The sequence below is a fragment of the Lycium barbarum genome, chromosome 11 (genome assembly GCF_019175385.1).
Source record: "Lycium barbarum isolate Lr01 chromosome 11, ASM1917538v2, whole genome shotgun sequence".
Lineage (NCBI taxonomy): Eukaryota > Viridiplantae > Streptophyta > Magnoliopsida > Solanales > Solanaceae > Lycium > Lycium barbarum.
The window spans coordinates 24,414,474-24,486,562 of NC_083347.1; the positions used below are offsets into that span (position 1 = coordinate 24,414,474).

Consider the following 72,089-nt stretch of genomic DNA (forward strand, 5'->3'; position numbering starts at 1 on the left):
TGACGAATTATTTGCTACATGACTTATTTGAATCTACGTGATCATGACTTTACCTACATATGTCAATGAGACTAACATCATTTACACTTTATGTTTTTTTTATTTTATTCCCAAGAAAAGTTGATTCGTGTTGACACTCGAGCTGGCTGACCATCCTTACCTCACAAGGTCAAAGACATCATCATTACCGCGACGTAGTTGGGCTATTCAAGGAAAAGAAATTATTATGTCTGATCCAGCCGCATCTATTTCAACTGGTTTGGAAAACATCGTGATCTCTAGTGATCCCCCCGAGACTTCCGAACACGGAACTACTATTCAACGTGATGAACATATCGCCCGCCTGACTCAAGAAATTGAGGATTTACGTGGAGAACTGAATCGAGTTAGGGATTTGACCAATTTATCCATCACACTCCAAAGTCTGCCTCTTGAACCTAGAAATACTGCACCAAACCCGCCTCGTTTCCCATCACTCGAATCTCCAGTTCCTGAGCATTTTCCTCCACAAAACAATGCACCTACCAACAACAACTTACCTCCGATCACCCCTGCAAATCCACCAAATCCATCATCCGCCTATACTCCCCCACAAAGTCAACCACCCACTTACACTAACTATACTCCTCCACAAAATCAACCACTCACTTACACTAACTATACTCCTCCACAAAATCAACCACCCACCTACACTACCTATTTTACTCCTAATCCACCACCCGTCAACCCACCAAGTCAATCGCTAGTTCACACTCCCTATGTAACTTTGCCCACCAACACTAATCCACCACCTGCAACTACTCCTCTAAACCTACCAAATCAACCACCTACAAACACCACTTATAACACACCACCTCTAGTCCAAAACGCTCCCACTATCCAGACTTACCCAATCCAGCATATACAAGGGGCACATTTTGTCACCCCAAATACACAGTATGTTCCTCCGGTATATGAAACACAAGCCTTTACCAACCCAGTAACGGTCAGGTTCCAACCCGAGGTAGATCAATACGAGGAAATAGAAAAGGATGCAAAAGCAGGGGCAGATAACATATTGCTAAAAGAGATCCACAGTCTCAAAGAAGCGATGAGAAACCTTCAAGTCGCTAGGGGACGAAAAAGTGTAGAATACGAAGATCTGTGTGTTCAACCTGACGTCGATTTGCTCGTAGGCTACCAGCCGTCGAAATTTGATACATTCAATGGAACAGGCGACCCCATACACACTTAAGGGCCTATTGCGACAAACTGGTTGGAGTAGGTAGAGACCAGAACATAAGGATGAAGCTCTTCATAAAAAGCTTATCTGGTGAGGCTCTTACTTGGTATACACAACAGGACGACCGCAAATGGCGTGGTTGGAGTGACATGGCGCAAGACTTTATGGACAGATTCAGTTTTAGCACTGATATCACACCAGATAGAGTCTACATGACTAAGTTAACCAAGAAGTCAACTGAGACGTTCCGCGAGTATGCGTTACGTTGGAGGTCAGAAGCGGCCAGGGTTCAACCTCCGATGAATGATAGAGAAATGACTGCTACCTTCATTGAATGCCAGGCTGGCGTATTTTATGAGAAAATGATAGGTATGATGGGACAAAAATTCACAGAAGTTGTCCGAATGGGAGAAGCCTTAGAAGAAGGAATCAAATCGGGAAAAATTCAGGATCTTATTGCTTTGCAAGCAATAAACAAAGCTATTCAATCTGGTTCGGTCGGCGGGGTTAAAAAGAAGAAAGAAGATGTCGCTGCAGTCATGAATATCCAAGGGCATAAGCCGAGCCAAGCCATTACATACTTTAACCACCCACAACAACCTTTCTACCCTTACCACTACACTGAACCCTACCAAGCTCCACTATCTCCTTACCCTGTCTACAACGCCTGAGCAAATTACTACCAACCCCGAGCACCTCCACATCAAAACCCACGTCCATACCAATCTATTCAAGCTCCCACTTATCAAAATCGACCACATGCTACACCCAGAACCCGTCCAAACCCTGACACCAAAAACACCCGTAATTACACTCGGTTCGCTAAACCCTTGGCTCAATTGTTTGAAAGAATGAAAGCAGCAGGCGTAATACAACCGATTGAAGGAAAAATTCCCGATCCTATCCCAAAATGGTTTGATGGTTCCAAGCGCTGTGCATACCATTCTGGAGTTACTGGGCACGCCACTGAAGATTGCTATGGGCTTAAAAACAAAATCGAAGCCCTGATTAAGGAAGGAGTAGTCCAGCTCACTGGAGCTAAGCCCAATGTGGTCAACAATCCTTTACCTGCTCATGAAGATGCCAAAGTTTGAAAGAAGTTATTACGTCAATTGGAAGGATGAAAAGGGGCATGTCATCAACTTTTGTCGCTCCCGTAGGAGCAATCCAAAGGAAAACGCACATGAAGATTACTACTACAACTACTCACAACACCGAGACACCTACCACACGAGATGCCGAACTAGGAGAGACTCTGAAGAATTGGACTTGTACTCCGTCCCTGATTCGTTGGGAGTCTTGGTAGTATGAACATGTAGTGAACTTGTTTTTTAAATTGAGGCTTGAATCGTACCCAAAACTTTTGTTTGTTTTGCTTCATATTTTGGAAGCTTAAATTGCAAAAACTATGAATGCATTTCTGATTTTGCTTAATCATCCATTATTGTTATTTTCTACTTTATTTATCAAAACTGTCAACTCTATGATTGTGACATAAAATGAACGAATGAATAACATACGTCTCGAGAAAATAATAAAGAATTTAGAGGATAAAACAAGATTCTAGTTGAAAGAAAACGAAATAGCCGATAGGTGATGGCATAAACCTCAAAGCTAGCAATTCAAGAAGAAATCAAAGTACGACATTAGGTTAGACAACCTAGTTTGCAACCGTTCCTTTAATACAAGTACGAACTACGCTGACCTGATTCCCATGGGGGGATACGTAGGCATCCCACATAGGGTTCGGTTGCATTATAACAGAAAATCCAAAATCCTTATGTAAGAAGAACTATACATGGCCTGATTCCCTCGGCGGGATTCACAGACTTTCGACATACGGCTCAGTTATATTTAGGTAGAAATCCAACAAACCTTTTACCATTACACAACAGAACTACGCTGACTTGATTCCCTTGGTGGGATACATAGGCAATCCACATCGGGTTCGGTCCCTTTATTAGAAAACTTCAGACCATTTTATGTACTTACGAACTACGTTCTGACCTGATTCCCTTGGAGAGATACGTAGGCAACCTATATAAGGTTCGGTCACACCATAACATAGGTTTAGTACACCCTTCTTAATTAAAACTGGGGCATATTTTGAAAGATTTAGACAAGAGAAAAGTTGGACATCGATAATATTAAGGCTACCAGACAAGAAATAGTATAGACAAATGACCTTTCAAGGTTTTCAGAAATGTCACAATCGGAAGTTAGCAGAAATATTTTACAACTTACATACATATATTTACATATATATCTACATTTACATATACATATTTCACAACTTATATACATATAGTTACATTTTCTTATACATATACTTACATACCTACCTTTCAAATGAAACACTTTCTTTCAATTGTTTCACTACTGTCATCTACCGAGGCTTGAACGGAGATCACAAGATTCAAACAAATAAGACGAATGGAGCACCAACAATGTCAAGCTTCGAGTCAACACGAATCAACTTCCCCCTCCCAAACTAAGAATTTTTCTTTGAGTGCAGGAACCAAAAGGCCGCGAGACCAACAGTCAAGTCTATCGATCAGGGCTAAAAGCATCGCTTGGCCATTATGGCCTCGCCTTAAAAGAGAAACGGCTTTATTTCCAACTTTATCTTTAATTTTATTTTATTTTTTATCACAATAATTTTATGACTTTATATACCTGTTTTTGTAGGTTGACGAAATTGAAGACGAATTAAATCAGGATCGCATGTCATTAGTTCGGCCTGTCACGATACCATCAACATCATAAGCCAAACGGCTATTCTACCACTTTACTCCATACTTTATCAATTACTTTATCATATACTTTACCAACTTTAACCACTTTACTCTGAACTTTACAGGAATCAATGTTAAGTCTCCGAAAACAACTAGAGGCATCTCCGAAGACAACCGGAGGCATCATTTGGCTATTCAGCCTCTTTCGCATTAGCCAGACGGCTACACTATCACTCTACTCTACCAATTACTTTATCATTTACTTTACCAACTTTAACGACTTTATCCTGAACTTTGCAGGGATTATCATCAAGTCTCCGAAGACAACCGGGGGCATCATTCGGCTATACAGCCTCACATGCATAAGCCAGACGGCTACACTATGACTTTACTCTCTACTTTATCATTCACTTTACCAACTTTAACGCCTTTACCCTGAACTTTGCAGGAATTATCATCAAGGATCCGAAGACAACCGGAGACATCATCCACTTTACGACTTTACCTAGACTTTACGGGAATCTTCATCAAATCTCCGAAGACAACCGGAGAGATACCATCAAGTCCCCAAAGACAACCGGAGACATCACATGGCTACATGACCTCATACGCATAAGCCAGACGGCTACACTATGACTTTACTCTCTACTTTATCATTCACTTTACCAACTCTAATGACTTTACCTTGAACTTTACAGGAATTATCATTAAGTCTCTGAAGACAACCGGAGACATCATTTGGCTGTACGGCCTTATCAGCATATCATTGAGTCCCGACAACAACTGGAGACATTACATGGCTATACGGCCTCATCTGCATAAGCCAAACGGCTACACTCTTACTTTACTCCCTACTTTATTGCTTTACTTTACCTACTTTAACGACTTTACCTTAAATTCTGCAGACATCATTTATCATCGAGTCTCGGAAGACAGCCAGAGGCCTTATTACTATCATTAAAGTTTTCAAATACAACTAGAGATATTATTACGTCCTCGGCATACGCATCACACATTCATTCAAGTCCATGAAGACAACCAGAGACAACATTTGGCCACACTGCCTTATTATAAGCCACACGACTTCGTCCTCACTCTCACACTCATATTTACTATCATTTTACACTCTTTATAATTTTACACTTTCAACTTTATTACTAATTTTGACATGAATTTCAGTTTTAGCAGAAAGTACAACCTGCAGAGACGCAACACAACGTGGAACTTTATCTTACGCAGTGAACTGGGGCATATACGCTGAAGAGGAATGTCAAACTCATAAGCAAAGGTCACGGATCTACTCTCGAACTCGACTCTGCCTACGTCCACAAACATGTGATACGTAGGTTATCCAAAAATCTTCTTTCATATACACCGCCAAGACTCTACTCAATCAACTCTTTTCATAAATCTCGTATCCTTTTCTATATCCCAATGTCTCCATAACTCAACACTGGGACATTTTTTGGAGAATTTACATCGTGTCTAGTAGAGTCCTACTTATAGGTATGTTGCGCGCCACATTTATAATTAGGAGGCTATAGGCGTATGTTCCATTCTCATCACCTGTCCACAACCCTTGCAAAGTTATAAATCCATAAATAACATTCTCTCAACAGGTTCAATCATAATTCTTTCCATACCATAATATTTTCCACCAATTCTCCCAAACCGCATTTCTCGAGTTCATATTTTTGGTCGGAACAAAATTGGCTACTACGTCAACTTCTTCGCCCGAAGATTCTTACATCATCGCCGATCGAAGAGGGGCATCTGTTGACACTCAATTTTGTCCCTCCTTTATTTAATTTTATTTACTCGGGCTTCTAAATTTACTGACGAGCGAAACACTTTATTTTCACTATTATTAATATTTTACTATTTTACTATTCAACGTTACTAGCACTACTTTATCACAACTTTCAAAATGTTCGTCATCATTTCATTTTCGGGTTGGGAATCGTTAAATTAATTACAAGACAACACTTTGTAAATTTTTTTTTTTTTCTACATATTAATTATTAATTGTCTCCACATAGTATATATTGTACTAGTCATTAAATTAGAAGCCCAATAGAATTTATATAGAGGAAGATTTTCAGCCAAATTAATGGCCCAAAATACAAATACAATATTATTTCCCTACCCAAATAAATAACCCACATTTTAATACCCAACCCACATTTTCAATCCACATTTTAGCCCAACTAAAATACTCAACAGACCAGCCCAATCCCCAATCCCCATTATCCATTACCCGACCCGGTCCAGCCCACCCCTTTATTCCCTTCTACCCTAATCCCTTTCTCTTTCCCTTTCTTCTTCACCTCACGCCGCTCACCTCTCTTTCGTCTCTCCTCCTTCATCTCTCTCTGTACCTCCATACTTTGCTGTCCCCCACGTCCACGTTCCTCTCCACTCACCTCTCTCTCTTCTCACCTTTCTCTGCACCTCCATACCCCCCTGTTCCCCACGTTCTCTGCCGCTCCTTCGTCTCTCTCCCACGCTCCTCTCTTTACTCTAATACAAATGAAACCCTATAAATGTAATCCGAGTTGAATCATTCGGGGGGAGTGAACAAGGATCTGGAACCAAAATCCCCTACAAATACAAGTTTTAACCATCAAAAGATAGCCTTACTCGAAAAAGAACAGCCAACAATTACTCTATTTTTGGTTGGAAACTTTTGTTACTTTAATCGGGTTCTTCGAGTTCGAGTACGAATCCGACTCATACCTCAGTTCACTGCGACCACAAGAGGTAAACTTCCTATCTCTTTTACTTTTTTTTTTATTAGATTTTAGTTATGCTTTGCTAAGTTTAGTATCAGTTTAAGCTTAATGTAGTTAATTATGTTTACCAAGTTAATTTTACCCATTTCGAACAGAGTAATTAGTTAAGGGGTAATTTTGTTTAATCGATGATGTTTTCTAAGTTATTTGCCGGCTATGTTAGTTAAATAATGTTTATGTGTTGATGTTCTGATGTATGGTAATCAAGGATTGTGTTCGTTGGGTTTGAATTATTGCTGTTATACTGCCAGCTTTAAAACTCTTGTGTATGATTTGATCTCGGTTAGTGCTTATCTTATACTCTTTGTGTTTTCTTTACTGTTTTAATCAAATCATATTGCTAAGGTTAGCTTGGCATAGCTCAGTTTCTTTTGCTTCATTTGCTGCCTTAGTCAAGAATATGTTAGTAATTAAAGTTAACCACATGCTCGCGTGTTTGTCTACTGATATTGGACTCTTGTGCATAACAAATGCTATTAAGGATTAGTTTCAATCTCAATATAGATTTTCCTTGTTATATAGCCAAGTGAAGGAACATATCTATGTACTCTGTTCGGTTTCAGCTGAGAATTACTAGCTTGCATTAGACTTATGTGAATCAGTTCAGACGTCAATATATATCTAAAAAATGACTCAGAGGCTTACTTAATTAAACCAACATATTAATGGCTCTGGTAATAGAAGGTGTTGGTTGTTGGTTCAGTCCTTGTCTAACTTAAGTTTGGTATGCTTATGCTATTTCGTGGATAATCTGGTCCTCTGTACGATTGATTGAATAACCTTAATACAGTCATTTAAGTATATAACTGTCTGCCCTCTTAATGAACTCATAAAAGTTTTTAAACTCAGCAAAGGTGTGCAATGTGTTTCTCAAACTAACTGTAAAGAGCCCTGCATGTGAAATGAAATTGAGGTAACGTTTTAGGACTTCAGCATGACTGTCCAAACTGGTTATTTGCCTAGTTTAATATGTGGTAACTTCCTTGGGTTGCTTAAGGCTTAGTTTTTCTGCTAACATGGCAGTTTAATGAGATATATCTAAAATATACACAGAGTATACAATCTGTTAATTTGTTTTCTTTGAGTTCATAATTCGTATGTTTAACACTATTCGTTGACCATATACTAATCCTTTTCATTTTTTTTATATACATGACACATCGCATACGAGTCCGAGGGATTCACATTCTTCCGCATTCGACGTTGGGCTAAAAGCCCAACATAATTTCTCTCTTGTCCAGCCTGCCCACAGCAACAACAACAACAACAAAAAAGGGGGCTTTCTGGGCCGAAGCCCAATAACAAAATAGGCTGCAGCAACAGTCCAAAAAATGGACTGTTCCATTTGCTCTTCTTTCCTTCTATCTTATTTTTGTTGTATTTCTTATTTACCTTGTATGACTAACACTTTATTTTTGCCTTTTAGTTTATACGAATTATAGAGAATTAGTATGGGTAGTTGTAGAAACAATAAGTAGTCATCTTAAGGAAGAACTATTAATAATTCCATCAGTTTCGTTTTCTTTTTATCTATTTTATCTATTTCTAAAATTGTTTATAGTACTTATAGTATTCACTTATATTACACAATTGATCTTCAAAGACGCAAAGTCGCGAACATCTATTTTGAATTAAGGGTACGTCCTATTCTTATTATCTTAGAAAATTTTGAAATGCCACTAAGATGTAAGTATGAACTCATATATACTTTATCAACAACTCTTCAAGTTTGAATCAATCATGTACATTGAGAAAAAAAAATTCATCTTATCTTTACTTTTAAAACAAAATCAGCTAATGTCTCCCCTTTTGAGTCATTTTCAAACATGTTTAAAACATTACACCATCCCGCGTTTTTCTTCAATTTATTTTTCTTTTATGCAAATTATTATTTTCTACAAGTCTTATTTTTAATAAGCATTCTTACATGGCTATTCACCACTTTAGGCATATTTACAAGACTACATTCTTTTTATAATACTATGCTTACACTTAGCCTAATTAATTATAAGTCCGGTCGGTTAACCATTGTTAATGGGTCTTAAAGGATACCTAATACCTTCCCTTTAGACTAATTGAACCCTTACCTAGAATCTTAAGTTTCGCAGACTTTAAACAGAGCTAACTTTAGAAAATAACTTTAATAAACTTTAGGTGTCCTAATTCACCATAAATAATTAGGTGACGACTCCTTAACATAAACAAAAGAGGAATCACCAATATGTCGTACTTCTACTTTAACTCGGTTAAAATGGGGTATGACAATTGATCTTAGAAAAGCTTTTGATATGGTACAATGGGAATTTGTCCAGGAAATGCTAGAGGGATATGTGTTTCCTTTTAAGTTTATTCAACTGATAATGGCACGTGTGACCACTACTACTTTCTCTGATAAGGTGAACGGAGAGAGTAATGGTTATTTTGAGGGTAAAAGGGGCTTGAGGCAAGGTGATCCCATCTCCCCTTTATTGTTTGTACTGGTGATGGAGTACTTGAGAAGAATTTTGAAACAAATGAGTATTGTTCCTGATTTCAAATATCATCCCATGTGTAAAAGGGTGCAGCTTACCCATCTTACCTTTGCAGATGATCTTATGATCTTTTGCGAAGGTACAAAAGCCTCAATTATAAAAGTGATGGAGGATTTGAAGGATTTCTATGCTGCTACTGGTTTGACTGCAGATTCAGAAAAGTCAAGCATTTATATGGCTGGTATGAAGGATGAATTGAATATGAAGGTGTTGAATCTCACTGGTTTCAGTATAGGAACCTTTCCAATGAAGTATTTAGGACTACCTTTGTCACCAAAGAACTGCAACAAGCTTGATTGTCACCAGTTAAGTGTGAAGATTACAGAAAAGTTCAGGTCAGTGTCTTCTAGACATCTGTCTTATGCTGGCAGATTGCATGTGGTTAACTCTATCCTGTTTTCTCTTCATAACTTCTGGGGTGCAGTTTTTATACTGCCCCAAAGTGTTTTAAAGGATATAAATAGGCAGTGCAGAGATTTCATTTGGGGAAGTAGTGAGGATGACAGAAAGATGGAATTAGTATCTTGGGAGAGAATATGTACTCCTAAGAAACATGGTGGTCTGAATGTGAAAAATTCCAGGAAGTGGAATTTGGCTTATGTGGGAAAGTTAATCTAGTTAATGGTGAATAACAAAGAGATGTTATGGGTTAAATGGGTCCATGGGGTATATATGACAAGTAATGAAGATTTCTGGATGCACACCCCACCTAGTGATTGTAACTGGTATTGGAGAAATTTGAACAAAATCAAACTGGGAATGCAACACTGGTATAATACTGGTAGATATATATTGATTGCTTCTGGGAAATATTCAGTCTCTTAAAGCTATCTATCACTCATTGATCTTGGTACAGTGTATGGAACTCATGACCTGGTGTGAAGCAGGATATTGCAACCTAAAAAGAGGTTTATCTTATGGAGCCACACAATGGAGACTGCTGACAAAGGACAGAATGGTGGGAATGGGAATAGTATGTGAAACTGCTGATTATGTGTTATGTGATAAGGAAGAGATGAAAGCACCTGCACATTTATTTGTTGAGTGTGAATGGGCCAAAACAGTTTGGAAGGAAGTTACTCAATGGATAGGACTAAAATTACCCCAACTAGAATCCAGAATGGCATTAGAGTACATCAAGAAGAAGCACTGGTGTAAAATGAAGAAGGAAGTGGTGGCTGCAGTTCATGGGGCATTAGTCTACTTCACCTGGCAAGCTAGGAACTGGAGAATTTTTAAAGATATTACTGTGATTACTAGTTACATAGTGAAACAGATAGAATTCATAGTGAAAGAAAGAATAGGAATGTTTATAGGATCAAAACAGGATAGAAAATGTATAGGATTTCTTGAGGCAATTTGTAACTAGTTCTTGAGGCTCGAGTTCTCTGGCACCCTTCCTGGTAGGGGTGTTCATGGTTTGGTTTGGGTCGGTTATTGATTAAAACCATAACCAAATCAATTTAGTCGGTTTTTAAATGTCTAAAACCATAACCAAACCAAATAAAATAATAACCACTGGTTTGGTTATTGTCGGTTTGGTTCAATTTTTCGGTTTATGACTAGCAGCCATGAGACTTATCAATAAAACATTAAAAAGTTGAAAAAGACATGTCTTTTTTTTTTGTTCAAATGATAACTTTTATTTATAGTTTAAGGTGAAACATACATCATAGAAACATTTTCACTATTAGTGATAGTGTAGTACTCAAGTTACCCAAAGTTGCTAAACTATTACATATAGAGCTAAAAACTAACTTAGTAGTGGTTGCACCATTTTTGTCATCTTAATACACATACCTGGAAATAAAGTAGAGCATAGGAGATTTTAGTTGTTGTTTACAAACATACATATTAATTAAACATAAAGACTACCTAAAATTAAAATGAAAATATATGAAATAAAAAAACTTTATGTAATGATCCCAAACTTTTGGGCAATAATTGCATTTTGCCCTCAATTCTCCCATTTTATTAACAAAACTTTGTGTAAAGATCCCAAACTTCAGATGTTTTTCTATCATTATCCCCAAGGCTAGGGTCTCGATTACAAGGAGTTGTTCTTTTCTGCTTTTTAGGAGGATTACCCACGGAAGAAGTATTAGGGCATTACCATGTGCTTGAGTTACAGCAAATGCTGATGTTACTGAAGTATCTTCTATAGGAACCTCCAAATCTACAACCTCTGTCCTTTTCATATGAAAAATATGAGAAGTTTAGGACTCATTCAAACAAGAAAAAAGAAAGGTATAAATTCGAAAAAAAAGAAGAAGAAACAATCTAAAATCAAATGACTGACAAAAAAAGGCTAAAAATTTAAGTTAAAGACATTAGACTCTAACGTGAGCTTCTGTTAGTAGGTTTACACTTAACACTTAAAGAGTTAAAAGACTTAAAGACATGGGCTTGGACATATTCTTAAAAATATGGGCCTTAAACAATCATGTGAAATAAGTAGACCAAAAATCAAATTAATGATTAAAAGGTATAAAATATTTATAATTATATATGAAAAACTAATATTATACATATAAATAATTATAAAATTTATGTATATAATTTATCGGTTTGGTTCGGTTATTTATTCGGTTATTTTTTAATAGAACCATAACCAAACCAAATATTATCGGTTTTTAAAATTTAAAACCAAATCAAACCAAATGTCGGTTTTTTTATTCGATTTGGTTTTGGTTTTAACCAAAACCGTGAACAGCCCTACTTCCTGGAAGGTGTTTGGGGGGATCAAGTGCTCTTTATTTTGTATTTTGTTGGTGGTAATAAAATTTTACAATTTATTACCAAAAAAAAAAAAAATCCGTTAAATCAAGAGCAAGAATGGCTGAAATGTATAGCGGTAAGGGCACATTCATGCCAACCTTCGGCATAACCGTGTAATATCCTATAGTCTAGGGGCATGTTTGGCCCTTAACCGTATTTTTTAACATCGGTTTGATCTGGTACTTTATGAAATTAAGATAAAGCAACTGACCAAATGACATCGCTATACAACTTTGGTTGGTACGAGAGAGAGAGAGATTGTAGCTAGAAAGAAATATGCAGAATAAATTCTCTGATCATAACACCAGTACATACTGAGTTACTAATATAAAGAAAGAGGATGATGATGGAGTAAGAAGAAAAAAATAATACTGACACAAGGCTGTTATTAGGATTGATAAAAGTTTATTTACTTTTTGAAGAAAGGTTTGGAAAACCAAAGAATGCAGCAATTGAGTTTCAAGGATGATGTAGAATGAATTACCTACAGAAATTTACCTAAACGATTTACACTCATCAATAAAAGAATTCTGGAAAAGGAAAAGAATAGCTTAGTCATCATATAAATAACTTATGTTGTGCGTTGTACAAATGGGTAAAATAAATATTTTATTGTATGTTTAAGTTTCGTAGCTCCTTAGCTCTCTGATTTATGTGACATTTTTTAAAATGTGTTAAGAAAAGAAAATTTATTTTTAAATTTACAAATTATTAATTTTATACTTCTTGTTAAGTTCATAAATTTTAAAAGAACTAGGTAAGTTATACGCGCTTCGCGCGGTTATTGGATATTCAATTCACAACGTACAAATATTTGTTATTCAAGATTAAAGATCTGCAGAGATCAAAGATTTGTCGAGTTGGCCTGGAGACAGTGACAACATCTTTACCCTTAAGCCAAGTGTATTATCCTTTATATAGAGGTAAATCAATAAGAGAGAGTTCATGTAATACATTTTCGAATCCTTCATGGCTTTGGGTTATACCCAAAGTTGCGCTGCATGTCTTCGTGATTCTACTATGAACTACTCCCTCCGTCCTAAAATATATAAGTGTCACCTAAGTAAAAAAAAAGTTATCTCAAAATAAGTGTTACCTTTAAGAGTTTCAAAACAAAAATTGTTAAGTATTTTTAACTATGCCCTTAACATTAATAAAGAAGTAGTCCTCTTTAATATTATTCAATTCTCAAAAAACATCTAATGAGACATTAAAATGTCTAAAATTATGCTCTAATAGGTCAAGGAAATAATACTTTGTGACCGGTAGTCGCTCTTTCGTAGTAAGTAATACATCAACCCAATCACGAATTTCCTTAAAATTCAACACTGTCCTTCTTGGTCAAAGATATATGTCATATGCAAGTCAAAGATATGATCAATATCTATATATTAATATATAAAACAAACCTACTTTATAGTAAAAAACCATAATTCTATATATCTATATTACTATTAAAAAAACCTGCTTTAATAATTGATTTTAGAGGGTTTGTCTCAGTTTATGTGCGGAAAAAAAAAAAATTGATCTAAGAAGAGTGTCACATCCTAATGATCCATCATACTTATTGTTTTTGGCTCCTCGATGATTACTTGTGAGTTTCTCGAACTTTTGAAACGAAATGGTTAGAGAGAATAAAGCTCTTCAGAATTTTTAAATTTTTAACGGTGCATAAAGAAGGTAATAAATTTATTTTTGCAAGCTACTTTTAAAATTTAAAAGTAAACGAAACAGTTTAGAAAGAAACGGAGAAAATATGGTCAAACACCATTAGAAGAAACTAAAAGTGCAATAAATTGTTTAAGGGAGGGAAGAAGTTTGAAACCGAAATGAATATTAAAATATATATGTAATAAATAAAAATGTTAAGGAAGGAAAAAACCTAAGTAATTGTAAATTATTAATTAGAGACGGTTGAACTTTTAAAATTAAGAAAAAAAAATAAGAGAAAAAGGCCCAAAATGATTTCGTTGCAAAAAATATAACCAAACACAATCCCATCTTCAACTCGAACTTCAAAATTCCAAATAAAGTAAAAAATAATTGATTTTCATGGCCAAACGCCTACTTAATCTCACACAAGCAAAAACAAAGAATTTCGTTATTCCCAAGCACTTAACATTAACTTGGATGAAATCAGATTTTTCAATTTTCCTAGTGAATGAAGTTTGGAATGCACAAAAATTTAATAATACTTCAGGAAAATATAAACAAAAGTGAAAGAACTTCACCTTCTTGAACATACTCTATAACGAACTTTTCCTGTTCGCTATCTTCATCTACCTAATTCCGGAGCCACATTTCTCAATCTACATGTTACATGTCGACAAACTTGACTACCATTTATATAATGACGACAAATAAAGACATTGATTAACGTAACACAAATGAGGGGAAAGGAATGAAAAGTAAATTAGCAAATGAAAATGGAAAATTACAAAAATATTGTAGAGATATGGATTAACCCAGAAAGAAAAAAAACACTATAAATTAATTTAAGAAATGAATTGGAAAACGTACCAGAATTTTACTGTATTGATGATATAAATTCTTTAAAATTCACCCTTGCTGCTGTAGAATGGGAATTTTTTTAAAGAAGTTTGATCTCTCCAAAAAGACGTGTGACAATTTTTAGAAATTTTGACATCAAACAAAGAGATCTTGGTAAGGCAAAATTTTGTTAGAATCCTTCAATTAAATATGGCAGCAAGTACCGCATTGTACTAAGACGACTTCAACTACGTTTATGTTTTTTCTTCTTCTTTTGTTTTTTTGGTGGGCAAAAGAAGGCAACAATTCAGAGAAACCTTCAATTAATATGGGAGTTAAGTTTGATTCGTTGCATGTAGTTGGTGCCAGAAGTTACTCAAAGTGACTATTCGGCTTCTTTTTAAATAATAAATAAAATAAAGGATAAAATAAGAGAAAAAAAGCAAAAACATGAGAAAAAAGATAAATATGTTTTATGACTTTAGAAAGCGCCACATCACCGAACCTATGTCTTGCTTTTATAATATATATAGCTATAGATTTACAACTACTATGAAATATTCAAAACCACAAATTTTAAAAGCCTTCAGTTCATTCTCATACTCTACAATGATTCAAACTATATATGTAACATAAATCGAAATGATGGTGTAAACGAGCAAAATAAACTTTGATAAAAATCTAGGGGTCACAACAAAATGTTTAATGGGGTTATATATATATATATATATCTGTGTGTGTGATTATAATAATTTGAAACCCACATCTTCCTTTAATCTTCTCCTGGGCACAGGATTAATGATGGATCCTCTCTAATAGTTTCCTCGAAATTAAAGGACGAAAAGGAAGAGTAGGAAACCAATGGTCATCCCATTAAATCTTAATTATGCAAAATAAAAACCTTTAAAAGGCATATTGTTTAAAGAGTTTGAACTTCTACGTGTTATCAGTGTGAAAACATTATCAGATCATCTAAAAAATAACTCAAATTGTTCATAATAAAAATTAATAGCTTAAAAGATAGAAAAAATTAAGACGCATGCTGCAAAATATTAAAAACCGGGATATACAATTAAACAGTTATCAGTCACAGTCTCACACTATCATATGGAGTATAATATACAGAGAACCTTCCGGTTTACGTAAAGTTCTTAATCTTATTATTGACAGTTTTCTTTTATATAAGCATGTATTCTTATAAATAATCGCATTGCAAAGTTGCGCCATATACGGCGCATGGCAAAGGATCATCGAGTTGCAACATCTAAAATGATGAACATAATTTGTGCTTTAATTTTATGTAAATCATGAACCTATCTAGCTAATATATGATTAAATAGAGACTAGCTAGAAGCGATAATGAAAATACTCAAATTTTGCCTACTGGTTTCATAAAGCGTGATAGTTTGGTCTGTTTCAGACTTTTGCATCTTCTTTTTTTAATTTATGTAAGGAGATAATCAATTTAATGCCCATATTGTCCTATACATTGATCGATCATTTTACTCCAATGAAGAAGGGTAAAATGATGAGTGAATGTTTCTCTACAATATCTAGTAAAACAGGTGATTTGATCAAAATATCCAAATTGTTACTCCTATTTCTTTAGTCAACAAATTGGGGTGGGCAATACCTAAACAAGAATTTATTTTAAAAAAATTATTTGTTAATTTTCGAGCACAAATAGCTACTTACGTACTTTATTGAGAACGAACAATAATTTAAGTGTAAGGAAATGACAAATTAATTTCCCCAACTATGGTAAATTATAGCCCAAGTTCAAAAAATATACAAGCATAAAATAGCGGGAGTATTTCTCTTTTGTACTAAAGCTTATTTCATATAAAATAGTTTCTTGGTCATTTGCTTATCGCAGTAGAGAGGGAGCATGCTTCACATTAATCATTTGTTTAATTGGAAATGATATCGGCTGTTCTTTTAACGAAAGACTAAGTTTTTATTTTTTTATAATCACATGGTATTTGGAACTCAAAATTCCGATTAATTTAAATTTACAATGCAAAAAAATCATTTAAAAAGGAAACACTCTCTACCAAAAATATATGCAATTCTAAAGCTCGAACTCCAAACCTTTCACCAAGGATAGAGAGAAATTCTATCCATTCTACCATATCCTTTAGGGGTCGTTTGGTTGTTGATTAGAGTTATAAGTATTATTATTGCAATAATTAGTTATATAGCTAGGGACTAGTTATTCATGTCTTAGTTATTTCATGCATCTTTTAACCTGTATAAAACAATACATAAGCAAACATCTAAATGATGTGTTAATTATGTACTTGTAAAAATAATAACCAGACATTCTAATCGGTGGTTCAAATTTTATAGAAAGCAAATAAAAAGCTACTCACTCTGATTCAATTTGTTTGGCTTGATGCGAAGTACGATGGTTAAAATAACTAATGTTTGGCGTGAATTCGGAGTCTCAGACATAGAATCTTCAATTTTTCAAAATAAATTTAACAGATTTAGAAATTACATAAAAAGTATTATAAGTTACAATAATTAACAATTAAAAATAATTAGAAGATATTTGAAATAAATTATGATAAAGAAATATCCTTTGACTATCCAAATTAAGTAATTAGGATAAATAAATTGAAATCTAAACATAATATTAGTTATGTTAGTTTTAATGGATGAATAACTCCTTTTTCAAACGGCAACACTGTCAGTAAGCAATAAGTAAAATACAGGAAAAAGGACACATATAGCAGTGGTAGAGAAAAGAGTCGTCCCACTCGGAATTCCAAACATGTCAAATAAGTACAACACTCAAAAGAGCAATAAAAGAAAGTACACAGTAGATTTAAAGGTGTTCCACTTTTCAAAAAGCAAAATAAAAATAATAAATAAATAAATAAAAAAGGACGTGTCGAAAACACCTGAAAAGGATCATGGAGAAAGGACCAGACCAACAGTCTCTTCTCGCCATATTTGAATGTGGTCCGAACCACGTTCTCCCTCTACCGCCGCCTTTAGCTAGACAGAATTCAACAAAACCTACCAATTTTCATTTTATGTATTTGTTACTAAGACCTCTATATATTCGCTTATTGAGCTTTGTAGTGGTAGAACCTCGTAAACCAGGCTATTGCTTGACTTGCTTTTCTTGTCTTATGATATATTGATAAGTTCAGCCCTTGCTCTTGCCTATAATAAGAGGTCAAAGATCGAGTCGCCTGACGTCGTCTGTTTGTAGTTCTTGATTCACTTAGTATTACATAGCCAAATTCCTCATTATGTCGTCATCAACTTCAGAACAAGTTGGAGATGGAGGTAATGGCCGTGGAGGAGGTTCTTCATCTCGGAGACAACGTAGAGGTGGTGGCGGAAATGGTGTTTGGCCGGAGCCATTCTTGGAAGCTTTGGCCTCACAAATGGCCATTGATACTTCCCGTTCCATTGGTCGTCTTGCTGCTGCTCAAGCACTCTCTAATATTTTCCAGGTACACCTCAATGCCTTCCCCCAATAATTAATCCACAGAAATATTATGATATTTTAGGATTTAATTATAGTGTATGATACTATCAATATTAATAAGTATATAAATGTATAAACTATGCCATGACAGTTAATTGTAGTTATACTATCTTAGAGGCGGGATCAGAATTTTAAATTTACGAGTTCTGAATCAGCCACCAAATTCATAGCTGGTTTTACTTCGATTCACAATAAAATATTTAAAAAAAAATTCTAATACAAATACAACGTCTAAACAAAAGTTACTAATTCAGATTTGCGCCCCTAAGTTATCTTAAGGAAATGATCTCTTATGATCAATTATAATGACTCCTACAAAGGTCTTTGTGTATTTTATACTATATTTATCGAATTCCTATAATACATTTCGCTGATATTATGTGTAAAAATATTATGTAAAATATGAAAGAGTGGGGTGTGAGTGAACGAGCATTAATGTGAAGTTAATAATGGGGGTTTCGGTAATCTTGGTAACTCGTCAGGCGTAATCTTATCTTTCTATAAACAGAAAAGATTAGAGATATATAATCATTCCATTGTAGGATGTTTGGTCAAACCCAACCCGTGAATAGTTGTAGGGAGCAACTAGATTAATATATAGAGACAAAATGCAGATTTTGCATTGAAGATTTTACTGAAAATGTAGTGAGTGTTCATCAGTGCATAAATGAAATGTTGAAATAAGTAGCTATTCACAGAAACTGGAGATCCTGCAGTGCCATTAGGGTGACGAATCTGAGCAGCAGAAAGAAAGTCTTTTCAGGAACTCTGTACTTGTAGATTAGAACTCTGATTTTTATTTAATAACTGTGTGTTCGGCCAGCTTACGTGCACATTGACTAATTTTACGGATACTTGTAGCTTCCACCACACAAATATCGCTGAGAATTGCATTTGAAATCTCATGATTCTCTTTTTTCCTCTTTTGCATTTTCCAACTTCTATTGTTAATTTTCTTCTCATGTATTTTGAAGGAAATATTATATTGTTTGGACTCTTTAAAAATAATGTCGCATGCATATCAGATATTTCAAGAAAAAGTTATATAGGGAGTAGTATTTTTGAAGAATAATTCGACATAACCTTTAGTATTTTTGAAAAGTCCGATCAACGTATGAGAAATATGCAGTAAATTAAAGCATCTTGACCTAAGGTTTGTCAATCTCATGGACAGTCCTTTTCTTGCATATGGTTGCATCTATGCCAAAAAAAGTTCTTATGGTTAAATTTGAATTCCTTTCCTTTTCATTGCATAATCCTTTTTAAGCTCTAGAAATGAGAAATCCCCCCAACTTTTTGACTGAACTTTCTAAGATATCTATCACACTCTCACTCCATTAAGTGCAATGCATTTTTTTTTTCTTTTTTAATTTGACGATATAATATATGTTACAGTAGCTTGTACTCCTATTACTTCAAAAAGATGTCTGAAAGAGACCGTTGAGGTCTCCTTTTTATTGATATCATTGTTAACAAACTAGTTTTCAATAATAGTTTGTCTTTAATTTATCGGTGTATACCTTAAACTTTTTTCAACATTGATCTGTTCTCTTTTGTCAAGGTGAAGAAAGATCTTCAACTCCTTATGTATCAATTTATACTAACACTTTTCGCTTTTTGAAAGTCAAATAAAAAAGTTTTTGACCGTGATTTATTTGTATGTCCTTAATTTAAGTATTTTAAATTATTACTATTATTATTATTATTATTGTGACTTATAGTACTTTTTATTTAATTTTTAGAATATGTAATTATTTTTCAAAAAACTTAAAAATGTGTATGTCTAAATTCACGATCAAAATTAAATAAAAAAATTTGACTCACAAAATCTGTCACAAATTGAGACCGAGGAAGTAATTAATTTACCAAGATGGTTGGTTAATATGATTCCACTACCGTACATGGAGACAAGAACAATGAAATATCCAAAGGAACTTTCCTTTTTAGTACTGGCTTGTTGCTTTGAAACACTAACATTAATGATATGCCGTTTCCTCATTATCCTTTGGGTAATCATGGTATGTTTTTTGGGTCTTACTCTCTCTTTGTTAGGTGGGGATTTACGATTGTTGAGAAAAAAACAGTAAATACCGATCACCTTTTTCTGACTGTAGGTACCAGTAAAAAGTTTAAGCATTATATGCTCCGGATTCTTTTTGTTAATAATTTTTTTTTTTTTTTTGAAAAAAACTACACTATATCCTTTGTCTGGTTCCCATAAAAACTGTTACTATCAGATCTATTTGCATATCTAGTATAGATGATCTTGAAATGAAGACGTTGTTACAGATTCTTTATTTGTATGTATTCTTGGACGTACAACTAAACTGCATACGTAGCTCTCTTCTCTTAAAATAGTGCATGAGGTAAGAGCCCGTTTGGATTGGCTTATAAGTTGCTTATAAGCTGTTTTCAGTTTTTTTGAGTGTTTGACTGGTCAGCTTAAAGTCATTTTGTGCTTAAAATAAGTTCAAAAAAATAATTGAGCCCATTTGACTTAGCTTATCTAAAGCAGCTTATAAGCTGAAAACAGCTTATAAGCCAAAAAAAATAAATTAGACTACCCTAACTTATTTTTTTTAGCTTATAAGCTGTTTGCAGCTTATAGGCATAAGCCCATTCAACCAGGATCTAAGTCTAGATGAGTGTATATATATGTACTTATAAACTTGGAGTACAGTAAAGGTCCTGCTTTTGTTTTTATTTAAGACGTTTAATCATTGGCTATTTGAATTGGCTCGTTTTGACTAATTCGACCTCTTGTTATATTAATTTCTATCAAAGAGCCGAAAACCTTTCTCATATACACACATGTTTTTTATCTCAATTTATGTGACACTTACTGTTTTTTAATTTGTTCCATAGATAATGTCACACATTTTTATGATTAGAAATAACTTAACTTTAAAATTTCTCATTTAGCCTTAATAAAATGATTTATATTCACACAAATGTCCAACGTTTATTTTAGATCACAAATTTTATAAGTCTTAGATCATAAATTTCATAAGTCTTTTTTTCTTAAATTTTGTACTAAGTTAAATAGTGCTACAAAAATTGAGAGGGAGTGTGTATATATATATATGAAATTTTGTTCAAGACCAAGCATGTCTAAGAAGTAAGATTGCCCATTCCTGGTCATTAATTCCAGACTAAAATAAGTCTTTCCAGTTTTGCTGATTCAGATTCTTGGCTGGCAGTCCACTCTCCCCCCTTTTCTCCCCCATTTATTACACTAGTTCATGAATCCAATTTCTGCCCCCTCTTTCTCCAACCTTATCCATATAAATAATACTCCTAGTAGCTACTTGTATATCTTATGTTATCCTTTTGTTTAGGTCTTATCCTTCCCTTTCTTTAATATGGGACATCTCCTTTTCCTTGATCAGTTACACAAGTCTGTGGAAGGGGCAGCATAACTATTATGGCATGAACAATAATTTCTGTCTAATCACATTTGGTAACAGATAGGTTCATTAAACACATGAAATCTTTCTTATAAAAAAAATTCTCTATCTCTATTGCTCGAACTTTAGATTTTAATTAAAAGTGAAGAGACTTTAACCAATATTAAGTAAGGTTGAATCTATCATTGATATTACACGATTGACGGAACTCAATAATTTTTTGTTTAAGTTTTTTATTTGTTTTAAAATTTTATTAATATATACGAGTAGTATATAAATTGTAATTTTAAACCCTAAAATTTTGAATTCGTCGGTCAAAGAAATTAGTGCAAGTTGTTGTAAAAGCTAAAGGTATGTTGAGATTCTTTGCTCTTAACGAGAGGGTCCGTTAGTAACCTTTTCTTGGAAACGAAAGAGAAAAGGAGATGTGTCTATTCTGTTTCCAAAAACCAATGTATATAGTCTTCCTATTCCAAAATAAGCGCTCCGTCTCAAAAAGATTATTCTTCTTTGACTTGACGCAAAATTTAATAAATAAAAAAAAACTTTTAAAATATGTGGTTCAAAACAAGTCTTAGATATTTGTGTAACTGTAAATCATCTCATAAAGTTAAATCATTTCTAAATATAAAAATGTGACATTCTTTTCGAGACAGACTAAAAAAAAAGATAGTCTTTTTGGGACGGGAGGAGTATAATTTTAGCTCATTTCATGCTCATCAAGAAAAATAATAAATATAAAGTACTCCTTCCAGTCCAAAACATTTGAGGTTTTAGAATTAGGCACATATATTAAGGAATTCACTTACTCCAAAAAAATTAAAAGGTGTATTTACTAAAATGTCTCTAATTAAGAGAGGTTTTGAAACAATAATAATAATTAAATTTGTTCATTGAATTAAAGATGTGTAAAAAGTAAATTTGGAAAAAGAATAAAATACCTTCTTGGTAAACTATATTTTGGACCGGAGGGAGCATAGTTTACTAAGTTATCCTTATGTATTAGATGTTTCTTGATAATCGAACACTATTAAGAAAAATAATTTTTTAATATAATAGTATAATTGAAAATAATTACTATTTTTTGTCTTTAATTTCTAAAATGACACTTATTTTTTTTTTTTTTTGGTCAAAGCGACATTTATTTTGAACGGAAGGAGTTGTATATAATGGCCTGTTTGTGTGAAGCTTTTTAATTTGATGGGGTTTAATTTGGATATGCTTGTATGTCTGTTTTCCAATTTTTTATTTTAATGGGATGAGGGACCATAAAATATTGAGGAGAAAATCTCCGCCTTATTTAATTTGATGTATGCATGTGTCGAAGTCAATCTCTTTCTTTTGTCAGTTTTGACTCCTTTTCCCTGTCGCTTTTATCTATCGTCTCCGTAAAGAATAATTGTAAATTTTAAAATGTTACTCATAAAGATTTTGGGTTGAGAAATAACTCCTTTTAATATCAAAAGAAAGAATTTTTTATTATTTTTATTATAGCATTAATTACATACAACCCTGATTGGATGCTACAATGTTTGTGAATATTTAGAAAAGAAATTAATGTAGCTCAACTACAATAGTGAAATAATTTTGCTGTAATATAATCTCGACTTTTTGGGGACTACGTCAGTGATTTTCTTCTCGTTTGTTTCCCTGATAGTGATAGTAGTAGCTAGGTCGATGTTGTAGCTAATATATAGGAGTACTACTCTTTTTTTTTTTTCCTGACTATCCCTGCATACCTCTCCTTTTCTTCTTCTCAATTCATTTCATGCAATGAGTTAAAAACATAACGAGTTCATTTTCTTCTTAGAAGATTCCCTTCTCCAAATAGCATAGGCAGATTTTACTCTATAATAAAATTATAAATTTTTTTTTTTTTTTTTTTTTATTATATAGGGAGTAGGGAAAGAGGAAATGGGGAAAGGGATTACAACGTGAAAATTCGAACCCTCACCAACAAGGTGAAAGTTCATATAGGAGTACTACTCTTTTTTTTTTTTTTTCCTGACTATCCCTGCATACCTTTCCTTTTCTTCTTCTCAATTCATTTCATGCAATGAGTTAAAAACATAACGAGTTCATTTTCTTCTTAGAAGATTCCCTTCTCCAAATAGCATAGGCAGATTTTACTCTATAATAAAATTATAAAATTTTATTCTTTTTTTTTTAATTTTTTTTTTTATTATATAGGGAGTAGGGAAAGAGGAAATGGGGAAAGAGGTTACAACGTGAAAATTCAAACCCTCACCAACAAGGTGAAAGTTCAGGTAGCCAATCAACTGAGCTACTAGATCACTACCATTATAAAATTTTATTCATTATTCTTATTTGCTGTGGTCAAATACCTTTCCCCCTGTCTCACGAGATGGTCATCACGTGAAACCGTCGTTTTGGAGTGAAAATCCATACATGTGGGGGGAGTGCCTGCCATGACTCCATGGTGACAGCTTAGTTTCTCTCTAACCTAATAAATTACTTATAAAGTACGCTAAAGGCGCATGCCAGTATTATTCCCTCTTTACTACCTCATATCGTGATTTGCATGTCTTTTCTATCTGTCACCTTGCATGCCTCTCTGCTTGACAGCTCTTGGATTTCGGATACCAAACAACATTTTGGGCAAACATTTTTAGTAATTTGAGATGGACTTGGCATTAGCTTCACTTTTTCGTGTTCTCAGTGTGCTGATACCTATATTTTATAGGTTTAATTTGTTACAGGTAGCAAGTGCCAACTAGAACTGCCAACTAAAACTTCTATGACTCCGTCTGTATTTGACTAATCACGAGTTCTGAATTTTTACTTATAATAATAGTTCTCGGACCACCTTACACTTAATTTCTTCTATTCTATCTGGTGGTATTTGGATGAGTTATTAGAACTCATCAAAAAGTGTTGCTGCATTTGTGTCGAATTCTCCTAAAATACATTATTTTTGAAAGATCCGATACGTAGCTGATGACATTTTAGAAGAGTCCGAGTAACATAGGTATTTGGTGCGTCCCACCATCACAAATTAGTTTCATATAACTCTGCCTATTAAGAGCTAAGATATTTATTTATTTTGACTTAGTAAAAAATTACTGAAGTACTAATTGAAAGGATTAATTTTACAAGAAAAATATGACATCAAATTCAATTTGTGCATCATTTTTAAGTTGGAGTAACACTTGAGCACATCCTGAAATAAAAAAGTGCATTATGTCTTGAAATTCTAATAAAACTCAAACGCTAATAGACCAATCATTTTAGAGTGAAATAAATGAATTAAATTGACTTTATAAAATTGAAATTTATATATTCAAAAACTTTACGAAAGATACTATACAGTGCAATTAAATCTTTTCAAGTCAATACTGCAAAAAAGCACATCTTGAAAAATTGATCAAAGTTTACATTATTTATATCTCGAGAAGTAAAATATAAAATAAATTGGGATGGATGGATTTTACTTTTTATTTTATTTTTTATGGCCGTATTACATAGGGAAATTTGGAATTAAAATTCCTGAACTTTGGATTTGGTGTATAACATAACATTTTCAGGTTTGTTCAACATGGAGAGCAGTGTCACGTTCCGATCTTCTCTGGCAAAACTTAACACGCCAAATATGGAACCGCCACCACCTTCTTCGTCAAACATGGCACGACGAATACATTTACTGGCACCAAACTTCCAACAACTTCCACCAACATAGATACACTTACCACACTCTTCATTTTACCCCCACAAACAACAACAACAACAACGATGGTCTTTCTTGTCGTCGTCTTGCATTATCCGATCACCATTTAGCAGCGGGGTTTTCTGACGGTTCGGTTCAGTTGTTTCATATACCAACTAGGGTTCATTTGTCTACATTTCATCCACAACAACGTGACAGGCTTGGGAGATACTCTAGGGCTGTTTCGGGGATTATTTTGACGGATGAGAAGGTTGTGTTTGCTTCATTGGATGGTGATATACATGTAGCAGTTATTGCCGGGGCGGAGGCTCCGCCCCACCGTGCTCATTTAGGAGATGTGGTCAATGATGGCGCGTTGGTGGATTTCACCGGTTGTGATCGGTGGTGGGTTGGTCTCTATGCAGGTGCTTGAATTTATAACTTGCTATACTATTTTGTTTACTCCCTCTATTTCCTCATAATTTGACTTGACATAAAAGCTAATACTAAAAAATATTTTAAAAATTTATAGTCTATTAAAAATGTTATGATATTTGTATGATTATAAAAAATTACCATTAAAAGCATAAATGTGTTATTTTGTCAGAACAGACTAATACAGTACAGTACCAAACAAAATGAAACGTACGGAGTATCGCGTGTGGCAATCAGTTTTGCGTGTTAAAGTATGTTTAAGCAGTGAGGGGTCGTTTGGTAGAAAGATAAGTTATTCTAAATAGATGGGATTGGGTGAGATAAGATGGGATTACTAATCTCACCTTATATGTCATCCCATCAACATGAGATTGAATAGAATATCAAAAAAGTTATCTACCAATCGAACATAGCATTAATTCCAATCTCATTAAATTAATAATCCAGCTCATTCTATCCCTCCTGCCAAACGGCCCCTGAATGCTTAAAATTTGTGGTTAGTAGATTCACAAGTTTAATTAGTTTATCATAAAAATATTAAAAACGAAGTCGTTGGAGATAAACTGGTCAAAATTCTTGACCAACGTAACTAACTAATTATGGAACGTCAGTGTGAAACAGAATGTCGGTAATTATGATGCTAAAAGCGTAACACACTTTGTCCGTCTATCACAATTTGCTTTCAGATTGGACAGGAAGATTTCTCAAAGAAGCTTTGATTTTTTTAAAAAAAAATTATTACATGAGGCAAGAAATTATAAGGTGGGGATTTAAATCCTAACTAACAAGATGACTTTTCCTAAGGAAGAGGTTTTGATTGACTTTTCCTTGAGCAGTGTTTTTTTATTTTAAGGAAAAATGCTACAGAGCTACAGTATTTTGAGAAAAGAAACTTCTAAATTTTATTGATTTGACTTAAAAGTCAATGAAAACGGAACTTTAATTTGAAGCTTATTCAATTGTTGAATGAAATGTCGTACATGTCTTGCGTCAAGGTTGGTCTGGAGTTACTATCCAACGTAATTGCCGGTTAATTTCTCATCATTAATACAATCTACTATTCTGGTAAATGCTAAAATCAATTATACTTTCAATTAGTATTAGCGTGACTCGAGTTTCACTACATGTAACCTTTTTTGTGGACAATACTTCAGGTGTTCCGGACCGTCCATTTCACATATGGAATAGTGAAACGGAGGAAGTAATCTTCGTCAACGGCGACTTAACCGATCCCGAGGCAGTAAGGGGTTGGCACCTCCTCACCGAGCTAACCGAGCTCGTGGGCCGGGTCCGGGTCACGACCCAAGACACTGCCGTGGCATGCACGGGCCCGCGCCTTGTAGTTATTGACTTACGTAACCAAGGAATGATACTCCGAGAACGATCCTTCCAACGAGGGCTCATTGTGGGATCTTTTGATGCCACGAATGAGTCGCTCATGGTGGTGGACGGTCGGGGTGTCTCGACCGTCCTCAGGGTTGAGAATTTGGAGGAAGTGTGTAGGTTTAACGTGAGGGGAGCATCTCAACGGGGAGTTAGTGGGTGCCTGAATAATAGTGGGTATGGAGTAATGTGTGTTGGAGGGGTTGTTAGGGTTTGGGATGTAGAACGTGGTGTGTATCTTTATAGTTTAAGGGAGAGAATAGGGGAGGTAAATGCCATGCATGCAGATGAAAGGCATATAGTTGCTTGTTCTAGTGATGGTACTATTCATTTGTGGGACTTTGGGGCTCAATAGCAGTAGAATATTGGGGTTGTTAATTAGGACATTGCAGTTTGCAGTTTCCTAATTGGTATAGTTGAAAACAATTAAACTAGGCTCGGGGGTGGGGATGGGGTTGGGTGGAGGGATTTAGGGTTCTGGGAATTTTTCTTCTTGGGTAGAAATGAAGCAAATCTGAAGCTCTATAATTTGAATTTTTTTTTTCCCCCTTATTTTGTTCGGCAAACTTTGTCACGTTCAAGTTTGAATTTTTCAAAGTATACATCAATTTTCAGTTGAAGCCACATTGAACGTATTATTTGTAATCCGATGTACTTTATTTAAGTTAAAGATAACTTTAGTGCATATCATTGGAATCATTAGGATGTAGCCAGTCACTTAAAGAGATTATTTATCTGCTTGAACTTGAAAAGCCACAAAAAGAGGAAATCAGTCGCTAAAATCGCAAGAAAGCGTGCAGCAATCCTGAAAATTTCGTTAAGTTTAAAGGCATTAAAGCGGAGTCCGGAGCCAAAATGGCATATTTTTACAGCAATTAGATCAAAATAGGCTGTCTTTTTTTTTTTATACCCAAATGGGTATTTCGTTGATCATTCAACGAAATACCCCAGTTACTGTTCATAGCAGCAACTCTTTTTTTTTTTTTTTTTGCTATTTCGTGGATTGTTCCACGAAATAGCTTTTTTTTTAATTTTTTTTTGCATTTCGTGGAACAATCCACGAAATAGTTTTTTTTTTTTTTTTTGCTATTTCGTGGATTGTTCCACGAAATAGCTTTTTTTTTAATTTGTTTTTTGAATTTCGTGGAACAATCCACGAAATAGTTTTTTTTTTTTTTTTTTTTTTTTAATTTCGTGAAAAAAATGATTTTTTTTTACATATCACGACACAATCCACGAAATAGATGTTTTTTTATTTTATTTCGTGAATAAAAAAAGAAATAGGAAATTATAATTTTTTTTTGTTTTTGCATTTCGTGTATTAAAAAACGAAATAGGATAAATTTTTTTCTAATTTAGTTCGTATAAAAAGGAAATTGGAAAATATATATATATATATATATATATATATATATATATATATATATATATATATATATATATATATATATATTATTTCGTGTATTAATGAAGGAAATTGATTTGTTTTTTTATTTTTTTTGCTTTTCGTAATCTAATGAACGAAATAGGTTTTTTTCTTTTTTGTATTTAGTGAATAAAAAAACGAAATAGGAAATTATATACATATATATATATATATATATATATATATATATATATATATATATATATATATATTATTTTTGCATTTCGTGTATTAAAAATTATTTTCCTATTTCGTTTTTTAATACACGAAATGCAAAAATATATATATATATATATATATATTTATGTACCAATGAAATATTTCGTGGATTGTTCCACGAAATGCAAAATAAAAAATAAAAAAAAACATATTTCGTGGATTGTTCCACGAAATGCAAAAACAAAAAAAACAGTTTTATTTATATTAACGAAACTGTTTTATTTTTTAATTTAAAACGGTTTTTTTTTATTTTTTATTTTGCATTTCGTGGAACAATCCACGAAATATAAAAAAAAACAGTTTTTTTATATTTTTTTGAAATTGATCTTATATATATATATATTTTCCAAATTGATTAAAAGCCATTTTTTAATTTTTTTAAAATATATTTTTCAAAAAACTTAGTGTTTAACTGTAAGGTTATTTTAGTCAACTTTATATATCGAGAAAATTAGTCAGCTTTATTTTCAAAAATTGAAACCGCAGAAGTGAAATTGACATTCACAGATACATGATCCCTGGATTTTTACGTTGAAATCTATTGCGTATCATCATCTTATAAGTAAATAAAACTGAATGTGATAAAAGGCGTTTTTTTAAAAATCGGCTCTGCCGGCGGTTTGTGTGCATACATCTCGGAAAAATACCCAAAATCAAAAAAAAAAATCGCGTAAATCGGACGTCTGAGCGCAAAGTTATGACCATCTAAAGTTTGACGACTTTACAACTAGTTTTTCTCCCTATATTTTTTAGAATTATATTTATATTTAAAATAAAGTTATGTCTTGACTTTACAACTATTTTTTTTTCGTTTATTAAAAAACGAAATAAGATTTTGTTTTATTTCGTGAATATATAAATGTTTTTATAAATGAAACACAAAAAAATATATATATTCATCCTATTTCATTGGTACATGAATGAAATATATATATATATATATATATATTCCTATTTTTTATTTTCCTATTTCGTTTTTTAATACACGAAATGCAAAATATATATATATATATGTATATAATTTCCTATTTTGTTTTTTTATTCACTAAATACAAAAAAAAAAAAAACCTATTTCGTTCATTAGATTACGAAATGCAAAAAAAATAAAAAAACAAATAAATTTCCTTCATTAATACACGAAATAATATATATATATATATATATATATATATATATATATATATATATATATATATATATATATATATATATATATATATATATTCCAATTTCCTTTTTATACGAATGAAATTAGAAAAAAATTTATCCTATTTCGTTTTTTAATACACGAAATGCAAAAACAAAAAAAAAATTATAATTTCCTATTTTTTTTTTATTCACGAAATAAAATAAAAAAACATCTATTTCGTGGATTGTGTCATGATATGTAAAAAACAAATCATTTTTTTCACGAAATTAAAAAAAAAAAAAAAAAAAAAAGCTATTTCGTGGATTGTTCCACGAAATGCAAAAAACAAATTAAAAAAAAAGCTATTTCGTGGAACAATCCACGAAATAGCAAAAAAAAAAAAAAAAAAAAAAAAAAAAGAGTTGCTGCTATGAACAGTAACTGGGGTATTTCGTTGAATGATCAACGAAATACCCATTTGGGTATAAAAAAAAAAAAGACAGCCTATTTTGGTCTAATTGCTGTAAAAATATGCCATTTTGGCTCCGGACTCCATTAAAGCGTTTCGTTGCTATCCGATACCCTGGCAGGGTCCTTCGCACTTGACTCATTTTTCAACCGTTTGGAGTAGAACTCTATACACTTCGATCTCTTTTTCATTTTATTTGGCACTATTTCTTTTATTAGCCTGTTCCAAAGAAATAGCGCATTCATAAATGTTTTTAATGAGAAGCTTTAGTCACACAAATACTATGGTAATGTCTAAAACTACACGTTTTAACAGTTTTATAGATTGACAAATGTTTTTGGCACCTATAAGACTATAGGTTTCAAAAGCCTTTCCTTTTCATATTAAACTTTGCACCAAGTAAAATTATAAAACACCAAGTCAATCGGAGTGAATAATATATAATATGTCGAATATTGCTCAAAGAAAATAATTAAACCCATGCCACTATACGTACGGCCAGTGCAAAAATCATTGCACCCCAGGCATTTTCATTTGGCAGGTATATACCCTCCCAAATAAAAGTTTAAATTTGTACTATCATGATACCAATTGCTACACAATGTCGCACATAGCTGAAGCTCTTGTTTTGTTGATTCTTCCACATCGGTTGTGGATGGGTCTTTGGTCTCCTTATACGGTCTTGGACATCTCATACGGTCTTGGAGAATCTCCCTCATGAGCTAGCTTTTGAGATTTAGTTAGGCTCAAGCTGCATTTTTTTATCATGTTTTTATCCCAAAGTCATTCCAAGTCAATATCTAAAAGGATGGGAGATCAACTGGTATAGGGTAAAAACCGATACAACTTGTATCCGGTGAAAACCGGGGTAAAGTTTAGAGCCGTCTGATATGAGATCGAGGAAGCATACGGTCGTCACAACCGATATGAACGAAAATCGAGGGGTCGTGAGTACATTCAACTCCGCGTCAAAATCGAGGTTATTCTAATGAGCTTGGTTAACCCAAGCCTAAAAACAACACACTAAATATAGGTTCGGAGAATCAGTTATGGGGCAGGCAATGCGTCACATTACCGTTCTGCCATTTGCGCTGACAACCGTACGGGTGTCAGACCGTACGGACGCAGCCTTATCCATTTTAGAGTTTTTCTAGAAAGGCTTTTTCTTACATAGTACTAGGGCCAATTTGTTGTTAGCTATAATTAAAGGACCACCTCTTCTTTTTTTAAGTTAGCTTCTCATAATTCTACACATTTTGTAATCAGAAACTTGACAGTGAAATCTTCTTAAGTATTTTGGCTCGGTTAAAGAGAGCATCTTCTAGACCGGGACCAGTTTGCAGAACTCGCTAACTTGACTTTCTTAGTTTTCTTTGCTATTATTCATTAATATATTGCTATTTATTTGCTACTACCTTATACTATAAATTAATCTAACCACATATCCTACCACCCCTTACAAATTTAATTGTTATCCATTTTTTAGGATAAACATTTTGACGCCCCCCATGGGGCCTAGGATAATAGTGGTGGTTTAATTTATTACTTCTTCTTTCACTTGTTTTTCGAAAGTTTGTGTTTCAGATTCGTTTGAGATGGCAAGCAGTGGTCATTCCGGGCACGTGAACAACAACGAAATAGTTGCTGAAAACGAAAACAACAGCGAGTTACGGAACCTAAACGTGCCACCTGCTGACCCAGCTGACCCAAATGCTGTCAACTCGAGAGAAGGCCTTAACCACCATAATACCGTCAACCAGGAGAATGCCGCCCTTCCGGCCACAGACCCTTTGAATAGCCATAACTCAACTATTTTGCCTCGGGCGCAATCCCAGAAAACACCGGATAAGATTAATTTACGTTTGATATTTGAAATGTTGTAGAGCTCAGCTCCAGAGCAAAGAAAACAAAACAGCACCGGCGAACCCAAACCGAGCTACCGAACCGAGGAGAGAGAGGTCTATATAGTCGAAAGCGATGGGTCTGGGGCTGGCTCATCTACCGAGGTTCTGAAAATGCTCGAAACCTTGGCAAAGCTAGTTGATTCCACGGAAAAGAGGGTGGAAACATACAACTCTCAGGTGGATCAGATCCCGGGAGCACCTCCTAACTTGAAGGGACCAGATTCAAAGAGATACGTCCAAAGGACTTTCCCACCGAATGCAGCCCCGAAACTGATCCCGAAGAGGTTCAAGATGCCGAATATTCTGAACTATGATGGGACGACGGACCCGCAGGAGCACGTGACCTCATACACTTGTGCCATAAAGGGGAACGAAGTCGAGGAGGATGATATAGAGTCGGTATTGCTGAAAATGTTTGGTGAAACATTATCCAAAGGGTCATTGACTTGGTACGATCATCTGTCCGAGCATTCCATCACTTCTTTTGAGATGCTCGCAGATGCGTTTATCAAAGCCCATGCCGGGGCTAAAAAGGTACAGGCACGAAAGGCGGACATTTTCAGAATCACCCAAAAACATAATGAGCTGCTACGAGAGTTTGTGAATAGTTTCCAAAGAGAATGGATGGAACTTCTTTCGATCCCGGAAGAATGGGCGGCTCAATATTTCACTAAGGAACTCAATCCCTGAAGCTCAACTGCCTCGTTTAAGTTAAAGGAGAACTTGTTGGAATACGACGCGGTAACCGGGGCCGATGTCCATAACAGGTACGATTCGGAGATTCGGGAGGAGGATGATCAACTTGAATTTCCCTCCGGTCCGGTAAATGGAAGTAAAAACTCAGAAATATCGAGGAAGAATTATGAATCGGAGTCAAGGCCCTCGAGGGATAGGTATCGACCGTATTCTCAACCGGAGAAATCCAGCTTTAGGTCGGACAAGGGAAGAAGCAGCCTCAGTCATCTCTCGAGCAGAGGGGATGTCACGACCCGACTAGGGGCCGTGACGAGTACCCGATACTTGTACCGAGCACCCCTTGCCTCGTGTCACATTCTTATTACTAGGTGGCCATATGAACTATACCATACTTTTTTTTTGTTACTCGATATTAACGTTGATAGCATAATCATAAACATGGGCTACTAAATTTTACTAGCACCTTATACAGTGACGAAAACCACAAAAGTACAAAACATCTGACTATACATATCTGTCCACGAGCCTCTAAGCATAATACATAGCATCACAAAAAGGGTCGGATACTGCCGGGTCCGGACATGTACACAAAGGTAGTACCAATAAGCTGGAGCCCCGAAAGAACTGGAGCACTCTCAATATACCGCTGGTGGAGCTCCTAAGGATCAAGTCCGTCAACCTGCTTACCTGCGCGGCATGAAACGCAGCGTCCACAAGAAGGGACGTCAGTACGAATAGTGTACCGAGTATGTAAGGCATGAAAATAGTAAGGAGAGGAATATAAATTGCAACCAATAACATAATGAAATCATAGGACATATAGAGCGATAATAGAGTAACCTGTACATGTATGTGCCACCCAGGGCAGATGCCATGCATGCTAAGTTGTCCTTAAAAGAAAAACATTTGTGTTCATATATGAACATAAAACATAATATATTGCCGAGGCGTCGGCAGCCGATCCATTTAACCATGAATGTGTAAATATCCCGCGTCCGGGACGATATCAAGTCAAATACGGCTACATGTACCGTGTGTATATCCCAGCGTCTATAACGCTCTGCCCTGCTCCCTCCTTCCCCGTATACATATACATATATACATATATATATCATAGCATGCAAGGGAGCCCAAAGAGAAACTATAACGTTATCGGAGTGACGTAAGGTCGGTAGCCTCCGATTACATTATGAATTCGTCATAGTCGTCAGGCCTCACCTTGAAGGAACAATAATTATAAGGCGAGACTATCAATAAAGAATAACATCATGAGAGAACATAGAACAGGATCATAAGGTATCATTTCATGTACTTTGGAATCTTTAATCATGGAATCATCATTGTCATATTCATCATGTAAACATTCTCTTCCCTGACATCATCCATGTCATTGTAGAACATACTCATCGTCATTAAAAAAAAAAACTTACTTTGCCATAACCTTTGTTTTGGGAAAATGCGGGCGTTTGGAAAACATTTACGAGCTATTGGGGAGAAGATCATACCTTGGGATCAATAAATTAGTTAAACAACTATTGTTTAATAATCGGAATAGTAACTAAAAGTTTCCCTAAATTATAGTACGGAAATAAGCTAAATGGGACAATAGGAGGGATTTGGGAATAGTGGGCCCACCTCGGGTCAACCGGGGTGGCATACCCAAATTGCGTATAATAAGCTTCATGGAGTCACTTATGAAGGTTTTATCATAATCTGATTTCATTTGACAAGTTATAGAAGTAGGAGCCATTGTTTCAACAAGATATGAGGAATTTAATTCAATTCTATTGAATGAAAAAGGGTTAATTTCAATCTCGGGTGTCTAGGAATAGGATCATCCCCGAAATTTCATATGTTATATGTCATGGCATTACTTATAGGGGTTTTAAGGTAATCGGGTCCTCTTTATGCAAGTTCTAGAGGGTTAGAGAGGTTTTTCAACATTTTGCAAAATTTCTAGCTCAATTCTACTGAAGGAAAAAGGGAAAACTTTAAGTGCAAATTCCGGAGAATAGGGTTGTCCCCGAGGCTCGTACCCGACTCATTACGTCTAAGACATGCCATAGAAAGAAGGGTGAAGCCTTACATACCTCTTTCCGCTCCTTTGGCTATCCCGAATTCAACTCGCAAATCCGCCAAAATCTACAAATTGGTCAGGTTTACCAAACATGATTAGTGCCTTTAGAATTGAATTCTTAAAATGATGCTTGGCTACCGAAATTTCGGCAGCACTTCCCCTGTAAGATACTCCATCCCACCAAGTTCAACTTGGCCAATTTCAATCAACAACAATCCGGGAATTTAACCCGGCCAAACTAACAACACAATATCAACAACCATACTAACAATTTCCATATTCAATCCAAGTTACATTATATCAACTCAATCAATATACTACTTCCTTCAAAACCTTCCAACTCCAATAAGAACATTAACAACATTATAATTCATGTACCAACAACACCATACTAACAACATTATCTTCCATACATGCGAGAACATAGTATTCAATTCTAAATACTTCAACCGCAAGTCTCCAACTTCTTCAACTTCACAAGATTATTATGCATTCCTTAACAACATAGTATCCACAACACAACAACAACCAAAACACTAAATAAAATTGGCTCATCTTCTTTCACCATTTAACACATATATACGGCTATACATATAATATACACTACACGGCCACCACCCTACATACACAACTACAACCTCTCCAAAATCATTCAACTCCCATTATCCACATAACATTTACAACAATAACAACCAAATACTAAACAAAATAATCAACACATGATTCCTACACATGCACATGCATTCACGGCCACACCATGGTTTTATTCCTCTATGAATTTCATCCACTTTTTACCCACTACAACATGCACAACATCCATAACATAAAAAAAAAAAAAGTGAATTCTTACCTTTTCTTCTAATCTTCTTTCTTGAGCAACACTTGCAACTCACAAGAACATGTGGTTTCTTGCTTCAATGAACACTCCAACTTACTAAGGCCCCTTTAATAGGTAGAAAATGATTTTTGGAGAATTTTTGTAAATTTCCTTGGAATTTTCTACTTGGCCGAATGGCCCTAGTAGGTTCTCCTTCCTTTCTTGCTTTTATGTTCTTGAAATTTCTAGAGAGAATTGTGATAAAGATGACTACTAAGTCATCTTTTATACAACCCATTTAATTTCCATATGGGCTTAGGTCCTTAGGGGTGTTGGACGGCCACCCTTGGCCCAACACCCTAGCCCACTATATTTTACCTTTTTTTCTTTTTGCAAGTCATGAAAAATTATTTTTTTCAAATTCCAAATTTACCCTTCGTCTTCCTCCATAATTCTACGAGGCATATTGCGAATTTCCCTTTATGCCCTTGACCTTTCTTAATAATTCTACTTCTAAATTCTTCATGAGCCATTCATATGCTTAACAAAATAAAAATATGGCCTTGCTTGTTGTCCTCCTGCGATTGTCTTGAATTATCCGATTGCACGAAAATGCGGGATATAACAGGGGATAAGCGAGCTGATCGTGGGTCAAACAACTGAGGGTTTCTATTTAGAGGGGATGCCGGTAGTTCGACCAGCAATAAAGACATTCTAAGGTTATCAGAGTATAATTTCAACGTCAACACCTCAGATCTTGTCTCAGCTATTAGCCGTATCACAGATGCCAGGTGGTCGAGACTGTTGAGATCTGATCCGACTCAAAGGGATCCAAGCGTAATGTGTGAGTATCATGGGACTCATGGTCATAGGATCGAAGACTGCCGCCAATTGAGGGAAGAGGTGGCTCGGTTATTATAAAACGGCCACCTTCGTGAATTCTTGAGTGAGCGAGCCAAAGGCCACTATAAAAGTAGGGAAAATCACAAACAGGCCGAGCTCGTAGAGCCACAACACGTGATCAATATGATAATCGGAGGAACGGATACATACGAGGTCCGATGATGAAAAGAACAAAGGTTTCAATTGTACGAGAGAAGCGGACCAGATATTATATGCCGGAGGGCTCTATTTCCTTCAACGATGAGTGTTGACACCCAATTTTGTCCCTCCTTTATGCCAATTCAATTTCTTGAGCTTCTAAGTTATTAATAAATCAAATATCTTATTTTTGGCCCTTACTTTATTATAATTTCTACTACTATATTAATATTGTTAAGTATTAACACGTCGCACATCACTACTTACTTATTATGTATTGATCATAAGATATAACTTAGGTAATATTTTCACTCTATTATTACTTTGCTTATATTTTATATACTAACGATAAGATTATTATATTAACGCTAATTACGAAATTTATTATTATTGTTATTATTATTATTACTACATAATATATTTGATATAATTTAGAAGCCCAAAATATTAATTCAGTCCGCAATTAACCCTAAAAACCATTTGGGCTAAGGCCTAATTCGGCTAGCCCAAATCAAATGACCAGCCCACAACAATCCGCAACCCACTACCCGACCCGACCGGCCCACTTACCTTAAAAAACCTATCATCATCTACCCTAATCAAAACAAAATGCAGCCGCACAGCTTTCTCTCCTCTATCCCTCTTCTTCCTCCATTTTTAGCAAAACCTCAGTTGCCCTTTCGTCGTAAACAGTCTCGTCTACACCATTTCCACACAAAGAAACTTGTCCCTACGCCTGCTCTGCGCGCTCTGTTGTTGACAGAGAAAGGTTTTCCCCTTTCTTGCTTCAAGATACGATAGATCTTCAAAAACTAGAATGGTCGAACCATTTTCGGAAATACCGAAGCTGAATCACGTGAAGATCGGTTGGGATTTCAACGGATCCATTTTGATTCATTTTTTAAAAACCCTAGACCAGAAATCCCGCCCAATTCACACCGTAGCAAACCCTAGGGATTCTACTATAAATATTCATTTCGTTACCCATATGAGAGGAGTTCTTTTCAGCCGCCTGAACCCCTCCTAAAATATTTACATTTTTTTCACTATACCTGGGAATACTCAGCTTGAAGGATTAAGTCATTTTTTTTCTGCTGTTACTTTGAAATAGAGAGTAGATTGGGACTTAAAGCCTTGTTCACTGCACACGAGAAAGGTCGGTGCAACCCTCCTCTTTCTCCCATTTTAGTTTCGGATCAATTCTGATTGGTATTCGTAATTCCTTGTTTGCATATGTGATTTTTCTGTGTTTAACTCAGTTCTCTAATGTCCCTTATGTGTGTCGCATGCCTCTCTGTGTTTACATGTTTGTTCAGTAGAGCTCGGTTTAATGTGCGGTAGTCTAAAATGATATTTCTTGTTTGTTTAGATTTCTACCTAGACAAAGCGGAAATCCAATGTTTTTTGGCTAAAATATGATTAGGCTAAATGTTGATAGGGGAGACATTGATTAAAACATTTTTTTTAATTATATGATCAAGCAGTACCTTGTTTATTAGTATAAGTGGTGTTGGAACAGACTCATATCGTCAAACTGTTGAGGTAAAGAATATGTGTTCCGAGAAGTTCTGTTATCACCAGGAATATGTGAATTCTGTGTTTGGGTAGTTTGAGTCCTGTCTCTTTATTCAAATATGAGTGATCATACGCCTAATTTGAAAATGGAGGACTGGTTTGATTCGATCTGTTTAGCGTACGTCTGTTCGGAACTGTGAATGCCCATTAAATTGAGTATGAATGCTTTTTTACTCTTTAAGTTGAAGCCATAAGTTTGTGTTTGTTGAATGGGAATTTGTGTCAAAATCTATTGTTCTGTTTATGCTGGAATAAATAAAGAAATGGCTTTAACCCATTGTTTCTTTCCTTGCTTTCATCATCTGTCTACAAACTCTGGTTTCTCTGTGGTTAGTTGAGCCAAAAATTAGCTTATGAATATCCTGTATTGGTTAGAATGCATGTCTAAAATTGTCTAAATGCTGACTTGCATCCTCATGATGATTAGCTGTGCCTATCTATGTTTCCAAATCGCTTGACTACACTGCATACTTTCCAATGGATCAAACCATACATCATTTGTTTGTCTGTTACAAGAATTTAGTTTGTCATGTACATGCCTGCCTTTTCCTTAACTTCATTTTGCTGCATTTCTGGGTTAAAATCTGTCCTATATACACGAAATATATGAGATATACATGGCCGGTATACACTTAGGTGTATATGGGAAGGTATACTACGCATATTACTAAAAGAAATTCATATTATGTGCCTTATAAATATTATCTCGGGCTGGTTGTGCTTTCCCCCCTTTTACTACTTTGATAATAAAGTGGGCACCTCCCCTTTTGCATTTTAGCCATTTTCCACCTTACTTACGGTCATGAACTGCTGTAGTTTTAGTCACTTTTGTTGTGATACTTTCGGGCCATGAACCACTGCATTTCGAGCCGAATTTCTACAGTGCTTTGAGCTGAATTTCAGCTTCATTCTGAGCTGATTTGTTATTGTATTTTGAGGTTATAACACCGCTTTAGATTAACCTTGCTGCTGCCAATTTTTAGCAAGTGGCTCTAAAATTTAGTTCTAATTCGTTGAGGAGTCAACATACCACTGTGTTGTTGTTCATTAAAATCATTCAGATCTTTTACTTTTAATATGATGCATTGAGTTTAAATTTGAGTAGTATTGATTATAGTTGGGCTCATTTACTAATTCTTTTCTCTCTCTGCCTTTGTATGTGAAATCCTCGCACGAGTCCGACGGACACCTCTCCCGCATTCGATGTTAGGCTAAATGCCAACGTCACATTCCTCAAGTCACTCTATCAACCATGCACAAATGATGTTGGGTTGAGGCCCATATGGCAGAATATATGGCAGCATATTGAATGGGCCAAACCCATTTAACATATATGTTTTCCGTTACTCTATTTTTGTGTATCTGTTTGCTCGCTTAACATCTATCTTATTTGTTATCTTTCTTGGCTTAGATGAGTTCTAATAGAAATTAGTGGGGGTAGTTTAGTGATGAGGGGTAGTTAGAATTTGAATTCGCTTTCATGGTTTAATAATTTAGCCGATTCCGTCAGTTCAAATTTCTTTTAATTGCTCTTTATAAGTCTAAAATGGATTGAGTAATCAGATCTTCTTTTAAACATGCATCTTTCTCCTTCACTGTATTTTTTAGAGCAAACCCGTATTCCAATATCATTGACATATTACTATAACGCATTTCTAACTCTATGCTCAAATCTATCAAGTTTCTTTAAAGTAGTTATTTATGTATAACTCCTTAAATTCATACAAGATGTTACGAAAATACTTTTGTTTGGAAACAAACGATGCTAAGATATATGGTTTATAAAAAATGATTTCAGTCCTTGCGAAAATAATTGTTTCTTTGTTTAAATTCAGAAATGCATTATGTTATTATTTGAAAACTCTCTACCTATATACCTTTTTTATGAAATATCCTTTTCTTAAATTATTTATAAAGTCTTATTTTAAATAGCATTATTATATTTCTATTTATAACCTTAGCAACACTTACAAGCTATTTTCTTAAATATTGCAAAATGTTATATTCGCATTTTTAGCCTTAATTAATTAGCATAAGTCCGGTCGGTTAACCATTTATAAATGGATCTTAAAGGGTGCCTAATACCTTCCCTTTAGATTAATTGAACCCTTACCTAGAATCTTAAGTTAGTAGACATTAACACGGAGTTAACTTTAGAAAAATAACTTTAATGAACTTTAGGTGTCCTAATTCACCATAAATAATTAGGTGGCGACTCCCTAACTTTAATTAATCTCGGAATTACCGGAATGTTGTAAACCATTTTGACTTCGATTAAAATGGGGTATAACAATGAGGATGCAGAAGGCATCATTCAACCACACAATGATGCGCTGGTAATTTCTATCCTTATTTTTAAATCTCAAGTTAAACGTATTTTGATTGACCCAGGTAGTTAGGCCAACATTATCTGATGAAGAGTAGTTGAACAACTAAAGTTGCTGGACCAGATTGTTCCGGTAGCTCTGGTACTCAATGAATTCAATATGGCAAGTGAAACTACTAAGGGGGAAATCTCTTTGCCGATCAACATCGACGGAACTATTCAACAAACTGTATTCTATGTCATCGAGAGAGAAATAAAATATAATGCATTGCTCGAAAGACCGTGGATTCACAGCATGAGGGAAGTACCGTTGACCTTACATCAGATGTTAAAATTCCCAACCCCGGATGGGATAAAGACGGTCCGTGGTGAATAGCTGCAACAAGAGAAATGTTTACAGTCGAAGATACAGCCCTCGTCCCAAAGGAATCGGTCCGGAAGTCTGTTGAGCCGACCAAAGAAAAAGACGCCAAATAGCAATTAAAGAGTGTAGGCTCGGGTGATGAAACGGGAGAGATGAGTCGAAGATTCGAAGAAGATGATTTCGGTGTGCCCAGATCGTTCGTGTTATCGGATGATTCGGATGCGACCAAGTCCACTGTAGAGGAGTTAGAGCAAAATTGTCTTGGCCGTGCACTTACCGGATAGAAAGGTATACCTGGGCACGGGGTTAACCTCGGAGCTCAAGCGCAAGTTAATTAAATTTTTTCAAGCTAATACCGATTGTTTTGCATGGTCCCATTTAGACATGACAGGTGTACCACCGGAGGTGACGATGCATAAGCTTAGCCTCGATAAAAAATTCACCCTGGTAAAAAAAAAATAAAGACCGATGGCTTAAAGCATGCCTTCATCAATGATGAGGTAATAAAGCTTTTAAAGATAGGTTCTATCCGGGAGGTTAAATACCCGGACGAGTTATCTAACGTCGTCATTGTGCCGAAGAAAGGTAACAAATTTAGAATGTGTGTTGATTATAAAGATCTAAACAAAGCATGCCCGAAGGATTCATTCTCTATGCCTCACATTGATTGAATGATCGATGCGACGGCGGGGCATGAGATGTTAAGTTTTCTTGATGCTTACTCCGGGTACAACCAGATTCGGATGGACCCGGACGATAAAGAGAAAACTTATTTTATAACTTGATAAGGGAATTATTGCTATAATGTAATGCCATTCAAATTAAAAAATGCTGGAGCAACTTATCAACGCCTAGTTAACCGAATGTTCGAAGAACAAATAGGTAAAATAATGGAGTTTTATATTGATGAGATGTTAGTTAAGTCCCTGGAAACAGAAGACCATTTAAAGCACTTGCAGGATACCTTCAATATACTTCGGGAGGATAACATGAAGCTGAACCCGGAGAAGTGCGCCTTCGGAGTTAGATCTGGCAAGTTTTTAGGCTTCATGGTGTCGAACCGAGGGATAGAAATCAATCCGGACAAAACCAAAGCCATTGAAGACATAGAAGTAGTGAACAACGTGAAGCTAATACAAAGGTTGACTGGAAGGATAGCAGCTCTGAGCCGGCTCATTTTGAGGTCCTCGGATAAACGTCCCCGTTTCTTTTCTTTGCTAAGACAGAAGAATGACTTCGTATGGACACCAGAATGTCAAAAGGCCTTGAAAGATTTAAAACGGTACTTGTTGAGCCCGCCCTTGTTGCACACGCCGAAAGCAGGAGAACAACTATTCCTATATCTAGCAGTGTCTGAGGTTGCGGCAAGCGGCGTTTTGGTCAGAGAAGAAGAAGGTGCGCAATTCTCTATCTATTATGTAAGTAGGACTTTAGGAAATGCGGAGACTCGTTATTCGGACCTCGAAAAGTTAGCATTGGCCTTGGTAAGTGCTTCAAGAAAGCTGAAACCTTATTTCCAATGTCACCCCATATGTGTAGTAACTACTTACCTGTTAAAAAATGTCATGCGTAACCGAAATTGTCGGGTAGGTTGACTAAATGGGCCGTGAAAATTAGCGGTTATGATATCAAGTATAGGCCTAGAACGACTATTAAATCTCAAATTTTATCCGACTTCGTAGCGGATTTTGCCCCCGCAATGGTTCCCGAAATGAATCTGTTAACCTTGAAAACGGTCTCGGGGATCTGGACCCTATATACGGACGCCGCATCCAACCTAAAGGGGTTCGAAATGGGCATTGTTCTTAAGGCCCCCACAGGTGACGTCATTAGACAATCGATAAGAACTTTAAAATTGACTAACAATGAAGCCGAGTATGAGGCTATAATTGCAGGTTTGGAATTGGCTCGGAGTTTAAGGGCTAAAGTCATTGAGGCAAAATGTGACTCTCTTCTGGTTGTAAATCAAGTCAATGGCATTTTCGAAGTCAAAGATGAACGAATGCAAAAATATTTGGAAAAAACTCAAGTGATATTGCACCGGTTTAAAGAATGGATTATGCAATACGTGCCGAGGGAGCAGAACAACAAAGCTGACGTGTTCACTAACTTAGGTTAGTCAGTTAAAGCGGAAGAATTCAGTTCGGGTAAGGTCGTCCAATTAATAAACTCGATAGTAGAAAACGGTCACGCCTAGATAAATGCAATGGGTCTAACTTGTGATTGGCGCAACAAATACATAGATTACTTGCGAGAAAGGAAGCTCCGAACATACCCAAAGGAATCGAGGTTGCTTCGGACCAAGGCTACAAGATTTTTCTTGGTCGACGATCAATTGTATCGCCGATGTTTCTACGGACCTTTGGCTAAGTGCTTAGGGTCCGGAGTAACGGATTATGTGATAAGAGAAGTCCATGAAGGAACCTGCAATAACCATTTGGGTGCCGAAGCCTTAGTCCGGAAGATAATCAGAGTGGGGTATTACTGGAATCGGATAGAAGAGGACGCGAAAAGCTTTGTCCGTAAATGTGATGGGTGCCAAAAGCACGCACCACATTTACGGACAAAGCTTTTCGCGTCCTCTTCTATCCGATTCTAGTAATACCCCACTCTGATGGGTGCCAAAAGCACGCACCGATGATACAACAGTCGGGGGAGTTGCTGCACCCGGTCCTGTCCCCTTGGCTGTTTATGAAATAGGGAATGGATATCGTTGGTGCTTTACCATGGGCCCCAAGTAAGGCTCGTTTTATTTTATTTATGACTGATTACTTTTCAAAATAGGTTGAAGCACAGACCTTCGAGAAAATTAGAGAGAAGGAAGTTATTAACTTCATCTGGGACTATATCGTTTGTCGGTTCGGCATCCCAGCCGAGATAACTTGCGATAACGGTCGTCAATTCATTGGCAATAAAGTTAATAAATTTCTCGAAGGATTGAAGATCAAAAAGATTATATCAACTTCGTATCACCCAAGTGCAAACGGACCGGCGGAATCAACAAATAAAACCATAATCTAAAATCTGAGGAAACGATTAGAGTCGTCAAAGCACAAATGGAAGTAAATTTTACCGGAGGTGTTATGGGCCTACAGAACAACATCAAAGTCAAGTACGGGAGAAACACTATTTTCCCTGGTCTATGGGGTCGAGGCTTTAATTCCAGTAGAAGTTAGTGAACCGAGCTTGAGGTTCTGGCATGCAACAAACGAGTCAAATGAAGAGCCTATGGCCGTAAAGCTTGATTTAACAGACGAACTACGCGAGAATGCACTGGTCCGTTTAGCAGCTCAAAAACAGCGGATGGGAAGAGATACTACAATCGAAGGACAAACCTTCGACATTTCCAAGTTGGGGACTTAGTGCTTCGGAAGATTGCCCTGCACACTAAGAATCCCGATGATGAAAAGTTGAGGCCGAACTGGGAAGGACCGTATAAGGTAACCGGAATAACTAGCAAAGGATCATATCAATTGGAAACCGGAGCCGGCCAACAACTGCACAATAACTGGAACGTAGCAAACTTGAAGAAATACTATTACTGAGGTATGATCCATTAACCCTTTGTGAATTCTAAAAATTCTTAGCTATCTTCTTTTCAGGGTCAAATCGGAGAAAATTCGAAGGTCTTAGAATTAGGTCTAAAAACACGTGTTGCACTCTTTTCCTTAGCTCGGTTTCGTCCCGAAGTGGGTTTTCTGGCAAGGTTTTTAACGAAGTAACAAGTACAATGTGCTGCCTTAGAAGATGAGGCTAAGTGTCGTAAACTCGAAGACCAGCTAAGTACTGGGGACTGGATGTTCAACAGCTTCTTTTCCATATAGTGTTTCCCCGTTCATGCTTCACGAACAAACACTAAGGGACTATAATACCCTAATCGGAGAAAAGCTCAAAAAAGCAAAGTAAGAAACAAAGTCAACGTCGAAACAATTTTTGTTTTCTTTCGAATCTAACCGAGCCTTTTGTATTAGGTTTCGATGTAAGGGCCAAACAATCAAATGAATTGTGCCCAGATAGCATTACTACTGCAAAAACAGAAAGGGTGGGATGAAACCCTTAGTTTTTGTATGAAACAAATATTTGAAATATGAAGAGAAATACTTTTGAAAAGTACGTTTCAAATACGGTTTTTCATGAATGATACCCTCGACTGGGTCACAAAATCGATAAAGGTATAAAGATTATAATTAACCAGGCCCAAATATAAAGAGTCGGAAGAGGATCAAATAATTAAACACCTCGACTTAAATGCCCAGGGTGATTTGGAGATGTTCGAATTCACAAAACATAAAAAGGCTCCCGCGAGCAAGCCATCAATAAGTCTGCGGTCAAGAAGGACCGCATAAAGTAAAGTCCATAACTCATAAGTTGAGGTTGGCTCGATTTTCTAATAGAATTTTTTTTAAAAGGCTTAAGGTCGAACCTCAGCCATTTTTTAGGAAGCATACATCAATACGAAGCAATATCATAAAGTGTGCCCAACTTAAAGATCGGAGAAAACGCTGACAAAAGGAAATGAGAATTTCATATATAACATGACAAGCCGAAGCTTTACACTTGTGATTTTCAAAGATCAAAAACAAAAACAAAAAAGCTCCTGCAAGCCTTATTTTACTCCGTTTGAGAAGAACTCGAGTCGTCAGACCGGTCTCTTCAGAGTCTTCCTCAGAGCTATCCTCGAGAGCTTTCTTAGCCCTATCCTCGATCATCTTTCCATCGAGTATACAAGTCAAAATATCTTTCATACCCCGTTGGACCTGCCCGAGTGTAATCCTCCGAGATTTCTATCTCTCGTGTTCTGCTAAAAGGGTAGAACGAGCCTCGGTAGCCTTAGTTTCTTTGCAAGCTTCCTCCAAGTCGGCCTGAGCTTTCTTTAATTTCTCCTCTAATTCAGACTTCATATCACTCAGAGTGACCCATACCTCGTTAATAGATGTCAGCTCGGCCTGAAGTACATCATTGGCCTGGACAGCGGCCTCGAGCTCTTTCTTGAATTCATCATTGATCCGGGCTCGAGACTCGACCTTTTCTTCCATAACCTTCAAGTTGTCCTTTTCCGTGCCCTTTCGGCTTTAAGCTGCTTAAATTTTTCCTTCGTTTTTGCAGCCTCACCTTCATTCATAAGCACAACACTCTGCAAAAAATATATATATAATAAACAAGGGTAAGAAATCGCCGAACGGTGGAAGTCACGAAGGACAAGTCTTGTTAGAAAGGTTAGGTAAGAACACTTACGTGGTTGCCGACATGCATACCCTCATTTAAAAGACACTGCCACGAGAGCCCCTCTATCTTCTCTTTGTCCAAATCTGAAACGAGAGGTCTTAGATAGCTGGCAACCCCAATGGGGCGAGATAAAAAGCTACAGTTCTCAGGGACGGTGACTATGGTCGACCTGGTCCTGTTAGGCTCTACACTCGAAGCCGGAAAAATATCTACAAGTCTAGATCTCAAAGCAGATTCAGTGGACCAGCTAGCAATCCTCGTTGCTCGTGGGATAGAGAGGTGGCGAAATCCGGAGGCTTCCACTGTTGCAGGAGGAGTATTGGCAAACATGTCTTTGAGATTCTCCTCTTCCGAAGAAGGAGCAAGAGGAGAAGTTAGGGTTTTACCGGCCCTTGATTGTATCTTGGCCTTAGTAGCTAGTTCGCCACTTGGGGGCAGGTCGGTAGCTGCTGTTGTTTCGACCTTTTGAGCCGTCGCCCCTTAAGTTAGGCCTTTTTACCAAGGGCACCACCTCGGGTGAAATGTCACCTGTAATATCAATAAAATCAACGGACCTTAGTGGAATTGGAGCTTGAATATATTCGGCTATTGGGGGAAACGAACCTCAGCCTCTCCCCAAGTGATTGGAGTCGGAAGATCAGTCGCGGTATTTTCCTCGGGGACCTCCATCGAAGCTGTCTCGGACCCCGTAGCAGTAGCAACGGAAGGCCTCGATGCGACATTTTAGATCCAAACGTCATCCTCGGCTTCATCCCTCAGGCCTCGAACATCAGATGAGCTTGCAGCGTCCTTCGACCTTTCCTTCCTCTTCTGACACTTAGACGTGGTCATTTTCCTTTTCTGTTCAGCCACAGCGATAACCCGTGCTGATCCTGATATATCATAATCCGAGCCCGGTGTTGCGGGCTAATCCGCTGGTGCAGGCCGTGGGGTTGCAGAACCTTTGCCGAAACCTGGATGTTGAAGGGTTAAATCGGAGTAAAATGAAATGAAAAAGAATGACAAAAATTAGGGGAAAGAAGAGGATACCGTGGTTCTGAGCTATCCATCGGTCACGGGACAAAACTTTTCCATGTCCGCTCATCATACGAATGTTGGCCGATCATTTTTCAATCCACTCGGCGAATCCAGTAATTGCATTCGGAATACATGCTTCCGCTGTAACATTGAAAAAGGTTAGAAAAAATGCTCGAAGATATGTAAAGGAGACCGGACCAATTTGCAAAACTCGCTAACTTGACTTTCCTTGTTTTCTTTGCTATTATTCATTAATATATTGCTATTTATTTGCTACTACCTTATATTATAAATTAATCTAACCACATATCCTATCAACCCCTTACAAATTTAATTGTTATCCATTTTTTAGGGTAAACAAAACTAATCAAGCATGTTATTTACTCCTAGAGTTCTCTGTTCCAACTTCCACACGCCTCAAAACAGTAATTTTTAAGTTTTCGTTTTGATATTTGACTATATCTCTTATTGAATATTAAGTTGTTTTATTCTTAACTAGAATTGGGCGACTTAGCGCATTATTACATGAAGATTGTAAGATTAACTTTTACATTTAGTTATTTTGAATTTTAGATCACTTGGAAAGAGACATTTTCTGTCGCAAAAGCCACAGTATTACATGCTATAAACTTCTTGATCTGCCAAAAACAGATTGATGAAAACAAAAAACGACCAGCCGAAACAAAAATATGCAAGTTTATTCTTATTAGTCATTAGCAAAAATAGCGAAGGATGTAACATAACAAGCATAGACATGAGTGTATTCTTAAAAAATAGACAAGCTATACAATAATTGCTAACAGCAGTTCTAAGTTGTCCATAATTTCAGCGTTCTTGATAAGCTGAAATTGCAAGTAGATCAATTTAAATAATCTGCAAAATGCCACCCAACTCCTATACACTAAAATGAATCAACTGTCCCCTTTTCTGAGGAAAGATTTCCTCAATTCATACTCCTCAAACTTCATGCATTTATAGATATTCGATATTTGTAGAAGTTCGTGATCCCAAATGTATATTGGGATCCAAGAAGATCTCACATACAAATCACTCCTCACCGGATAGATCTCCCCAACGAACATTGTGCTTTGCAGCTAAATAATGTGCTCCTACTGGCCCCCTACTGCCATATGGATATAGCTCTGGTGCAATCTTCTTTTCTTCCAGCTCCTTCAGCAATGGTGTAAATAGAGCCCATGCAGCATCAAGTTCATCACTTCTAATGAACAATCTTCGCTCTCCTTCCATTGCGTCTAAGAGAAGTCGCTCATATGCATCTGGTATTTCACCTCGATACCTTCACAAACAGCCCAAATTATAGAGTAAGATAACTTTGAAGTCAATATAAATGTCCTTCTCGTGTAATCTTAAAATAATCACTCATATAAGTCATGCATCAAAAGTTAGTAATCCAGATAAATTAAATTCTCAATCCTGACAATTCTTCTATAAACCAAAATTTTCGACTGTCCATTTCTAGTTTACAGAGGAAAAATGTCCAACTTCAAAGTTCAAACAGATCCCATTGGACGAATAGTGAGGAATCTGTAATAAGTTGTGTTTGTCACGCTGTAACAGATAATGTGGTGCAAATACATCTGGTTCTATATCAGATGTATTTCATCCATCCCTGAGAGCATCCCAGCATATATTCATAGAACAAACAAGGGACATGGTGAAGTACAAGAAAACTTTTGCAGTCATAAGCTATTACTAACTCTAGTCAAGCAGGGGTCTCTTACTTTGCTTTGTAAAGAAGATTGAGGTCACTCCGGTCAAGTCTCATTCCAAGACCAGGAACTTTATTGTTAATTTTCAGATATATGGCTTCATCAGGTTGTAAGCGCAGAACCAGCTCATTGGTTGCCTTATCCAGATCAGTTCCAAAGTTCCTTTTGTACAAATTTCCGGGAACATGTCTGAACTGGACCCTGATCTCTGCCCTGCAGTTTTAATATAACAAGAATTCTAATCATTTTGTGGCAATCAGGATATATACCAGAAAATAATATTACAGGAAAACGACAATGTACCTACCTCTTAGTATGGAGAGCTTTTCCTGCTTTCATGAGGAAAGGAACCCCGTCCCAACGTGCATTATCAATAAAGAGTGCAGCAGCAGAAAATGTTGGAGTGATACTGTCTTTTGGCACAGTTGGATCATCTGTGTAAGCTGGATATGATTTAACACCCTTGCTATGACCCTTATACTGGCCAAGAACAACATTTTCAAGCTCTAATGGCCTCATTGACCTTAAAACTTTAACCTGAATCACATAAACAAGTCTCTAGTTATCGACCATGTTTAATGAAGTCAAGTATATGATCTTACAATTTATACATGGGCTTTCTTCATTTTTGGCGCGTCAGCCGAAATTAATTACGTGCGCTAGCCAACATATACAAAACATATGTATATTTGTACTTGCTATACAAAACATATACATTTACCGGCTATTGTCTTTTTGAGCGGTCCAAAAAAGTAAATATCCCATTATATATATTCTCTAGTTTATAGTCATAGTAACTTGGAGGAGGTACGTAATGCCGGATTTATGAGAATGATTCTTTTTTATTGGTAGGATTTATGAGAATTATTTATTGCATACATCTGAATACCTTTTCATTTCTGATGTCCTCAGCATCCATGCTGACAGGTGTTTCCATTGCAAACAATGCTAATATTTGAAGGAGATGATTTTGCATAATATCACGGATGATGCCGTAGTTGTCAAAGTACCTGGGCCGAAAGAGCAATAAGTTAGAGATCCAATTCCAACAGAATACTACCACTTTTTAACTACCTGTGGCAGAGTAATGAACTCACCCTCCTCGTCCCTCGGTACCAAAATCCTCGGAAAATATAAATTGGACGTTGCGGATGTAATTTCTGGACCAAAGCGGCTCAAAGACAAGATTTGAGAAACGAAGAACCGAGAGATTCTCAACAAGTTCCTTTCCCAAGTAATGGTCAATTCTGAAAGAATAAGTAACATAATCAAACTTCAAACCTTGTTATATACACAACATTACCTGCCAAAGAAAATGCAGTAATCTTACCGGAAAATTTGCTCCTCAGTTAGGTACTTCTTTAGGCATCTGGTCAGCTCACTAGATGATTCTAAATCACGACCGAAAGGTTTCTCAACAATGACCCTGGTCCACCCACTTGCTGAAGAAGCTTTAAGACTTGCACATCTCACCACATCCACGAATATATTTGGAGGTATTGATAAGTAAAACAACCTATTTGAAACCCTACAACCCTAAAATGTAATCACATGATCAGCACTCACAATTAGTTTTGTATCATTCATCAGTAACATAGTTTAGGATTCTGAATTAAAGAACATTAAAGTATGGCATAAAGCCATAAACTGCATCAAGTGGAGACTAATGCTTGCCACTCAAACCCCAAGATACAATAAGGATAACATGTATAATCCGGAATTTCTATTTTTTTTTGGCCTCTCATTTCATCTGAAGGGGTATTAAGATGCCAGGTAAATGTGCCTATATAACTAGACAATAGATCAGGACGTCTGATTTAAGAAATGCAATTGGATTAAGTAATTTTTACTGTACAAATGGATTCCCACTCTGGATTATTTTCAATTAGAATGTAAGATTAAAGTTTATTACCTTACTTCACGTACTTGTTGACGCTGAATTTTAAGAATCTCTCTATGTCTTACTCAAAATAATCTTCAGTTATTATATTTGATGTGTGCATGCTAGGATCTTATTGAAATAAGAAAAGTTATGGAAGTTCCCCTGTAACTCTCTTGTCACTGCTTTAGATGGAAATAATAATAGGAGTCTCGTTTTGGGCAACTCCGGATTCTTCAACTTAAAAGTATTGTAGGGGTTGATCAAATTAGAATCAGTCAACGAAGGAAAGTAAGGTCTTATTTTTTTGTTTCGTACATATGTAGGTAATGTACATACACATTTTCCCCCGAGTCAGAGTTTTTACATATTTCCCCATAGTTCAGACTTTTCCAAAGTTGGAAAAAACAACTGATCCTACTATTCCTCCGATATCAAATGTTGTTGCACCTGATGAAGCTTTCACTTGATCCATGTATTTTCAGTCACCTGCCATCTCCTACTTAATTGACCAAATATGTGGAGACTTAAACAAGAATTAAAATCTCAGTATTAGAACAATATTAAACTAATTAAGATGATTGGTTACTGATACGGCTAAGAAGTAAAGATTACATCCAATTTACTGTTATAGTTTCTTTTAGACATGAAAAAATGGACTGCAGACAGTGTACAGGCTTCCACATAAAGTTATCTCATAAATACTTCCATAACTTATCACCCCAAGAATTTTGGAAGTTCTTAAGAGAAGTATCACTTATATCCTCATTCAGGTAGAGATCTTTCCAATCGACAATGCTAAGCAATAGATAGCAATAAGCCACGTGCATTACCTCCTTTTCCTTTAATTTGTAATCCAGTTCTGCAAAATCATCCTCAGAATTGTACTGACCCGAATGATAAAAGCATCTTTGCAGAAAATGGTCCATTTTGTCCTCGCAATTCTCTCTGCAAACCCTCATTGACATGGATTCCATCAGCTCCAAAACCATAAACATAGCAAATATTGCATGTTAAAGTGACTTGACATAATACATACCTCTGATCAACTCTACAGGTTAAGGTCCTACTGATCATGTTTCTCAACTCTTCATCACTCATTTTTGTTCGCGAGTAACCAAAAACTACAAAATTCTGAAACATGCAAGCAAAAACACATCATGAGCTACTGCAGAAGCTACCAGGGTGGTTAAGATGTGTCTGCTAATTAATCTAAGATCCACTTATTTTTGTGTGTGATTAGTAGATAACAATATATAGTTGGAGAAATGAAATTTAACCTCAGGCAGAAAATCTTCATAGAAAAGAGCAAATAAAGCTGGAAAAATCTTCTTCTTGGCTAGGTCACCTGAAGCTCCAATAACAGTTATGCTGACAGTGTCCTCTGCATTTCCTAACTCTGTCAAAGGCAATTGTTCTGGCATTGATTTTGAAGCCGAACATATATACATACATGTCAGATATTTGGTATTTATATTAACCATAAGAGATAGAAACAGAAAAAGGTGTAAAGAACAAACCGCAGTTCATGGATGGAGGTAGGGTGGGGTTCAGGCAGTTCGGATTGGATATGAAAATTTCGGTTTGGATTTTAAGTTTTCGGATTTAAGACTAAAAGTCAAATCCAATTCAAATAAGTTTGGATTGGATCGGTTTTCTTATGTTCAGTTTCGGATTAATCAGTTTCGTTATTTCGGATTTTCGGTTTTGAGCCTATAAGTTGAGTTTCTTCTTCTTACAACTATCAACATCTTGATAAAGTATTCATGTCAGATTGCCTTAAAATTTTCTCATTCCCACCACAATCATCCAAATAAAATGCTCATTCAAGCAATGAAACCATTATCAAGGAAATTCTTAATCTAAACAAAGTAAAATCATGTCTAGATAGATCATACATATAGTTCATAGTCAAGTCAACCACTACTCAATCCTTATAACTCTTTGCGATTTAAAAAATCAATTAACATGCTTCCTTAAGGATCAGTGTCACAGCTCTTCAAATGACAATAAAATATACGGTCAGATGCATCTCAGTGTGCAGTATTCATTTGCCTTATAGGTATATTACCCGATTTAGTAGGGTTTGGATTTAGTATTACTTATTTTTAACCCCTCCTTCCGGAGCTCCCCCTTTTTGCTCCCTTGATGACTCAAACTCACAACCTTCGGATTGGAGGTGGAGGGTGCTTACCATCTGAGCAACCCCCTCTAATCTTTGGACTTAGTATTAGTATATGGGCTATGTCTAATCGTTAGGGATAAATATAAGATGTGAAAATTTAAATTTTCGGAGGTCTAAATCCAAAATCTAAAATATTCAGATTTCGGTTTTCCCCTAACTATGCCCAGCCCTAGATGGAGGTGAGCTATCATCAAGAATTTGATTTTCTGTGTCAACATTATAGTCTACAATCGAAAAGCAAAAGAACTCTTACAAGAGGTTTTAAAAAACTTGAAAGAAGATCTTTTACTATAATGCTGTATATGGTTTGTCAATGCAAAGAGCATGGCTGCTCTTTTTTTTTTTTTTTTTTCACTTTAACTTTCGTGTCCAATCAAATGGTGAGCAAGTTATGCTTGTAGGATACTTTAGTACAGTACATAATTTGGTTTGAAATTTGAATAACTCCACTAGTTTTGGACTAAATTCGAACTCAAGAATAGCTGCACTTGTAGACTTGAGTTTATCAAAGAAAAGAAAATCCTTTACCAGCATATAAAGAAAAGAACTGCAGCTATGGATACAGGGCAAGTTAAGTATAGGATCGTTTGGTATGTGGACTAAATTATCTCGGGATTATAATTTCAGGATTATAATCCCCGGATTAATTTATCCTATCTGGGAGATGGGATAAAATAATCTCAAGGTTAGTGGGATAATGTGTGATATCCATCCTTAAGATTATACTTCATTTTATACTTTGTTTGGTAGAAGGTATTTTAAATGTATACCTTCTACCAAACATGGTATAAAAAATTAGTACAGGGATTAATAATGATGGGATTAGTTATGCTGGCATTATTTCTTATCTACGGTTTGGTTTGTTGTATTAAAATAACATGCATTGCATCATTTTAAAAATAGTATTGAATAGGGTAGTACTGATATTGTTAATGACATGGTTTACTATGTATAAGAATAGAACTAAATATGATGTATAAGTAATACTGGAATTAATTGTACTAGACTTAAATTAGCAACCAAACATCCTACTAAAACTTTATACCAACATTATTCTATCTAATACACCCTACCAAACAACCCTAAAAGTAAGTAAACCTACAGAGTCATAGTTTACCAAATCACACAATTAAATATGATAATCAATCACTTAGAAAACACTTATAGCACCAATAAAGAAGACTCCAAAATGAACTAGTAATAAACAAATGAGTAAATGATAAAGACTACTTTTTTTTACATTAAGGAAAAACTCACCATCCTGCAAAGACACTGCATTTAGAGGAAATCCATTTGAGGACATGACCTCAAAATGCTTTCTTGGTTGAATTCTTGAAAAAATTCCATTACATACCCAGTTAAGTGAATGGGTTCTAAATGGTAAAGTATTAAACTTTCTGCAGAAATATGGTGTCCCATTATGGAAAGTAGAAGGACAAGTTGCAGCTAAAGATAAAGAACAATGGTTCAATCTCAACTGCCCACCCATGCAGCTTTTGTGTAATGCCTTTGTGCAGTTTTTTTTTTTTTTTTTTTTTGAGTTTCCTTAATGTAAAATAAGAAAAAGATGAGCTTATCTGTTTTGTTGTTGAGGATATTATTGGATACTGATAGATTCTCTGACAATTAAAATCTTTGATGAATTTAGAAGGAAAGAATCTGAATGTTGTCCCTTAAGTATACTGAAAAGCTTAGTCCACCTTTCAAATGCCTCATCCTTTATATGAGGTCCATATTTTTTCCCCTCACAAGTCTATCATTTTCTTTAAATTATACTCCCCTGTCAATCTGTTTGTATTACTACTTTCTTTACTGAGCAAATGAAAAATATTATGGAGTAATGTTTTAACAATTCGTAATTTAGAATAAGACTTTTTGATTTCTAGTAACATTTGTTGTTTAATGTGTTTTGGTTATTGCACTATTTGGATGTTGTTAATATATTTTTTCTGACTGCTTTGTACTGCTTTTTTTATTAGTTGTCATGTTTTCTTTCCGACTTTGTTTTGGTGCACTCGAGCCGAGGGTCTTTTGGAATTCCTTTTCAAACTCTACTTATGAGATTATATTGGGTATGTTATTGTAATTTAAAATAATAACATGAGAAAAAGAAAAAGAGAGGATGAAAAATCTATGATGAAAAAAGATAGGAAAGAAATATGGATCATTAATAAAAAAGGTTTATGAATAAATAAAACATAGAACATATTATGTAAAGGGAATTATCATCTCTTGCCCACTATAAATTTCCATGTTTTAATTTTCAACTTTTTTTTTTGTTGTGGGACCTTCCAGCCTTGAGGCTAAAATAATACTCCCAAGAGAAGTGTATAAATTATATTTGGAGAAATTTCATAAATATATAATTTGTTTATTTACATTGCAAAAAATAGTCCAAAACTTACATTGCAAAGCTTTAATCCAAAAATATTTTTATAAAGTGTTATACACTTATATACAAAAGACAGGTACGTTATATATATAGGTGTTTGAAGGTGTATAATGTGTAGGTATATACACAAAAAATATAATTATACAATATTATACACGAAAATACGCACGTATACACAATTATACAAATATTGTATAATTTATAGGTATATACACTAAAAGTTATAATTATATAATATTATACACGAAAATATGCACGTATACACAATTATCAAATATTGTGCACTTATACACATTTACAACCACTAATACAATTCATACACAATTATACAATACTGTCTAAGTGGGTAGAAACATATATCTGGACTGATTTTGAATAAGAATTGCACTTTTATGCAAGAGAGATACATTATGTATATATGTGTATAAAAATGTATAATAGTGTATAAGAGGTGTGTATGCACCCATATACACTATTATACAACAATATACACTAATATACAAAAATAACTTCGTCTTCTTCCTTGCGTCTCTTCTGAAGTTTAACTCAAATCTAATTAAATGTACTTCAAATTTAAGTTTTGCACCCTTCTTGATGTTTCCAATCAATTGGAGCACCACCTAATCCAAACAATTAATAAACTCGAAAAATCCAATTTCCACCACCACCTCCTGCTACTCCACCTCCTCCTCTGCGCCTCTCTCTTCTTACGCGCACCTGACACCATCTATCTGATTTCAAAAAAAAAAAAACGCTTCCGATCTTTAAAAAGCACAAGATATACAGAAAGAAAAACTTCAATAGTATGTGTAACTGAATCGAAAAGAAAAATACCTTATTAATAAGATGATCTAGGGTTTCACAACATCAAATATATATTAATCTTCTTTTTCTCTGATTATAATTCTGATGATGAGGGTTTTGAGTATGGGAGGAGATGTTAAGGGAAACGGGGCAGAGAGAGATAGCATGGGAGAGAGGAGGAGGAGGAGGGAGTGGCTCATTTTTTGTAAGATTTAAAAAGGTGGGTCAATTTTGGTAGCATTGTTACCCTAATTAACATACAAAATAATTATCTCACTATTTTTTGGTCTTAAAATGTTGTTAAAAACATTTACAAATAAACTAGAAATAAACCTCAGCCAACTGAAGTTTGATAACACCTTGATTTCTTGATACCAATACCATCACTACAAAGAAATATTTTAAGATACACATATTAATTGTATTAAAAGGGTTAAATTTAGGAATTTTTCATAAATAATTGTGAGGCAATCTATTATTACTGTTTGTTGGCAACAAATATACTTAACAAATTGTAGAAATTCATTTGGTAGCTGAAAAGCCCCGACATTAATCTCCCCCAACTACAACTCCGCTTCCACCGTCAAATTCCACACCTCCCTTCACCAGATATACATTGATATACATTGTGATATGCAGGTATATCGCCATGACATTCATGTATAAAGGTGTCTTTTCCATCCAATAATCATTACCACCTCTGTACCATTATATAATGTACAATTAATATACATATGTCAGTGTATAACAAGTTATGCCAGTTATAAACTTGTTACATATTATTATACACTATACTTATAGTATCTATCCCCTCCCTGTCACCATTAAAAATATGTGGATCGTTTATCGTTATATAATGTATGGTAATTGTATTAGTGCATAAAAAACTGCTTAAATAGTAATGTATAATAGTGTGAACACGACAATTATACAGTGGATAAACACTTGCGTCTATCCCTTCCAAATCACCATTAAATTTATCATCGAACTACCATCACAGATTCATTTCAATACCATAGCCACTAAAATTATCCATAACTAAAACTTTATAATTCTTTTAACAGGCTATTTGAATTAAGACATGACAAAGTTTTTAATAATTTTACACTTTCATCTTTAATACACCAACAATTACTATTAGGAAGAATATGTAAATACTTTGACATTAAATGAACTGCTACCACAGGTTTTTTGCAGCAAAAAAAAAATGTTATATGCATCAATTAATATTTCCTCCGTGTAACATGTACTTGCATGTGATACGTACTTAAAATATGAAAAATAAAAATATATATCTTTTTTTTGGACATATTAGTTTTCAAGGAGATGGGAATTTGGATCCTTCGAAAACTTATGTAATGGCACAAAAATGATATGTAAAGGCTTTAACAACAATGTCATACATGCTGAAATAATGATTGAACATTCTGCAACGGAGAATGTGTTTATTCCAAGAATACAATTGTCACCCCTGAAAACGAAGGATATCCTTTCAAATTCGTTCAAAAGCAATTTTTCGTGCGCCTTTGTTTGCAATGATAATAAATAAAGCACAAGGTCAAATGATTCCTAATGTTGGCTTGTATCTACCGCAACATGTTTTTTCACATGAACAATTATACGTTGATCTTTGAAAAGGATATCAATGACCACAACAAGGGTTCTAATCATGATAGACCAAGCGAAGAAAAGCAATGGAACTTACACCAAGAGCATCGTTGTTAAAAGAAGTATTAAGTAACTATTACAAATAGAGGTTTTTTCCACCGACATTCAATGGGAAATTTGTACTATAAAGCATGATTTTCTCACCTCATTCCCATCAAACTAGCTGATAACGTCCAAATTCACTTCTCAAAGGGAAAGTGTATACAGTCGTCGCAATATAATTTACTCAACTATGAGTCGGGGTCTATCCCATAGGGAACAATATACTAGGCGATTTAAACAAGTAAGAAGTTACCACTTTCTACGCTAAGCCAACACTTTTTCAATATTAATTTTTGTTTTAACAACTAACAAAGATAAAACTAACTAGAAAGCGGGTAAAATGATCAATGGCCACAAGTATGGATACAAAAGAAATTACGCTCAAGTAACAATCCAATGTATTTCACGATTTTACAACTATGAGTGAGTTTATGCTAATTAGATAATGATCTCTAAAATCTCATCAAAAGTCTCTCGACCAAATCAATGAATTTCACTCTAAGCTTTCTCAAGCCTTAGAGTGTGATATTAAGCACAATCAATATAATCTCAAGTAACTTTCCTATCTCTAGCTCAAGTTATTAGATGAGTTTTAAAGCCCCAAATTCTTGTTAATTAATCTTTCCCAACCTCAATCTTTCTCTCTCGAGCTCAAATCGAAGTAAATGGGCGAGTCTTAGGGTTAGCTAATCCCTCAAGAAACATTAAAGAACGAGATTAATTAAAACAACAAAGACCCACTTCAATAGAAATAAAAATCATTCAATACATAAGCATAACAAGAGATTTCATCCAACTTTGCAAATGAATATTTTCATAAATAAGATTAAAGTGATGGAATAAAATTTTACACACTTAGATATACAAGACAAAGCAAGGAATTGAAGAAAGGGTTAAGAAATTTATCATTAAAGTGCTCCAATCTTCTCTTCCAAAGTGTTGGTTGAAGAACCCTAGCTTAAAAAAATCTTGTGTTGAAAATGGCCAAAGATGATAAATGTTTGCCTCATGTCTTGCTTTTGTAGTTCCCAATTTTTTACAAGTCCAAAAATAACAAAATAAGGCCCAAGTTTTCAGATTTGCAAAACTGTCCCGTTTTTGGACTGGTCAGTTTTTACAAAACTGTCCAGTTTGGCCTCTTTTGACTTTATTTTCACTTGGTTTCTTTCGACGCTTTTCTCAATCATATTAACCTATAAAATGGAAGTAAACGACATTAAATGCACTATTTTCTCAATCAAAACATATCAACAATCTAAGATTAAAGAAGAAATAAGCTAGTAACCTACCAACTTATCACCAGCTCACTGGGAAATGCATGGTAGAAAACAGGTTCCCATTGAAACTCTAGGAAACTTCATAATTTTTCCAAGTGAAAACACTACTATTTACGATTTTTCCACTGACATTCAATGGGAATAGTCATTGAACATTTTTCAGTGGAAAATTCAGTGAGAAAATAGAGATCTTTTAGTAATGAGTAATATACAATTGTATTACATGTTTGCACCTAATAACACAAAAATGCAACTCACTATACATTTTAAATACCTAACTTAATTTAGTTGTTCAATTTTGGCAGGTTCAATGAATATCCATCGAATAGGCTGATTGTTCATAATTCCAACTTGTATCTTTCTGTTGAAAAATTTGTACAACGCGGTTTTAATATGACCTATATAATGCTCCCTCCATTCCATAGTAAGTGATGTTTTTAGCTTATGCACACTCCTTAAGAAATTGCTTACTCCTAGAAAATTATGAGTGCTTTTACTCTTATTCCTAAATAATTATGAGTGTTTTTACTAACTTACCTCTAATTTATGCCTAGAAAAAGAAAAGCTATTTAATGATTTTTGATTAAAAATAAGGGTAAGTTTGGAAGAATAAGATCAATTTCTTCTTGAAATCCTAAAACACCACTTATATATTTTGAAACAAAATGAAAAACCTAAAACATCACTTATTATGGAATGGAGGGAGTATGTACTAGTTTTTGGGACTCACGTGCAACACTAGTGTATAACTTTTGGCTGAAGTTTTATCTACACTGTCTACCATTTAAACAATTTCAAAACTCTAGGTATAACTTAAATGAAATAACGGAAACGGGATACTAGGTACAATTGCTACATTGAGCAGGTATAAATCCAACCCAAAAAGGATTAGCCCATAACAGGCCCAAAACATGCTCATATCATTCTCAAAGTTTACAGGAGAATTGGATATTTTGGATTAGATTTTCATGTCTACGTCATCTTTCCTACCAAACATAGCTTGCATCATATTTCATATTGCTAGGCGTCATTGGTACGCCGACTTGTTAATTTATAGCCTCAATAGTTTGGAATTTGGATGTGGACTTATGGCCACTGAAGACTTTAATTTCCATTTGAAATTACTGATTACTTTCAGTCGGCCGTATTAGTGTAGTGTATGTACATAAAAGATTTATTTACAAATATAAAATAAACTTTTTTTTTATGTGAAGTCATATCAAATAATGCCTCTTGTCTCCGCCATTCCAAGACGAGTTGTTTAATACATGGATTAAATATTATATTTTGCTTCCATAGATTAAGTATATGCTATTGGACGGTATATATATTTGTAAATGGTTTCCTAGTAGAGATAAAAGAGCAAAATGTAAAAATTGTTTTTTAGAAGGATGTATCAGGTGTATAGAAAAAGAATTTAAGACAAATATACACAAAGAAGAAAGACATAAAAAAATAGAAGACCCGACTATCAGTATAAGAATAATGACATTAGAAAAACTAGACCTACAACCGATTCAAATGGATAATTTAGCAAATATATCAGAAGACTGTAGTCACGACTTCGAAAGAAATAAAGGTTTAGATAGTAATGCACGTTTCTCTTGTAAATGGTTTCCTAGTAGAGATAAAAGAGCAAAATGTAAAAATTATTTTCTAGAAGGATGTATCAGGTGTATAGAAAAAGAATTTAAGACAAATATACACAAAGAAGAAAGACATAAAAAAATAGAAGACCCGACTATCAGTATAAGAATAATGACATTAGAAAAACTAGACCTACAACCGATTCAAATGGATAATTTAGCAAATATATCAGAAGACTGTAGTCACAACTTCGAAAGAAATAAATGTTTAGATAGTAATGCACGTTTCTCTTGTAAATGGTTTCCTAGTAGAGATAAAAGAGCAAAATGTAAAAATTGTTTTCTAGAAGGATGTATCAGGTGTATAGAAAAAGAATTTAAGACAAATATACACAAAGAAGAAAGACATAAAAAAAAAATAGAAGACCCTACTATCAGTATAAGAATAATGACATTAGAAACTAGAATGAACGAATTAGAAACCAGCTTATATAAATTAGAAAAAGGAAAACAAAAAGAAGCAGATAGCGAAGATGAAGAAATAGGTTTATCTAATATACAACCGCTAAGAACAATACAAGAAGATTCAACAGCGAAACTAATGAGTATAGAAGACCATGGAGCCCTAGTATGTGAAGATAAAAAATTAGGAACGATAAAAATAATTGCAAGAATTAAAATAGATGACTATGAAATAGAGACATTAGCATTAGTAGATTCGGGATGTACTAAAATGTATAATAAATAAACGAATAGTTCCACCAAATTTAATAAAAGTTCTAGACAAACCAGTTGCAACCATGCAAATGGATGGAACTCATAATATATATAAACATTATGTTCATAAGGCATACATTAGCTTTATCAACACTTGTTCAGAATTTTATAAACCTAGTTATAAAATGGATAAAATATGGATAAGAGACTTGAATATAAACATAGACTTTGTCATCGGATTAGACTTTATGTTACATAACAATGGAAGTTGCATGATTACAAGAGATGGAGTAATCTTTCTAAGAAATATTACTCATACTCCTGTACAAGCTCATAAAACTGAAACCAGAATTAGACATAAGAAGATCTCTACTCCAGACCAAATAAACCTGCAAAAGAAAGAAGAGAGTTGTTGTAAGGATTGTCAAGACAACAATACATGCTGTAAAAACAAAAGAGAAATAAAGAATTTAATTCTAGAAGAAGAAGAAATACTAGACGACGATAATCTAATAGGAAAAAATTATACTTTAATAGACATAGAAACATAATTATATAATTTTAAAACAGGGATAGAAAGGATAGGAGTAATAAAAACCAAAACGATTTAGATAATATAATAAGAATACTAGATGAGATAGAAATTATAGGAGAAAAACCTTTAAAACATTGGAAAAATAACAAAATTGTATGTAAATTAGACATAATAAATCCAGAATATATAATTAAAACAGCCTCAATAGAAGCAACTAACCAAGATGTGGAAGACTTTAAAGTACAAATAAAAGAATTATTAAATTTAGGAGTAATAAGAAGATGTACTTCTAAACATAGATCTGTCGCATTTATGGTAAGAAATCATAGTGAAATAGTAAGAGGAAAAGCTAGAATGGTAATAAATTACAAAAGACTTAATGATAACACCAGAACAGATGTTTATAAATTACCAGACAAAACAGAACTAATAAATAGAATATAAAGTAAAAAGATCTTTAGTAAATTTGATTGTAAATCAGGATATTGGCAGGTACGAATGCATGAAGAAAGTATAAAATGGACTGCATTTACCTGTCCTGAAGGACATTTCGAATGGTTAGTAATGTCATTCGGATTAAAGACAGTTCCACCAATTTTTCAAAGAAAAATGGATAGTATATTTGGAGACTATAAAAGATTTGTCCGAGTATATGTAGATGATATATTAGTATTTAGTAAAGACATGAAAGAACATTTAGGACACCTACAGACAGTATTTAGATTATTCGTAGAAAATGGAATAATAATTAGCAAGAAAAAGATGGAATTATGTAAAAACCATATAAACTTTTTAGGAGTAGTGCTAGGAGATGGCAAAGTAAAATTGCAACCTCATATAGCTAAAAAGGCCTTAGAAATGCCAGATAAACTAGATAATGTTAAAGAATTACAAAAATTCTTAGGAATAGTAAATTATGCTAGAAGTTTTATAAAAGACTTAGGAAAAATAGCAAGGCCATTGTATTAAAAAACGGGATCAAATGGTCAAAAACACTTTAACACAGAAGATATCAAATTAGTACAAAAAATTAAAGAAAAAATAAAAAATATTCCAGACTTAAATATGCCCCTAGAAACAGACTATTTAATTATAGAAACAGATGGAAGCTTCGAAGGATGGGGAGCAGTATTAAAGGCAAAACCAAATAAATATAGCAATAAAAGTGAAGAAAAGATATGTGCTTATCAAAGTGGTAAGTACTGAGAAAAAGAAAATATGAGTAGTATAGACGTCGAAATTTTAGCTGTAATATATGGCTTAAATAGTTTTAGACTATATATACTAAATAAAACCAGAAATATTGGTAAGAACAGACTGTGAAGCGATAGTCAAATTCTATCAAAAAATTAATGATAAAAGTAGCAGTATACGAAGATGGTTAAACTTTATGGATACTATTTCAATTTATAATTTAACATTCGAACATATAAAAGGAAAAGATAATAACCTAGCAGACCAATTAAGTAGATTAAAAATCACATCTAACTGATTTTCTATTTGAACAGCATGAGACCATCAAGTTCTCAGACAGCAGACAAGGGAAAAGGCATAGCCTCAACCCAAGACAATTACAGACAAAAGGTACTAGGTAATCTTCATTTTAGACCTACATCTGCATTAGACAAAAACGCCTTAGAAAGAATACATTTTGGAACCAATAATTTAGTATATTTTTCGCCATCTAATTTAACTTTTAAGGTATTACCAGAATATGTAATAGACAAACAACAGACATGTTTTGTAGACAATTTATGGATATCACATAACAAAAAAGACTCTAGTCATTTCGTAACCACTCTAAATGCACTTTGTCAGTATTTTACAAACAAAAATCTAGATAAGAAATTTAAATTTTATGTTGTAATCCATGGTAGAACTAATGGTATTTTCCAGACCTGGATAGAAGTTTTAGATTCTATTAAAGATATAACAAAATCTCTTTTTAAAGGCTTTAATGATTTCACTGAGGCATTAGACTATGCTAGAAGAGTGTTGGGTCCAAACTACTATCTTTCTCCAGCTCTCAGACAAAATCTAGATAGAACCCCTCAGTACAATATACAAAAAGACACAGGCAAGGTGATTTTTTGCGATCACTGCTCTACTATGACTGAGACCGTCAGAAGACTTAACCAGCAGAAAGAGACACTCATCCAAGAAAAAATGAAACTCTTGGAACAAGCAAGACTGTTGGAACAAAGACTACAAGCAGTTAAGTTCTAATTAGTACAATCCCAGAGTTCTCCATCTCAGACAAAAATGGATGAGACGGGTGTGCATTCCCCAATGAATGCAAATAGATCCACTGTATCGGATAAAGATACAGCTAGTCCGGTTCAAACGGATGATACCAAATTACTTAAACATAATATTCATATAGTCACAAGATAATTTACATAATAGGGAGATTAGTACAGAAAACATAGTAAATAAACTTACATAGCTTGAAGAAGGAGAGAGGTTTCCCTTTCGGGGAACCCCAAAAACTATTTCACACTAGGGTATAGGTATTAAAAACTTAATACTTTTTTACAATAGGAGTTTATATTACAAAGGTTGTTGAGTGGGCAAAGGATTGAAGCATCTGATGAAAGGGAAGGGGAATATGAAAATTTTCTAGAGAGAGGTGGTTGGTGCTCTTGTTCGTGATGATTTTGCTTCTCCACAAATGCTACTATTTATAGGCGTCTGATGGACTTTAACTCCGGATTTCAAAATGCTAAAGAATCTTTTGAATTCAGCCGGGTACTCTTTGGGCCCCATCGTCACGTGAACTTTTTCAAAAGAAAACTTTATTTACTTGTCTGTTAGCTGATCTGTCCATTTACTGTGGCTGCTTTATTTAAAGTTACTTTTAATAAAGCTCTCTTTTTCTGCAAATGTCTTCTAGCCGTTGCTTTTGTTCAACGAATCTTTCAGCCTTTTGTCTTATCATAACTATTTCCTCCACTACTCTTGTCTGATTATTTCCTTTACACACACACACACACACACACACAGATATATATATATATATATATATATATATATATATATATATATATATATATATATATATATATATATATTTATGTGTCTAAATTATGTAGTGCAATAGAATCAAAACTCATTCCCGAATCGTCGTCGTTTGGGTCTTGTGAATCTTGAAATGCACTATTCTGGAAATTTACCATATCTCCTTCTTCTGAACTATGGACTGGAGACATCCTTGGACTTGGAGATAATTTTGGACTAGGGTTCTTGATTATATGCTTGTCTTGTTCTGCCTTTGTTTGGAAAAATCTTTCCAATGTCTCTTTAACTATACTTTCTATGTTGTCATTTTTTTTCTTTTTTGCAAGTATGCTTTTTTTTGATAGAAATAGCCCCTTGCGTCAGTGTCTTTGGTAGTCTTCGTCTTGTCTGGAGAGATGGACATCCCTCATCTTCACTTTTTGGCAAAGTGACAGCCATCAACGGATTTGATGAGTTGGTATATATATATATATATATTTTTTTTTTTTTTCAACTAACCTAGTATCTCGTTTAGCTTGATTCTGATTATGATAAATGAACCATTCGAGAAATCGTGACTATTTTTATCTCAGAATGAGGACGAGGATAAGATATTGGAAAAAAAAAAATACGATATTGGAGACTCTATATAATCCCTTTGAGAGAGAAAATAACCGAAGTGCTCCTTAATATAAGAAACTTAACTTTTTTTGGTTTTGTTTTGTGTGTGAGTTTTTTTTTTTTTTTTTTTTTTAAATAAAGATTTTGGTGTTTGGAGTTGCAGAATTTGTCTGATTATTTATCTATGACATAATTGCACAAACCAAATATTGAAAAAATTAACCCCTTTAGAGTTTCATATGTAACTATTCTATTGACTCGTTAAACTCTTTCGGTGCTCTAGAGCACTCGACTTATGAAAAATTGATACTATGGAGTTTCTTGAATTCTCAGTTAAAGCTAAGATATAGAGAAGACTATTGCAAAAGAAATATCAAACATGTTCGCACTTCATATATATATATATATATATATTTATTTAAAGAATAATTCTGTGGCTTTGATCAAAAGTAAATTAGAAAGGTATATAGAAGTAAACTTATGTGCTTCTTTTTTATAAAAATCCACAGCGTGACGATGTTCGTTACAGAACAATTTTGAGGGTTTGATGTTTTGAACAGGAAAATTGCAAAACTTTATGATTGCCTATTCCAAAATACCAAATAAATACTACTTCTATTTAAATGCGGATAGTTATTTCAATAGTAGTGATTAGAGGAGGAGCTTTAAAAGAAATAAATTTGAGCAAAAGGAGGTGCTTTTAATTTTAAAAAATCAGTTCAGTTCCTTAGATACTGGCCCTCAAAAATCAATACGAAATTATAGTGTGTCGTATTTGGTCGATAACATTGATTGATGCCCCCATCCCCACGCTCAATCTCACCAGTCAATTGTTCGAAAGTATACTAGTACAATCTTCTTCTTTTTTTTTTTTTTTTTTTTTTTTTTTTTAAATTCCTTAGTTTGTTTTACGCGATATTATTTTCTTATTACTTCGTTAAGAAAGTAGATATACTTGTATGTATTTAGAAATAATTTAATATTAAAATTTTCGTTCAACTCTTAATACTCCCTTCAGTCCAAAATAATTGAGGTTTTAGCCTCTAAAAGTCAGTCTAAAATAAATGATATTTCACAAAATTAAGAATGTAAATAGGTCTCTTTTCCAAACTTGTCCTTCACCAGTTTTCAAATCCTCATAATAATTATGTCAACCTTAAAAGATAAGAAAATCATAATTAAGAAAACCCCTCTTAACTTTTAGGAGTTCATGTATTCCTTAATCCATGTGCCTAAGATTAAAACATCAATTATTTTTTACTTAAGAGAGTATCAAGCTTCTATAGTCACAAAAATATCATGTCAAATATATTTAGACTAGCAGTGCATGTTAGATATTATTTTAGCTATAAATGTTAAAATTCGTTCATTCTCTCATAAATTACAAGGCAAGTAAAAATGCATCAGATAATTTGAGACGAGGGCAAAAAAATATTAAATCAACAATCTCCATAAGAAAAGATTCGATAAATATTTGAAAAGGTCAAGTATATAGAAGAAAACAAAGTCTATACACTTACGGGAAAAAACTGGTCGATAGATTTATTTACTAAGTATATAGAAGAAAATAATGGATGAAAAGAAGGAGTACATTTAATGGAATTTCAACGGGCTGCTAAATAGGCCATGATGACAAAATTAATGTTATTTAAGTGGGGAAAAGGGAGGTTCGTAGTTGGATGAAATTTGAATTATTTTCGTTTGATATTTACAATCTTTTATTTTTATTTTTATTCAAATTTATCCTTCTACTCTTTTTAATCTTTTGAATTATAAGAATTACATTTTCCAATACTACATCTAATTTTCATTCAGCATTTGACGATTGTGTCAATTCATATTGAAAGGAACAAATTAGAAAGGAAACTGACAAAAATGATCTTATAAGATAAATCCACCATCCCCTAACGACAAATTATTGAAAGCGCTCACCCTAGCCGACTTCTAGATTTCTTCTTATTTCACAATTGACGTTGAATACTTATTTTGAGTCCTCAATTAATAGCGTAACATTCATTAAGAAGGAAAGCTTTTTGATGCTCCCTACCGAAAGTTTCTTAATTTTCAGAGCTCAAACTCAAAATCTCTAATTAAGATGGAGAAATCTTATTCATCATATCACGATCTTTGACAATTCTAGCTCAGAAATTTAATATAATACTCCCTCCGCCTCGAAATATTTGTCGCATTTTTCATTTACACGCCCCTTAAGAAAGCATGTATAAGGGTAGCATTTTAACTATTTTACCTTTTTAACATATTATGTGTATTCACTCCTCAATAAATATCTACTCCATCAATGGTGAAAATCTCTTAAATGTTCCTAATTAATATATGGGTAAAATGAAAAAAAGTTACGTAATTTTGCCTTGATTAAATAAAACGATAAATATTTTGATATAAGTATTTTTTAGTAAAGACGATAAATATTTTGGGACGGGAAGCAACGAGTGTTCGAGAAGTGGAAGTGTTACTATCCACAGGAAGATAAATCCCCTACCAAATTCGACAAACAAGGCTCTTAAAAGGACATAAAAAAGACATGATGACAGCTAAAAATGTGAACTTCCAAAGTCCAACAATGGTCCTTCAAATTAATAATTCTTTAAAACATTGGTTGGACACTTGGACCTACTTAACTATCTAATTTCCACAAATTACCCCTGGCCTACCCTTTAAAAATACAAAAACTCCCTTTTTTTCCGTTAATAAACACAAGGGTACATTTGAAAAATCAACTTTCAACCCCTTGATGACTTCAAACATGAAACTCCAAAGTCCAACAATGGTTCTTCAAATTAATATTTCTTTAAAACATTGGTTGGACACTTGGACCTACTTAACTATCTAATTTCCACAAATTACCCCTGGCCTACCCTTTAAAAATACAAAAACTCCCTTTCTTCCGTTAATAAACACAAGGGTACATTTGAAAAATCAACTTTCAACCCCTTGATGACTTCAAACATGAAACTCCAAAGTCCAACAATGGTTCTTCAAATTAATATTTCTTTAAAACATTGGTTGGACACTTGGACCTACTTAACTATCTAATTTCCACAAATTACCCCTGGCCTACCCTTTAAAAATACAAAAACTCCCTTTCTTCCGTTAATAAACACAAGGGTACATTTGAAAAATCAACTTTCAACCCCTTGATGACTTCAAACATGAAACTAGTATATAATCTTGCTTACACACACATTGCAAAGTGCAAAAACCAAAAACATTTTTCAAGAAAACTCTTCTCTTCATAAAAGTTCTTCCCCCTTCCAAAAGTTGATTTTATTTTTCGAGAAAATGGAAAAAGTGAGCTTGAATAGCCAATTCTATTTTCTGAAAAATGCAATGAAAATTCTGCTCCCAGTTTCAGTATTTTCATTGGTGTTTACTCAGTCTTATTCATTGCTTCCTTCTCTTCTCCACTCTTTTCATGAATATTCTTCTTATTTTTCAATTCAACTTTTTACCTATAGCTCAGAGAGGAACTATATTTTCCTTCTTTGCAATGGAATTCTTGTTTTCATAATCAAGAATTCATTTGGTAACATTTCTGAGCACCCCAAAGAAAGCCACAAGGAGAAATTTGGAGAATCTCATAATAATCCAGTTGCTTTAGAAACAAAGGCGGAAATAGTTCTTGAAAAAGTTGTTGAAACTGAAAATAAAGTTGAAGAACAGCAAATTGAAACAATGAGTCAGGATAATTTGGTTACTGTTGGAACAGTTGATAAGAATGAAGATGAAGCTTATCAAGAAAGTTATGCTGAAATTATTAAAGAATTGGAAGATGATGATGAAGAAGAAGAATTAGAGGAAACATTAGAAGAGTTGAACAAGAAGTGTGATGATTTTATTATGAAAATAAAGAAAGAGATCCATAGGAAGAATTAATGCTAGAAAAATTAACCATCAGGGGTTAGTATCAGCTATGACAATAGTATAATTTAGCCATGTATTTACCTTTCTTTTTTAACCGATATTCGGTATTTGTTTTGATGATCTCATCTAGTTCAGATTCGTATTTTGTATGGTCCGTTAAAGGAAAGTCCCTATCTAAATTTTGTAGGTGAAGGGTCCATACTAGCTCAATATCAAGTTGACTTGATTTGTTTCACTTCTTGTTTTTCTTTTGTTCCCCCTGTATTGCATGGCATATTTTGTAGTAGAAGAGATTCCCAGAAAAGTAAATAAACACCTTCAAGGGAAAAGTTCTAGCTATTCATTCAAGCTTTATAAGCAAAAGGCGAAAAGAACATTTTTGACACAAAACAGTGCTATTGGCATTCAGACCCAAACAGAAAAAGGAACTAATTATGAATTATGCAATGTTGAAAGAGTTTGGTGTAGAGCGGTAGAAGTATTACACAGCCAAGTTATCTGTAGGTAATTACGTATAAATCTGATAAAAATAAAGTAATTAACTTATTATTTCTGATTAAAATTTACTGATAGTGTAAAAAACCTTTGCTCTATATAAATTTGATCTTTTTAAAGAAATATCATGCAATTCAAAATTTAACTAAAGGTAACTAATAAATTGTGGTCTAAAGAAAGAGATGATATAACACGTCTTAGGCCACCCCGTCATTTTCTCCCTTTCTTAATACTTTTTTCCTTTTTTTCTTTTTCATGAAGAATAAGCTCTTAGATGTAGCATTATCAGAGAGTCTAAAGGATAAACTAAATCAAAGGCAAGGTGGAAAATCCCGCACGCACTATCTGATTTTCATTTATTTTATTTTAAAAATTTCATGTCCATAACTCAAATCTCTTTATTTTATCATTAATGGCGCAACATTTTTGGTCTCTTATTTATTACTAGTAAAAATTATGATTTTAGTCCTTGTGATATTTAATTAAACACATTTAATTTTCATTTAATTGAATACACTTTTGATCACTTTGCTTAAAAATACGCAAAAATATATCATAATTAAACTGTTCCATCACTTATTCCTTACGTGAAATATTAAGCTCTGAAAATTATAATGCTCGGATGGTAATTAAACTTGAGCTTATCTCATGGATAAAATTTCCTTCCATTTCCATCCAATGCTTTTGTATATTTAAATCACGAGCTCTTAAAAAACATTGATAGGTTTCAGAATTGTAGCTTTATTTTTATTTTATTTTTCTTAATCGGCAGGTAATTTTCATGCTATTTCTTAAATATCTTTATTTTGTGATTATGAGTTACAACTCTTTTGAATATTTTAATTCCGTATCAAGGCCGTGCTCCCAGAAAGTGGTCTGAGGGTGTGAGGTTAACAAATGCTGCTATGTTCCAATTTTTTTTAATTTTTTTTTTCACTTTCACATTTTTTCTATCTTTTCGGTAAATCTACAAAATTTTCTTTTTGGCAAAATATCTACAATTTTAATTCTTATTAACATGTTAGTTTAACTTTTCATACATTTGTGTTGTAATATTTCATTTCCTTGGTAGAAATAAATGTATAAACTAAATATCGAGATTAATGCTTATATCATTGTTTTACTTATCTACAACAATTTTTTGTATTTTTCTTTCTTTCATTAAATGAACGGTTATTATATCTTATAGGAAAAGTATATTTCACAATTGCACAAAGCGTACACATGTTTATTAGTTTCTAAAAAACGTGTACTAGATGATTTAAAAAAGAAGGTAATTGACGGTTATTATATCTTATAGGAAAAGTATATTTCACAATTGCACGAAGCATATACATGTTCACTAGTTTCTAATAATCGTGTGTACTAGATGACTTGAAAAAGAAGGTAATTGACGCTTATTATATCTTATAGGAAAAGTATATTTTATAATTGCGCGAAGCGTATACACGTTCACTAGTTTCTAATAAATGTGTGTACTAGATGACTTGAAAAAAGAAGTTAATTGATGGTTATTATGTCTTATAAGAAAAGTATATTTCACAATTGCACGAAGCGTATACATGTTCACTAGTTTCTAATAAACGTGTGTACTAGATGACTGAAGGTAATTGACGATTATTATATCTTATAGGAAAAGTATATTTCACAATTACACAAAGTGTATACATGTTCACTAGTTTCTAATAAACGTGCGTACTAGATGACTGAAGGTAATTGACAGTTATTATATCTTATAGGAAAAGTATATTTCACAATTGCACGAAGCATATACATGTTCACTAGTTTCTCATAAATGTGTGTACTAGATGACTGAAGGTAATTGACTGTTATTATATCTTATAGGAAAAGTATATTTCACAATTGTACGAAGCGTATACATGTTCACTAGTTTCTAATAAACGTGTGTACTAGATGACTTGAAATAGAAGGTAATTGACAGTTATTATATCTTATAGGAAAAGAATATTTCACAATTGCACGAAGTGTATACATGTTCACTAGTTTCTAATAAATGTGTGTACTAGATGACCGAAGGTAATTGACGGTTA

General features: G+C 34.4%; 3 protein-coding genes across 3 annotated transcripts; 2 read left to right on the forward strand and 1 right to left on the reverse strand.

Annotated features, from left to right (window-relative positions):
• Nucleotides 1–17,602: 17,602 nt before the first annotated feature.
• LOC132618703 (transcriptional regulator STERILE APETALA-like) lies at nucleotides 17,603–27,450 on the forward strand. The gene is made up of 3 exons (XM_060333711.1): nucleotides 17,603–18,018; nucleotides 25,006–25,549; nucleotides 26,714–27,450. The coding sequence occupies exons 1-3, from the start codon at nucleotides 17,812–17,814 to the stop codon at nucleotides 27,295–27,297; spliced, it is 1,335 nt and encodes a 444-aa protein (XP_060189694.1). The 5' UTR covers nucleotides 17,603–17,811; the 3' UTR covers nucleotides 27,298–27,450.
• A 20,466-nt stretch (nucleotides 27,451–47,916) lies between these two features.
• LOC132617959 (glucose-6-phosphate 1-dehydrogenase, chloroplastic) lies at nucleotides 47,917–54,702 on the reverse strand. The gene is made up of 10 exons (XM_060333022.1): nucleotides 54,280–54,702; nucleotides 52,118–52,254; nucleotides 51,877–51,971; nucleotides 51,671–51,785; nucleotides 50,289–50,494; nucleotides 50,056–50,205; nucleotides 49,848–49,968; nucleotides 49,266–49,495; nucleotides 48,971–49,171; nucleotides 47,917–48,525 (listed from the first exon to the last, which is right to left on the reverse strand). Exons 1-10 carry the CDS (start codon nucleotides 54,509–54,511, stop codon nucleotides 48,276–48,278), a joined length of 1,737 nt encoding a protein of 578 aa, XP_060189005.1. The 5' UTR covers nucleotides 54,512–54,702; the 3' UTR covers nucleotides 47,917–48,275.
• A 14,259-nt stretch (nucleotides 54,703–68,961) lies between these two features.
• Nucleotides 68,962–69,555, forward strand: LOC132619580 (uncharacterized). Its single transcript, XM_060334438.1, has one exon. It carries the CDS (start codon nucleotides 68,962–68,964, stop codon nucleotides 69,553–69,555), a length of 594 nt encoding a protein of 197 aa, XP_060190421.1.
• The last annotated feature ends 2,534 nt before the right edge of the window (nucleotides 69,556–72,089 follow it).

Bases quoted from the DNA above. Each gene is read 5' to 3' on its own strand.
- LOC132618703 (XM_060333711.1), top strand. From the start codon at position 17,812: ATGTCGTCATCAACTTCAGAACAAGTTGGAGATGGAGGTAATGGCCGT. The intron at 18,019-25,005 runs GTACACCTCAAT...TAACATTTTCAG, and splicing joins CACTCTCTAATATTTTCCAG to GTTTGTTCAACATGGAGAGC. The intron at 25,550-26,713 runs GTGCTTGAATTT...ACAATACTTCAG, and splicing joins GTGGGTTGGTCTCTATGCAG to GTGTTCCGGACCGTCCATTT.
- LOC132617959 (XM_060333022.1), bottom strand. From the start codon at position 54,511: ATGGGTGGGCAGTTGAGATTGAACCATTGTTCTTTATCTTTAGCTGCA. The intron at 50,206-50,288 runs GTAAGATTACTG...TTATTCTTTCAG, and splicing joins ACTGAGGAGCAAATTTTCCG to AATTGACCATTACTTGGGAA. The intron at 49,496-49,847 runs GTATTCAGATGT...TATGTGATTCAG, and splicing joins AGGACATCAGAAATGAAAAG to GTTAAAGTTTTAAGGTCAAT.
- LOC132619580 (XM_060334438.1), top strand. From the start codon at position 68,962: ATGGAAAAAGTGAGCTTGAATAGCCAATTCTATTTTCTGAAAAATGCA.